Raw genomic sequence first — 72,089 nt, 5'->3', positions numbered from 1 at the left:
GATTTTTGACAAATAAACCAATTTTTTTTCATAAAACAAGATCGTGTCTCAAAGTTTTTTTAAGATCCAGGTTGTTGATAGTGTTGGGTTTCGGTATAAAAATCCTAGACCAGTCTGAGCCCGTTATATATTTTTTATTTGACCGAACTAAGAAGAAGAGGTGGTTAGTTGTAGACCGACAAACAACTGAGAGGATTCGTGTAGATAGTCAAAGGTTAAGTCGTTGGAGAGTGCGAGGAAAACTGTAAAGCTCAGTACAGTTGGAGCAACCTGAAATTACAATAGAACGATGGTCTATGTCTCTTAATAAACCTTCTTTCTTGTCCAGAGAGAACGAAACAGGCTGCATTACGTGGTTACATAAAGGAACCGAATCTTCGAAGTTGTATATCTAGGACTCTGAATTCATACTTCCAAAAGCCAAGTTATGAGGACCATAACAAATAACTTATAGGCTCTTTGAACAAATTTATATGCGTATTTTTCTAGTATGATACAATGACATTTGAATATGTAACTACGTTTGTAATAAATAATAATTGTGTTTAGTGATATTTATCAAAGAATATGAATATCACAACTCTAGGTATATATTAATTCATTTCAATTTAGAATGAGAATTCGACTCTAACTTCATTAACATGTAAAACAAATATTAATGTAAATTCCTTTGTCAATGTTTAATTTCATCAATTAATTTATTTATTGGATAAAAGTAAATACAAATTTAATGACGACAAAAACGGTTCTATAAAAATGTATTCAACACTCATGTAATTATCTTTTTTGGTTAATTTAGGTACGTATGGTTAGGATCAACTCTATGGGAGGGCTTCAGGCCCTCAAAGATTTCAAGTGCCTCTTTACTGTATTGTATTTGAAAAGTTTTGCATTTGCGAAACTGTTTTGTCTATTTAACTCTTGGTTTACCATTTAATTACAGAGAAATACAATCTTTTTCATTTCGTTTGATCATGGTAAGTATTAGTCCATTTCTTGTAATCTTAAACACACGAAAAATTTAATTAATCATTAAAGAGGATTTAGATCTATCAATTTGTGATAAAATAGATATGTTTACTTAGGATTATTCCAGCATGAATATGACACATTATTTATTATTTCAATGTTGAAACATATCAAACGTAATATGTACACAAAAACAATTGGATAAATGGAACGGGGCGTTTTTAATTTAGATGTGCCTTTTCATCTGTTTAGATCGATCTAAATTCATTAAAAACAGAAATACTTCCATGTTCTCTAAGAATTTGAAAAAAAAGAAGAAGAGGGATTTGAGATGCTTTGTCCTTAACAAGAGAGGCTCGATTTCTGACATATATGGGAAGGATATTTCGAGTTCAAAACAAGATACAGGATGAATGAAACCACTTTAATTATAAACAAAATACAATTGAACATAAACTTTATTAATTGTACTTTTATTGGTAAAAACTATAACAAATTCTTATAATGAGCCCGTAATGAATAATCATATAAGCTGATTTCTTGAGGGAAGATCGATCTAAGACTATGAAAAACACACATTTAAATTAAAAATGTATCGCTCCATTTATCCAATTGTTTGTCCGTTAATCCAAGAGTCTTGTCCAATATCCATCATGTCTAATGATATTATAATTAATTTTGGAGAATTAAGTGATGAACACTTCTTCCATTGGAACCCCTGTCGTGTTTGTTTATTTTTCTTTTATCGTAATATATATAATATTGGTGATAATTAAAGGACTCTAGGCAAAGAGTGGACACTCGAGGCAAGGAAAGTAGGATTTAGTAGTTCTCAAATCTGATTAGTTTAAAATTAGAAGCTGCTATATGTTCCTCCCGGCAGACAACCAGTTTGAACATTATATGTCGGAGCTAGGAACATAGTTTTCCTTGTCTTTTGATTGAATAGTTTATTTTTTCCTTAACTGCTCTTTCCTTAGAGTCTTTTAGTGGTAATTATTATACCAGTTTAAAAAAATCTTCCCATTTTCCCAACTTGGATACTTTTCCAGTTTTTTTCTCCTCCAATTTTTTCCTTCACTTTTTTTCGTTGCCATTTTTCCTGACACCGTATCTTCAATCTTCATAATGGTTAAAGAAGGAACATGGCAAGTTAGCAATGGCAATGACAATAAATAAATCACGAGGTCAAACATTTGAAAAACTGCTTTATATTTACGAAAAACAGTATTTTCACATTGTCAATTATATGTTACATTTTCAAGAGTGCCAAAAGAAAGTGCAAGTTTGATTATATTTACACCAATTGGACAGAAAACGACTAAAAATGTTGTATACAAGGAGGTTTTACAATAGAAATTTACCTATTATATAATTATAGTTTATAGTAAATCATTTTAGTTTAGAATTTTAACATAAATAACCAAAATATAACTAAAATCTTCTGAATTTGTCATTGACTATCTTTCAGATAGCGTGTTCGTTCTAGTATCCAGTTATTATTATTATTTTCTTATGTTGATCTATTAATTTGATCATCCGAATCCTAATTAATTAATTAGGTTCGTTTAATTCTGTAAGGTATTCATTACTCGATTGTTTAAATTCAATTACCTCTTTCATTTCATAACTATTCTACTTATAGAAAAATAAAAAGTAGTCTTTAGTTGGTTAAATGAAAAAAAGGAATGGAAAAGTGTGCGCGTTAAAATCGTGGACTTTTTGATAACCAACTAATAGGCTAAACTTTTTCAAGATTGAAAAGGAGTACAACGTTAAGGCTTTATCACAGACTTTTTTATTAATACATTTTTCTATTTTTCAAAATGATTTCCTTTGGCTCCTACCATGGTCTCCAACCTGGGCCTGAAGAACCACAGCACTTCCTGAAGAAGGCCTCAGACATTGCCACTGCTGGCAGATGGAGGCCTTGAGGTAATCCAAAATTTGGTGAGGGTTAGTAAATACTCTCTTCTCGACTAAATTCCTAATGGCATTGTGGAAGTGGGACATTCTGAGGAGGAGTATAGCCCAACCCAACCCATTATGCTATAACCAAGTCAATAATTTCTATCCTCTCTTGGTCCGGTTGGACTTGGTTGCTGTTGAAAGCAGTTGCCCATGTCGTTGTACATAAGAGGACTTCTTTAAATCCTTTACATACCTTCTAACTAGTCCAATCACTGACATTGAGATCCTTGGCATGCTGCCTCATCGACTTGGTCGGACCTCTAGTGATCACAGGCCCATGTACTCCATAATACCGATTTGCCACTGTCTACCGCTGCTAGGGGATATCTCAAGTGTATGACCTGAAGCCACCATTCTTTTAATCTTGTAAACAAGACTCTTGGAGCGCCCTACGACCTCTCACGATCCCCTCGACACTCACATGGACGTGGAGCAAATCAAACACCCTTTGCCTTTTCATCTCGTTGATCCTTTAAAGTTTTTTATTTATTGTTTATCAACCAGAAAAGTCCCTACTTTCAATATCGCAACCTAGTATTAAACATATGCACCCTAAAGCAATTCAGATTGATTTAAAGTCATGTCTACAATTTTGTATCGCACACTGTAGAGAATTTCTAGATTAAATATATTCTTAAAACATGGATATTTATATAACATTTTTAAGAGCATATTATCATTTTTTAAAGTTCCCTTATACTTTAACTATCAATTTCTGGCTTCCTATTTCCTTATTTTGTTGTTATGTAATATCTTCTCATGTTTTTCATTGGCAACATTCCTCAATAGATAATAATATAAACTCGTATGTAGATTAAAGTAGGACACAGGACGTACTACAAATCTAACTTCTTGCAAGTTACATATGATATTAATTATTCACAATCAAAGGCGTAAGAGAAGATAATGTTTTAGGGATACAACTTCAATTTTTCTCTAATAAGTCATTCAATAACTATTTCAGACTGGGATTTTTTTAATGATGTTTTGTTTTATATAGGACATTTGTAGTTGTTTTAAATATTACAATTAATCACCCCAATATAAAAAATGAATTTGCCGATTTGTCTAACAAAGTAATTACCCCGTTGTCCCCGATCTACTACGCCTATGCTCAGAGATTCAAGAAATATGAAACGTCAGTTTGTTCAAAAAGAAAAAGAAAATTAATGTTCCCACCCAGACTATTTAGTAAATTTTGGTAGGAGAACAGCTTAGCTGTCATGATGACACTTCATTGAATTAGCTGCGAGGACCTAACCGAGTGGTCAATTTAAATATGAAAAAAGAGAATTTTAAACTTCAACAATGTATAATCTATTAATGATTAATTAACAATAGAATTTCAAAAAAAAAAATACTATAAATAGATGATTTGCTGAGCTCACATAATCATTAATGTAGCTGTCCGTAGCGGCAACGATGGCTTCCAAACGGAGGTGGAAGGGCTGCCACTCGCAGCAGATGTAGTCCTTTGTCATGGTGTCCAAGTGACAGTGGCTTTGAAGGCTTTGGCGTTTAGATGACTGACACTGAAGGCCTTCTCCTCGACATGCACCCAAAATATAGAGTCAGGGGGGGTTGGCATCATGGCTTTAAGAGTTCAAAAAACCTCAAAAGACTCATTTATCAACATTAGAAGATAATATATGTATATCAGTGAATATTGTGTGTACAGTCTGTATCTCATTTATTTATTTAAGTATCTTCAAAGATAATTGCAAAAAAATCCTAATCACTTTTAATGTTGTAGTATATAAGAAGCCATATCGGCTAAATATGGATATTGTAATGTCAACAAATAAGATCTGGCATTGTTTTCATGTCTATCAAATTAGAACATTTTTCAAAAATCTTTAAATGAGGCAAAGTTATTTGACAAATTAATTTGAAAATGGGCCTATATTGTGCATATTAATTTTAAGAAAAAGCTGATTTGATGTATCCGCTTCCTGCATCAATTATAGCTTGGATCCGGGCTGGGAGGAGCAGGAGTTGACAAGGTAGTTCCTGGGTATGTTGGTCATTGTCTCCTTAATAGATGCAATACGTGAGCTGGCGTGATATGTTCGTTTTGTTTTAGATTCCACGTAGCCCCAGTCAAAGTTAATACAGCGGATTAAGATCCGGACTGTTGTGGGCCATACTCACTCAGCCACAAGGCTTTCTTATCACCTTCAGAGGGCAGGGGCGGGCGCAAAATTATTTGGTTTTGGTAAGAGAGCATGGTATTTCAAAATTTCAAAAATCCAGACCTATTCCCAAAAATTAATTTATTTGGAAAAAAAATTTAATAATTAAATTTTTAAAAAGTTTTGAAGATGTGAAGAAGCATGACATCATCCTTACTTGAGACATTTTTGTGCCTTCAGCCTCCAGAAGAGCCTTACGAATCTTTGATATAGTCTGGATTGGGACGCCAGTCACATTTGAGACCTTCTAATTTGAAATTTCAATGTTGTTATGGACAAAAACCATCGTCTCAGCGGAACGCCGTTCCTCCTCTATAAACTCTATTTGCTTTATATTAGAGCAGCTGTTGCTATGATGCCCAAAACTTTGTTGAGTAATAAAAGACGCCTTCAGATAAAATAAAATTTGATCCTTACACCCTGTACATAAACTGTAAGTCAACAATTCAAAAACTGATTTGTCTGAGGTCTGTTATGCTATTAACTTTTAATATTTACTTATTGAATTATAAAAGAGAGATAAATTTACTTAGAAGAGCAAATATTAAATGGAACTACTTATATGACTATGTAATTAAGTATTTATTGACATTCATATTTTCAATAAGGAAACAATTCAAGCTATAATGGCCACACCTTAGAGTACTAATCTCCCTCTATGGTTATTTTTCCTAAATATGATTTTTTTATGCTATGTGAATCATCTTTGTTGAACCTACATTAGAACACCAATTTGAGTTCTGTAGCTCAATATTTTCAAATTACTGGTCTACTAGAGCCCTGGTTTCCAAAACAATTTAGTTTGACCCTTAAAAGATTTGGGTAGACAATGGGCGACCCCTATACCTCTTATTGCAAATAGATGACTTAAATACCATATAATCCCTATAAAGGTCAAAGTTAGGCACATACACTCGCTGACCTTTATTTGCAAACTATATTTATTTTGGTGACCTTTAGTTGCAAACTATATTTATTTTGGACATATGTTAATACGGAAAATGAAGTCTCGCATAAATAAGTTGAGGCAAATTGAGTAAGTAAATCTAAAGCTGATTTAGCCAGCATTGGGTACTCATTCACCTCAGAAATCCAGAATTTGACAAGTGTTTTAGCATCTTAATCATTGTTTAGGGATTTTGGTCACATGAAAGTTCGATAAGTGCATCCTTCATGTCAGACAACCAATGATTAGCTATGGCGGTATAAGGAGCTTATCCTGTTATGTTTTTGTGGAGCACAATATTATGGGAAATGCTTTTTAAAATGACACAAAAGAAACTTATAAAAATATTTACATTCATTATTATTTAAGTTTTGATCACACAATTTAAATTATATATATAATTTTTTTTTTAAGTCATCTCGCGACCCCTCCTTTGGGAACCACTGGACTAAGGAAAGGTTGATAATGGTCAATGTAATTTCTTCTTAATGTTGAAAAGCCCTTAAGTGCGTGCGATCACTATAGTAGAGTGCCTGTATGTATATTATATGAAAAGTATTATTATGAATTTCATTTTTTCTGATAAACTTCAAATAACATACCAAAGCATATGAATGAAAAAAAATGTATAGATGAGAAGTCCATCTTTTATATTTTTGTCAAAAAATTGCCAAATCGAAATTTGGTGCGAAAGTTAAAAATTACACTAATTTTGAAAAAAAAAGGAAAGAAAGAAGTTAATAGCATTTATTGGCATTTTTAAGAGGAACACAAACCTATCAAGATTTTTTTAGTACTTGACAAACAAAAAAAGTTTTGGCGAATGATGTTGTCGAAAAAATAACTCTCGATAACTGGTCCATTTTTGAAATATACCACAAATTATGAAATATAATGTTCTGGAAATTAAAAATACTATATTTAAATGTTAAGGTCTACAATTTTATGTCCAAAATGTAGGGCTTTGTGGCACTTTTTCTTAAAAATTGACGTTAGAAGAAAAAAAGAGGGAAAAAAAAAAAAAAGTAATTGAACAATTATTAAGAAAATTACGAATATTTCAGTAAAGCATAATTTGTTATTTTCAAATTTATATGCAAACGAATCTCCAGACAAGTGTCTGAAAAACTTTATTTAATCTACTAATCACATATTTCAATAGAAATCCATTTTTTGCACCTGAAAAACCCCAAACTGCAATTTTCACCGATTTCTTTTTTTTGCCAATAACTTTTATGATTTTGAATAAATTTAGAAAAAGCCCTGATTCGTAGAGTTTTGGTTTTTTTAAAACACCAATAAATTTTTGAAATATAACTCAACCCCCTATGTAGTCTCCTTGAACTCAATTTTTTGTGTTATGGCTATAAACATCCCCCCCCCCTATAGGACCTGCCTAAAATCAGCACCCCTGTCTTTGCCTGACCAGGTTTGAAAGAGGGACACATCCAATGTTTCAGCCTCCTAAACCCAACGGTGTGGGACACATAATACACAAACTCTATTATATATACAGACTAGCAAAGGATAACCCGACGTTACTTGGGCCAAGGAGGAAGTGGAAAATCACATTCACCACCTTAGACCACTTCAGTGTAGGCGATCATGATAATAATATAATATGGCGCCTGTATTTAATATATATATATGTATTATTATAAATTTAAAAAATAAAAGATAGTGATATAAACTTCAAATAACATCCCAACTCCTGAAATTGAAAATATTATGTTAGTGTTTAAAATATTAGATCCAAAATCCATCACTTTGTGGCATTTTTTCTTAAAAATTGAAAATTGACGTTTGATGAAAAAAAGAGAGAAAAAAATTCAAAAATTATTCAAAAATTACAGATATTTCAGGTAAGGATATATTTGTAAATTTTGCACCTGAAAAACAAAAAAACAAAAATTTCAATGTTTACCTTTTTTGATTTTGAATATATTTACAAAATGTTCGGGTCCACGGCAGCACACTCTTCATCGATGTGCAGTCAGAAAAAGAGTCAAGGGGGATAGACATCCAGACTATATGGCGGCCATATTCTCTTGTGCCAGAAAGCAATGTTAATAACCAAGAAGGTCTGAGTTGTGTTTGCAATGTCATCGGGCCCCCATCTTACTGAAAGACAACGTTGCCATAGGGGAAATTTACCAGGAGGGGCATCCACGTTAATGAAGGTCTTTTTCCGGAGCCCTATTTTCTCTCTATAGTCTCAGTATGGTCTAGCCTCTTCTTAACATTGTAGATGGTCTTAAAAACCATTCCCGTCAGCATGACCACCTCTGTTGGATTGTGACCTGCACAGAGTAGAGTTGATGTCGTAAGCCTTGAATCTTTATTTTTTTAACACCTTCTTTTAAAAATGACATTTCATTTTTTACCCACCTACTAAATATCTTAAAAACTTTGTAACAAACACTGTCGTTCCTACAAATATTGCCAAATATTACTTAGATTGATAAATCAAATTTTCCCGCTTAAAGTTACATCCCATTTCTCCGACTGACATATTGTCCTTAGTATTTTACATTTATATAACGGGCGAAATGTGGTTTCTTCTTTTTCTTTGAAAAATTAGCAAAGTGTCGCATTACTTAAAAAAGATGACGCTTCCAAATGATTAATTAATTATCTTTAATTTAGCAAGGAATTACTTCCCTAACATAAAAGTATACTTCGTATTTGTTGTATGTTGAGGTTTGACACATCCATGAACGTATGGTCAAAGTATGTAATACTTATAATATGTAGAGTTTGACATGGTCTTCTCCAACTTTTAGGCACATTGTATATTGAGGTCAGCTGTCGTTTTTTCAACAACTTTAATTTCCTTGTCAGTATTTTGTACGTTGACTGATTGATTTAGAAAATAGTTATTATTAAGCTTTGAATAATTTCCAAGAATTAATTATATGATAACTCCATTGTCGGAAAGAATTGGCTAAATACCAAAAGCTGATTTTGGGTATTTTACGCTGTTTCTATTTGGAGGAAAGTTTGTGGTATACAATAGAGTTTGCAATATGCCAGTTTGAAATGGTTATAGATAACATATAAAACATATGTATTTGTATAAGGACCATTCGTATAAAACATTTTCTTAATAAGAGATTTCGTATAAAACCATTAGCTGTAAATTTATGAGGAAACGGGGTATGGACTTTATGAATTGTCATTTTATACCCCGAATGTTGGGGCTGTTTTCGGGTACCGCGGGGTCTCAAAACGGGATGCAACCCAAAACCGATACTTGAAGTAACTACTATGTGCCCCTCATAACTCCCGCAATCATATCCTGAACATATAACTTTTAGCCAATAAAAACCCGAAAACACCACCAAATATTCGGGGTACAATTGGGGGGTTGTGAAGGGCTCTTAGTAGTTTCTTAAGCATCGGCAGTACCAGAAAACACCCCCAACATTTGGGGGTACAAAATGACATTTCATAAAGTCTATGCCCCGTTTCCTCATAAATTTATATGAAATGGTTTTATACGAAAATGTTTAATTCGAATTTTATCACATACACAGTCTGAGATGTTATTTGCGTGGGAGTCTCAACTTTTACTTTATTTGTTGCAAAAACGATAATGTAATAGTATAAAAATGATTCGTAGTAGTAGATATATCGTTGAGGTTATATTTTTCTTTTCTTAGATTTGTCTATAAATGTAGAATTAAAGTCTTTATTTTTGATCAGTATAGTCAAATAAGTTTTATTATGTGCCTCTGGGTTGAACTTTATGAGGCTAATATGGCTTTTAAGTAATCTATTTCTATAAAATGCACTCCGACTATTATATTCATCTCTCAATGAAAATTGTGAGCGTCGCATATTGTCTACCAACATATTTTAAGGGTCAAATTCAAAAAAGTTTGGGAACCACTGTATGAGAGCAATTTGTCTAAACTGGTACATCAAGATCCATTCCTTTTTTCTATATTATTTTAAAAGAATGGATTTCTAGAGGTTTAATAAATCTGACTAGGGGACATGTACCAAAAATTTCGGAGTCTTCACCCTGAATCTTATGCAAAAGCGAATTGGTTTAGTCATCCTCACAAATAAATGAATTTGAAATCAAACTTTCCCAGATTTATAATAATTGGAAAGCCACTAAAACCCACTTCATCAAACTCATACTTTACAAAAATTATATCAATTGTAAACATTTTCCAATAACCTTATTTCGAAATTTGAAACGATTGATCAGATAACTTCTCTAAAAACGACTCTATCCTAATTGACATTCATTACAGTCCTGTGGCTATATAATTCTCTAAAACAAGTTATTCCAGACTATAGTAAAATATTGAATTATTGACTTTATTTATTTTCGCAAGAGGCTCATTGCCATCTGTGAGGCCAATTGGAGCCGTATAGAATAAATCAATTTGACAATTTGTTATGTATAAAAAAAATTTAATAGCGATTTTTGTTGAATGTATAGTCGTCAGCTTACGATTTGTACCTATAAAAATAAAATATAATCATGGGAGTTCTTTATTCTCATAAATTTCTCTGATGTTGATAGGAAAAAAAGGGTAGAAAAAGTTGACTGTATGCAGGTTTTTTACTACATGTTTCTTCTTTGCAAAGTATTTTATGTATAAAACAATTGGTATTGGAGAGAACGTTGACGATAAGTGTATTTGTATTATATTTGGATATACTGTAGGTATATATTAGAAAAATACTGGAGTAATTTATAGCTCTTGAATCATTCTTAGATCTATAACTTATATACAGGGTGTTTCAGATATATTGGGCTCTAATTCAATTGCTAATATTTCCGCTTCTATAGGCTTTGTGATAAAAAATCCTTTAGTTCCGAATGGCCACGTGAGTTGTTATTAAACAATTGAAAAAAAAACCAGTTAGATATGGAACAGAACCATTATATGCGAATTGTGTTGCCCAGGATTCACTCTGCCTTATATTATCAGGCGTCTCAAGTACTTGAAAAGTACAGTTTATTGGATTTGTGATGAATTTCAAGCCGAGGGAAAAGCCCACAGGAAACATAAAAAGGTGAGAGCTGACAAAAAACGATCCTCCAGGTTCGTGGCGGGGATCAAAAAGTTCATCGATGCAAATCCAACCACCCCCATTGTCAAGCTCGAAAAGACCTGGAACGTGAGCAAGACGACCATCAAGAGAACCATCCGTGTCGATCTGGAATATCTATCTAGGATCAGGGCTGTCAAACATCTCATCACTGAGGACAACAAAATCCCTAGGGTCATCAGAGGTAATAAAATCATCAACTCTATGATGTCAACTGGAGGATTCCTGATATTTTTTCAGACGAGAAAATTTTCACGGTTTACCGCTCATCCAAGGACAGGAACGACAGATGGATCTGTTAAACCCTTTTGAGGTCCACACCATTATCAATATGAAGAATCCAGTCAAGGAAGATGATCCTAGGTACCATATCCTGTGAGTGGGAGGTCATCCCCCCTCCACACACACTTCTTCAAGTAGAGGAAAAAAGAAAAGGCAGACGTGTACTTGAAGGTACTTGAGGAGATGGTCATTCCCTGGATGGGAAGAGTAACTAAACGAAAAAATTACACTTTCCAACAAGACAGAGCATCGATCCACAAGTCCAAAAAGATGCAGGATGTCTTAGCCACGAAATATTCTACCTTTTGGAGTCCGATTTTTTGACCTACAAACAGCCCGGACGTGAACCCTTGCGATTTCTATCTTTGGAGAGGGTCGAGGTTCTCCGAGAATACCAAAGCTTCCAACGACGTGTGGTCGAGGTTATCAAGAGAGACGAATTTCATCATAAATAATTGAATCTCATTACATTTAGACTTCAAATAATAATAAAAATATAGTCCTAGACCCTCTGATTCGTTCGTTATTAGCCTTTAAAGATTTTCCCAATTTATCTGGACCACCCTGTACATATATTTAAAGAAAATAGATACCTTCAACTCTTGGATACATTAACTTGCATTTGATGACTCATAGTTATGCATTTTATATAAGCCTAAACATGAATTATTCTCTTAGGATCCATGATCTAATATTTTAATTACGTCAATATTTATGCAATATTACTGTTTTCTAATAAACACGCTCAAACAATTAATTATTTATTTATTTCGTATGCCATCTGCGACCTAAACATTAGGAATTGAACAAAGATTTGTCTTGTACATATCATTCACAAACGGATGCATTTCTGTTTTTAAAGCACTGCATTAGAATTGAATTTAATAACGTATTCATTGATTCATTTTTCATCGATAATTACTGTCTAAATGATCTCATCATAGAAATCTGTCACTGACGTCATCATCAATATACAGGGCACGACCTCAATTTAACAACAAACATGTTTTTTGTTGATTTGTCTAATTTTTCTCATAAACTCCATTTTAGATTTCAATGGAGTTCAATGCTAAATGAAAGCTGAATAATAACCCCTCAATTCGCCCCCTGGAAGCAAGTCTTGATGACATTCTCCTTTGGCAGATTCTAGAATTCCTTCCGAATCCTGGCCATTTTGTGTTGCAGGAAGATATCTTGGTACCCTTGAACTATGCCACACACAACTAAATCCATTGGTTTGTGGTCTGGTGAGCTTGTTGGCCAAACACTGTCAGAAGTTGAGTTCTTTGCATCTTGTATGATTTGGATCGCAAACCATCTGCCATACACTTCCTGATCAGCCTTCCAGATGAGTTGATATACTTGGTAATGACTTTCATCGATTTGGATGGTTCATTATCAATGATTTTTTTGCAAATTTGCAATGAAATCCTGATCCTTCATGCAGATTAAACTAATTTTTTGATCAGCACATTTTGCTGTTGATTCAAAATCACCACCTCCAGACTATTTCAGTTCTTTCTTGACTCTCCAGACAATGGACTTGTCTGCGTTAAAAGTTTGCAATCTCAGCATTGATCACAACAAGGACACTCTGCCTTTTACTCGATTGTGGGATAATTACTACGTTGATCGATCCCATTTTTAATAAACTGACACCAAATATTTCTGATTAGTCTCCAAAATAACAAACAACGTTCTAAATACGCATGCACAGCTGTTACAGGGTCTAAAAGTTTGTTGTTATACAACGGTCAAACTTTGTATAACTTGGACCACCTACGATCAAATATTCATAAGTGTAATAAATAATTCAATTATGCCTTCATTAAGAATAATGTCAAGCTACTCTGGTGCATGAAATATACTTAGATATACTTTGAGTTTTACATAACTATTTAATTCAATGGGTAAGCTGTAGCAATTTACTATAACAATTATATAAAAATTACTGTACTGTGCTTTAAAATTTGAGACTTTTTTCAAGGACTGATAAGGAGGTTCAAAATCCTAAAGAAAAATGTAGTGTGATATTTTTATTTTAGTTGTCAACTTGATGAATATTTTTTATTTTCTTAATCTGTTTCCATACATGACAGCTTATAAAAAATAAAATAATAATAAACCAATATATAATTATTGTTCCATTCTTGAGAAAATAAAATTTAAGTATTAAGTGTAACCACAGGTGTATAAGCTTATGAATGATAGAGAATAACAATTTGGATTTGTCGGAGAGCTATAAGCAATAATGAAAATATATATATACTTTAACTCGACCGTTTTTTTTTTGGACTCGCGTATTGTTTAGGATGGGATTTATGTAGATAAAAATAACCGTTTTATTCTCCTCATGTTTTATAAAAGCCTCATCTCTGGTTATTTGCTGATCGGGGGTATTTGATGCTATTTTTTTCTTCATTATTGTCTTCTCTTTTCTTAGAGTATATTTAGGTGGAAGGAACTAACTAGGCAAAGTTCTAAAAAAACTCTATAGTAAGGAATTAATTGCAATATGATGCAATTAATGACTTACTTATTTTGCACATAATATTGTATCTTTTTAGAAACTGTCCCACGTTTTCAAGTGGAAATGGGGCTTAAGAGTCAATACATTCTATGACCACCATTAATTACATACCTAATTAATTGTGTTAATCATTTTGACAATGTCGAGATAAGTAAAACACTAATTTTCAGTCATTTGTCTTTTAAAAGAGTGCTTCGACAGATATGCATATTTTTTCTCAGCTTCATACAACAAATATATAGAATATATACTTAAGCATAACTTGGATCCCCTGGTAACAAAGTGAAATACTATTGTCGATAAAGGGGATTATACTCTGGTATAGTTAGTTACTAAAAGAGGGATTATACAAAGTTGGTTTTTATATGTCCTTAGTATGGGGCTTAAAATAAGTTCCATCAAGTCAAGTTTAGTACAATTCCTTTGGATTGTAAATTGTAAGCATTTACAGTATATATAAAAAAGAAAACGAAAATTAACATTGTCATCCAGAAAATTTGAAGAATGTTTAAGAATAGATCAGCTTTAGTGCCTTAATGTTTAATAGGTTTAGCTGCAAGCAGCTGAACACAAGTTCCACTCCGTATCAAACAAGGAAATATGTAGAAATGACTTCGTCTTCTATTCTACTCTGAGTAGAACAGAGACTTAGACGTATAAGTAGTGATGAAAATCGTGTGTATTTTGGGCCTGTTAAAAAAAAAAGTAACAAAAAATCAAGATGTTAACCCTCACAACTCGAAGAATGTTTTGGAGAAGAACAGCTTGACTCTCATGATGTTTCGTTAGATCAACTACAATTAGCTGTTACAAGAGGAGAAACGTATATAAACAATGACAATAGCTAGAATTACTCCGATATCGATCCTCAATTCTAATCTGAGTCCAATTAGGACTTACTATTGTAACTCTGCAATAAAACCTCAGGGTTACACTCCGTCTTTTATGAGCACACAGGAACGTTCAATCCCGTTTCATATACGAAGTGTTTTCAAAAAGTGAGGTGACTTTTCAAATTTCGCAGATAACGGACACTTTGTGCACTCGATTTATTAATTTTTTTATATTAGTAAACTCTCCACGAACATATATATTTCTGTTTCAGCCATGTTTAGATGTCTAAGCGATAAAAGAATTATTATTGACCATTGCTAATGTTATTTCCCACTCCCTCCTTGGTCAGAGTAACACGGACTAACCCTTGGCAAATGAATTCATATAACTGTCTTAATATGTTTTTCACGGTGTTATATATAATATTCACATTCATCTCCAAATCATTTAACGAACCAAATGTATTGGTGTCGCGACCCCAATTAGGGGTTTGAGGCCCACAGGTTGGGAATCACTACTTTTGAGTCTTATATTTGCAGATATTCTATAAAGATGTTTAAGACGGGTAAAAATGCTCAAATAATTGTTCATATATACACATGGGACGATAAAAACCCCAAGAAATTTTTTACGTCAGGAAAAGTAAATGAGGATTAACACCAAACATATGTAAGAATGTTTGTGTTAATCAAATTAAACATGGAATAATATATTGATGTGTGATTTTTATAGATTATTAATTATCTACATACATATTTAAGGATAATTAATTTTCCATGCCTTCGTAGTTAGTGACGATGCATTTTTCCACTCATTCTACCTCAATTTCTTTTCCTTCCATATTCATAAAACAACCAGTTTTAAGGTGGGTAGAAATCCATTTACTTATACTTGAAAACTCCTACACTTCAGCTTAAGAGGGTGGAGTAATGAGGGGAAAAAACAGTATTACAGGTATAAGATTTAAAAAAATATTGTCTTGATAAAAAGAGAAATCTTTTTCTACTCAAAATAATAAAATAATAGATGATGTAAAAGGAAATCCTCATATCCCATACTTTCAGTGCCGTATGTCAGGAAGATTTTTCGGTCCGCTTTACAAGGGTGAACGGTTGATTTTCAGTGGTGAACATGGGATATTTAAACAGGGCAAATGCTACAGCATAGATTAAATCTTGCAAGAATGGTCCAATGGACTGTCTGACCATTATTTTCTTCAGGCAAACATTGGGAAAAATAAAATGAAAAGGAAAAACTCTAGACGGAAAGTCAATGCCGACCTATTCATAAAGGAAGGAGTATAATGGAGTATAAAATGCAAGGTGCAAGAATGAGAGAAAATTTTTGAACTATACAATTAAGTCAAATAATTTAAACCTCCTGAAATATTTTTAAAATAATAACGGATGAAGATAATGAACGAGATTATAATATACCATGAAACGGTTACATCGACAGAAAATAAATTATGTTCACAAGTCTTGATGTTCTTAACTCGCATGTATACGTGGTGATGTGTTTGAAAAAAATGAAGAAAAAAATGCATGTGTTCTTTATCATGATTAGAAGAAGAAGTTTTCCTCTCTTTCCTTGACGCAAAGGTGTCAATCAAACTGTCCATGTCTTCATGGAGCACCTTGTCCACCATGCCCCTGTCCATGTTCAAGAGGGTGAGGAAGGAGAGCCTCTCCTGGTCCATGGCGGTCCTCATGTGGTTCTTGAGCCTTCTCAGACAGGAGAATGACCGCTCCGCCTCACAGCTGCTGATGGGCATTGAGGCCAGGAGAACGATCACCTTGTAATGCTCCGGCATCAGGCGGAACACTCCCAAGCTTATTAACTCCGTAGCAATTTGTGACGAAACCATGTCTTCTGTCTCAATATCTGCCTAGAGAAACATAAATTTTAAACATATAATGCAAAATGAAACATTATAATATTAACCTTGAATTGCTGGAAGATTGCATGGTCTGACTGGAGCTGCTCAAGTTCAAGTCTGTAGTGCTTGGCGACACGCTCAATGACACAGGTCTCCACTTCACTGTCATTGACGATTGCAATTAGATCCATTGTGATGTTTGTATCGTCGGTGGCAAATCTGCTCTCAAGCTCTAATACAATCTTATTGATTGCAACATCGAAATGTGTTTCACGGAAGTAGGATTCAGTTGTTCCTTTCCACTTTATTCTCCTTGGAATCTTCGCCTCCTTGAATTCCAAATCAATTGAGTCCTCCTGGTCAAATACTGATTTCATCTCAGACGACTTCAACTCAGCAAGTTTCCAGATTGATTCAAAGATTTTCTCATTCTTAAGATCTTCAAGAGTCCTAATCACTAGGTTGACGTGTTTCCGGGCCTTTGTTAGGTCAACCTTTCTGCCTTGAAGTTCATCTGACAAGCTAGATGTGTGTCTGAGGAGTGTCTTCAACAGTTCAATGCCGAAAACAAATTCGTGACTAAAGATGCTGTTGAGCAGAGAAGTTGCTGTTGAACTCGACAATGTATCTTTATCTTTTCTCATTATTATGAGGGTCTTCATGATTCTGACCATCCCTAGAGATACAGCGTGTACAGCATCGTAGCGGAGACTCCAGCGGGTAGCAGACTGGTTCTTCAGGGTCATCACCTTGGCATGCTCCTCATCTTTACTTGTTATTTTCACCGACTTGTAGATTGCTGACCTCTTTGGTGACCCTTCAATGAAGTTGTATAAAATTTGTACTGTTCCCATTGTATTTCTCAACAGGGTTATATCTGAGAGAAGATCATTGACTACAAGATTGAGGACATGGGCGTAGACATGGATGTAGACACACAGTGGGGCTGCTTCCTTCCACCTGGCGGCAAACCCTTCTTGATGCCGGATATGTTGGAGGCACCGTCCACGGCCAGGGAGACAGTGCGGGTGGGGTTAAGGCCGAGATCCTTGACAGCCTCGTGAAGCTTCTCAAACAAATATTTGCCGTCAGTCTGGGTAACTTTTACAAACTTGAATAAGCTCTCTTTCTTCATGTCTTCACTCGTCAGATATCCCAGTGACAGACTGAACTGCTCCGTGTTTGACATATCTGATGTCTCATCAACAATCACAGAGAACCAATAGTCATCATCGCCGGCACAAGTCTTGACATCTTCAATTATATTTTCCGTCACTTTGGATGCTATAATCTCTATCAGCTCATTTTGGATGTCAGGTGAAGTCCATTTGGCAAAACCTGCCCCAGCTGAACCAAATTTTTGACTTCGGCCTCCAGTTTATCTTTGAGAATATGATTGTCGTGTGAACGCAGGGACAAAAGCTCCAAGAAGTTTCCTCGATTGTTTTCATTAGATTCCGTCAACTTTTCTCTTGTTTCGGAATCGCCCATAAAAGCCAATCCTTGCTTTGGGAGGAACCCAACAGTTTGGAAAAGATACCTCAATTAAGCTACCCACTTCACGACTTCCTCAGCATGTTGAGACTGAACATGGCCGAGAACCGAGGTATTCTTTCTCTTTGATGTGAGGAAATTGATCAACTTTTCCATCGACTGTTTGTGTTTTTTGTTGTTAGAATGAACTTTCAACGAGGAACTGTTTTTCCATGTTTTGAACTCAAATTTCCCAAGGTTGGAAATGGAAAATTTGGAACAGGCGAAACACTTGGCTGACTTTTCAACCTCGTCATATTCTAGCCACGGGAACTTACGGAACCAATCATATTGAAAGTCTCTGGAGTATTTGTGTAACTTGGGCTGTAGAGGATGATCTCTCTCGACTTTAGGCACAGTTTCCCGCTCAGTCTCCACTCTGGTTCTGGTCTGGATGTCCTTCCACTTTGGCTCCCGCCCGGTAAGTGTCGGGTCACCCAGCTGGCTCGTGAAGACGACAGGGTACTCTGGGCCTCCGTCCACAAACTCCATCTCCTCAGTCTTGCTCTTCTCACCTCCCTGATCATTGTAGGTAGTCTCAGAGTCCTCTGCAGAGGGAATATTGTTGTTGTTGACTACAGAGAGCTGCTCGGGAGAGAAGATTGGTCCGATATCGAGATTAGGAAGTCTTATTCCATGAGAAATCCGTCCGCTGGGGTAATTTGATGAGTCGCCATTATTTTCTGTGTCTGCAGTAACTTTCTCTTCAGCAGAAACGGACTTTTCAGATCTTGGTTCCGGCAGTAAGGCCTCAACTGGAGCAGGGTCATCGGGACAGGAGGAGGCAGTGACTGAGGATGAGGATGTAGCAGAGGAAGTTTTCTTAACAGCAAAGTTCAATGTTTTCTGCTTCTTATGAGCAATTTTCACTTGATACTTGCAGCTGGGGTCATTCTTATGGAGTTTAACTTTGTGATCATTAAAGTTGTCCTTCTGTATTTCCTTCTGACAGATAGAACAAATCACCAACTCTCTGTTAAAATGCGTTTTCCGCTTCCCGTGATACATTTCTGATATTTAATAAATTACTGCAACAATCCACTCTAAAAAGTACATAACTATTATTTATGTCCCTTTTAAGCAGTAATAATTTAATTTATCTTCTATTCATTGAAACAAATTCTCACGCTCTTAAATATTTCAAGAGTACTCCATACGAAAAATGTTGTGTGCGTCTTTTTTTTTGTTTTTTTTTTGTGTGCTGTAAAGTACTTCACATTTGCAACCAGTAACGTTAAACGTAATATCTAACTCAAATATCCACTCAATGTGAAGTACTTTAAATCCATACGAAAAATGTTGTGTGCGTCTTTGTTTTTTATTTTTGGCAGTAAAGTACTCTTGAAAGAATTGCAGTTATTTATTAATTATCAGAAATGTATCACTGTAAGCGGAAAACGCGTTTTATATTCAAAGGTTCAATCATTTATATTTATAAAAAGACAGGCAATATTTGAAAGAGATATTACGGTAAATTACAAGATTTGAATTCAAATTTCTGCGATGAATTGAGATACCCGAGAGTGTTAACTGTAGTTTAAAACTTCTGTTTTATCTATCTGACTTAATTTGGCCCCAATATTGTCTTAGAGATATAATTGATTAATTTACTAATTGTATAAATGTGCCGGTGAATTTTGGCTACTTTAAGTACAATTTGTGGTGCCTCCAAAGCATTAATCAGAATCATTTTTTCATTTAAATGAACTATAATTTGTTGGAAAATGTATTCCATGTTCAATTTTGAGAAAAATTATCTAGCTTCCTTTTGGGTGGACATGCTACAAATATGTAATTTTATTATAATGACTCAGTACTATTATGAGTTGGTCATAAGTTACATATATATAATAGATTTTAATAATTAATTATGACTTAATTCATCTATATTTACATACCTATATGATTGGTGGACGGTTGAGTAAGGTTTTTTTTTTTTGGTCCGCTGAAGCGGACAAAGCGCAATACTGACGTACGGCCCTGCATACTTTATTGATAATATTGAGCCACTTGATATCTCACTTACTTTTAGAGCAAATTGATTGATAAAACGCACGCAATGAAAGAGAGTTCACCTCCCTACTCGAAGCTTGGAGAATAGGACGGACACAGTAGCAGTTAGAGCAGTAGTTCTCAACCTGTGGGGCACACCCCAACTAGGCTAGTATGACAATTTGCATGGGTTAGCCTTCAAAAAAGTTGAACTCAGTTAAGGCGTCAAGTTTAAGGTGGGCTATCACAGCCCGCTTGCCTGTACACACAATTTATTTATAAATCATATTGAATATTATAATCTTGAAGACCAACAACTCTCCTTCACAAAATAAAGAGGTTCTGTGGTTTAAAATGTTTCTTGTTTCGAGAAGAGAAAATAACATTATAGCAATTTTTGTCCTTCTAAAATATAATTTATAATGGTCTTTTTACCCCAACAAACAAGACACATTTTAAATCACATAACCTATTCATATTAATAAGGAGCATTTTTGAGGGTTGAAGATTATTATACGAATTTTTTAAAGAAATAAATTGTCTTTATACGTGTATAATACATACATGATTCATTTAATAACCCCCCTAAAAATAAGGGTACTCGTACAAGTCTGTAAAGTATGTCCTATAAAGTGAATGCAATTTTTTGTAGTTGCAACCAGAATATAATTTTTTATTTTCTAAAGCTTTTGTTATTATTATGGAAGTTCTTGAGAAAGGAACATTTAAGTTTAAAGTAATAAGCAGTACCGAGTGATCCATTAAAATCTGTAAAAATCCAGCTGTTTTGGCCAGACTTAATTTCATATATAATGTTTCTCTTTGGCAAGTATGAAAGATTTTAGTTAATTCCTTCAGAATGGTGATAATTCTATCCTGAAGACGCAAGCCATTCCTTCTGGACAGAGCTAAATTTGAAGGATTTTGTTTTTCAACAAGACAACAACCCAAAACATACAGCCAAGCTCTGCAAAAACTTATTGGAAAAGAAACAAGCCTCTCACATCTTATCTATTATACAATAGACAGCTCCTATCCTGATTTGAACCCCATAGAGCTATTGTGGTAACATCTAGACAGAAAGTTCGAGAAAAGTGCCTTCAAGTAAGAATGGGTTGTGGAGCATTTTGAAGAATGATATCATGCCCGCCTATTATGAATAACTAACAGCAAAAATGTCAAAAGTCTGTAAAGCAGAGGAAAGATTTTTTTGGTGAAGCTAGAATTTAAAAAAAACAAAAAAACTTTGATTTCTTACAAATAAATGTTTATACCCATATTGAACCATAATTTTTCTTCATTTTAATAGCCTAATTACTGTATTACCTAAGGATAAACTCATAGATAGTTAGAAAAATATGTGAAATTATATTTTTTCCAAACTTTTTCTTGCCAGTGTATATTTAAAACATCAGTATGTAACGTTTTTTTTTATTTTACCGATGATAATGAAGGTCCCTCATTTTTTGAATTCACGCAACCCTAGCCTTAGACGGAATTTAGGAGCAAGAACTCGGACCTTATGCACTTTCTCATCTGGAATGGTAATGGGCATGGACTTAAGAGTCTCATGACAAACCCAGATGTTGTTTTCTTATTTCCAATAACTCTTATTTGAATAAGAATTTATCTTTTATATGGTAATAAGTTATATTACACTTATGCTCCGCTTCCTAAAGGACAGGATTACTATTTCTTGTTGATCCCTCGTGGCCAAAATTTATATATATTGCCCATCTTATTATTTGTAGGAAGTAATTTTTATTATCATATAAAAAGCTAACGTTTTTTATAAAATATTACATAGTAATATTTTATACAGTATCGAATAAAATACTACGTAGGATTTTAATATAATTAGGATTAATGATAGTCTTGGAGTGCTTAAGATATAAATATCAGTTCGTAAGATTGACTTATTTGGCTAACTACTCGAGGATTTTGGGTTTTTAGTTGGTTTCTTTTTGGAGGAAAGGTTGCGTGATACTATATAGGTAATGACCTGTTCAGTGCCACTTCTGACGATTACAATAAGCGAAATGACAGAACAAGATTGCTCCCCAGCAATTCTAATAACTACCGAATGGACGTGAGCAAAAGGTTCCTAATTCTTAAATATTTATAGCAAAATAGTATTTGGATGTATTATTTAAAATATTAAAGAATCGGTATCAGGAATTTTTACGCGAATTGCATCAGAATAGGCATTGCAATTTTAATAAAACAAATAAAAACATTTAATTTAAAAAAAATATAATTCAACAATCCTTAGACATTCTCATATAATTAAATTTTTGTAATAAAAAAAAATCAATTTAAAAAAAGAAAAAAATCAAAAATCCATAGCTATTCACAAAATATTTCAAATATTAAATTTTTTTCCAAAAATTTAATTTTCTCTGTGAATACCTAAGGATTTTTGAAATTTTTCTTCTCAAAATTTAATATTTGAAATTAATTTTCAAAAATTAAATATTTGATATTTACTAAAAATTTTTTTCAAAAATTTAATTTTGAAAGTTTTTGTGAACAGCTTTGGATTTTTGAATTTTTTTACCTGCAGATTTTTAATTATTTTTCGAAAAAATTCAATTTTTGGAATTTTTTCTGGACAATTGTGTTCTTTTGAAATTTTAATTTTTTGTGAATAGCCATGGATTTTTGAAATTTTTTCTAAAAAATTTAATATTTGAAATTTAATATTACCTTTTTTTCTCAAAAAAAATCCAAAAACCAGCCTTTTGATTCCTTCGTTCCACTCAACTTCTGAAATACAAAATGGCTATAAATCATAGATAGTGATGATGCGAAAAAGTAGTTGAAGTTGTCAAAAAAAAAAATTGATGGCCAAAACATTTGAAAGGTAATAGTTTGTTATGTAAAAACATAGAGGGGCCTTAAAAGACCTTTATTATTATAATTCTTATTGTAGTAATTATAATTTATTACCATAATTATATAAATTTAGAGATGCCAATAGGTAATTAAGTATTTTGAACATATTATTTTATAAAGTATATCAATTGTATTTAGCCTTTCAAAATATTACTAACGGATTTGGGAGATGATTCTGACTCTAATTCAATTTAAGAATCAATCATTATTGATTCTTAAATTGAAAAAGATTCGTGAGTATGCTTCTAACCTTGGTCCCTAGACTCCTCTCACAAATAATATATAATTTCTCCCCTTTTTATAAAATATGATATTAATACAGTATACTTAGTCCATGTCTAATATTTTTTAAAGACTATAACGCAAATCAATTATCCCTAATCATTCACATAAGTTTTAAAGATCCTCTAGATAAATGATACAAATATTTAGATTCCTGATAGACCTAAATAATATATTTAAGCGAAAAGGCATATTTATTTTCCTTTTTGGGGCATTCCTCACTCTTCTTCTTAATTTCATGACAAGCTTCTTGAATCGTTTCTTGTTCGGGTGTATGATTTATCTGAGAATTGTTCTGATATTTGGAGGATTTTGTTATAGCTACCACTCTGGAGGTACAATTGCAATAAAGGGGAATAACTGACTCTATTACTATAAATATTTGAGGTCTAAAATCTGGGACGTGGATATATAAAAATAAATTTAATCTATAGGCTAGCACGAACACGCTATCTTAAAAATAGCCAATGAAAAATATCTTATTTATGTTAAATTTTTAACCTAAAACGATTTACTATAAATTATAGTTATATAATAGGTAAATTTCTATTGTAAAACCTCCTTGCATACAACATTTTTTGTGGTTTTCTGTCCAATTGATGTAAATATATTCAAACATGCACCCCCTTTTGACACTATTGAAAATGCAATATATAATTGACCATGTTAAAATAATGATTTCGCTAAATATAAAGCAATTTTTTCAAATGTTTGACCCAGTGATTAATTTGCTATCATTGCCCTTGCTAACTTGTCATGTTCCTTCTTCAACCATGAAGAAGGAAGATACATACTAAGACTAACTCGCTCATCTTCTTCCTAACTCCCTTTTTTAATTCGTATTTAAAATAGAATATGTTCTTCTTTTTTCTGTTACTAAGTGAGACATACATCACACAAAACAGACACACATAAATTATTTTAATAAGATAGGATACCAATTTAATTTAACATTTAATTAATACTATTTTATTATCAAATAATTACTCGATGTTTACCTTTTTTGGAGAGGGTCATTTAGCATGAAATGGGGTTGGTCTTCCAAACTTTATAACAAGAGGACTACTTCACTTGTCCTCTTGTTATAAAGATTCTATGCGTTGTGGACCACTCTGGAGTCAATTAAAAATAGACGAATAATAACGGAACTACTATGTCGGGGAGAATCCTGAGCTGAAAAACTAGTACACAATCAAACAGACCGAGTTCTGACATTAATTAATACAAAATACTGTTTAAAACCCCTTTTACTTCATCTAAGCAGAAATGGCTATGCTACAAAATCACGACTTGATCAATTTACACGAGGATGAGAGTATAAAATGAACCTCCTGTAGTGAGAAAATAGAAAGGTCCATGCACATTCTCTACGAGTGTGCTCACTTATGTCCTTTGGTACGAATGTGTGGAATAAAAATAAAAGAAAATCTACAAGTCTCCACGTCAAAAACTGATTGGGCAGATGTGGCCACTACGAATCTTCCAAGGGCTTTTAAGGTGGAGGCCATCAAATTCAAAGTGCAGGAGATAATTTATGTTTGAAGATGCAACATAAAACCCATTCCTACAAATTTGGAGGGTGTAATCGCTGCTAAAGAACTTGACGTTTTGGCAAATTTCTCCGATAATGGTCCTTAATTTGAACTTTTAAATATTCGTATTAAAAAAATGAAAAGAAGCTGTGATTTTGAGTGTCGTTTACTCTCGTAAGATAATGATAGGGATTGTATTATATACCTATTGGGCTTTGAGAAAAGTCTTCTCGAACTCGGAGAAAAAACTGGACTTGACTAAAACTGACAATTTTCTGAAAATTACAAAGAAATTGTCCATAATATTTGTTGTGAAAATTCAATATTACTTAAATTCTAGTCAAAGTGTAAATATTAGAGTAATGATTACTCATATTTTTAGCATCACTCAAAAGGATGGTAAGCATCTACAAATACTTCTTTCATATGTACTAGACTAGGTCTGCCCGGCATTACCCAGGATATTAAGAAATTAAAATGAATCAAACACTCTTCTGCCTAACATAAAAAAAAAAATATAAAGAACTTAAAATTTTTAGAATGATTCTCACGTTGGTTTTATGAGTATGAGTATATTTTTTTACGCAATGAGGAGTGCTTTATTTTGGGAAAGACACGTAACTTTCAGTCTCGCAACAGCTTCCCTGAACATCCTAATAACCCAAAATACTTAGGTTGAGGGGGTGTACCCCCTTCCCCACAAATTAAGGAATTTGTGCTGTTTTACTAAAAAAAAGTTTTGGTAAGGGCGAAAAAATTATACGCGAAAATATGGGTAAAAATATATTTTTTAAACGGATCTTTTCTAGAAAAAAATCATTCGGTCAAATAATTTGAAATTTATATACAAAAATTTTTATTTTTTTGTGAATTGATGTGGATTTTTGAAATTCGTTTTTCACAAAAAAATTAAACAAATTAATTGTCTGGCTTAATTAATTGGCTTTTTGATTTTTTTTTCAAAAAAATTTTTTTTTTTGAAATTTTGGTCGAACAATTTAATATTTGAATTTTTTTTTCCAAAAAATTTAATTTTCTCTGAAAAGCTATAGATTTTTGAAAAAAAAATCAAAAAAAATAATTTTCTTTGAATAGCTATGGATTTTTGAATTTTTTTCTTCACAAAAAATTTCATTTTTTTTTGAGTAGCTGTGTATTTTTGAAATTTTGTTCAAACAATTAAATATTTGAAATTTTTTTTTCAAATATTTAATTTTCTCTGAAAAGCTATGTACTTTTGAAATTAAAAAAATATAAATATATTTTTTGGATTTTTTCCAAAAAATTAAATTTTCTATTTAAATCTATGGATTTTTGAGAAAAAAATTTAAAAAAATGTTTTTTCTTTGAATAGCTATGGATTTTTAATTTTTTTCTTTACAAAAAATCTCATTTTTTTTTGAGCAGCTGTGTATTTTTGAAATTTTGTTCAAACAATTAAATATTTGAATTTTTTTTTCAAATATTTAATTTTCTGAAAAACTATGGACTTTTGAAATTAAAAAATATAAATATATTTCCTGGATTTTTTCCCAAAAAATTAAATTTTCTATTTAAAGATTTTAGAAAAAAAAAAAAAAAAATTTTTGTTTGAATAGCTATGGATTTTTGAATTTTTTTCTTTACAAAAAATTTCATTTTTTTTTTGTAGCAGCTGTGTATTTTTGAAATTTTGTTCAAACAATTAAATATTTGAAATTTTTTTCAAATATTTAATTTTCTCTGAAAAAAATATGGACTTTTGAAATTAAAAAAAATATAAATATATTTTTGGATTTTTTCCAAAAAAATTAAATTTTCTATTTAAATCTATGGATTTTTGAAAAAAAAATATTTAAAAAAAAAAAATGTTTTTTAAAGATTTTGAATAGCTATGGATTTTAATATTTTTTTCTTTTTTTCAAAAAATTTCATTTTTTTGAGCAGCTTTTTATTTTTGAAATTTTGTTCAAACAATTAAATATTTGAAATTTTTTTTTCAAATATTTAATTTTCTGAGAAAAACTATAGACTTTTGAAATTAAAAAAATATAAATATATTGCTTGGATTTTTTTCCAAAAAATTAAATTTTCTATTTAAAGATATGGATTTTTGAAAAAAAAATGTAAAAAAATAATTTTCTTTGAATAGCTATGGATTTTGAATTTTTTTTTTTTCCAAAAAAATTAACTTTTTTTGAGTACTTTTGTATTTCTGAAATTTTGTTCAAACAATTAAATATTTGAAATGAAGTGCTATGGACGTTTGAAATTTAAAAAAATATATATATTTCTTGGATTTTTTTCCAAATAATATAATCATCCTGCGCACCCCCCTCATATTATACTATGAAAAATAAAAAATATATTTACTCCACGTGGTAAGAGAATATTTGATTATAAAAAGAAAGCTTGTAGACATATTTCTTAAATTAAACACACCCAGTCAGCCTAGCTACTAGACTTATTGTTAGTTCTCGAATTCAAATGACAACATGAGGATAATAATAATTAAACCTTCCTTCGTCCTTAAAAATAGGTACATACTCACGTGGAACATAAGATACTTTGTTCGTATTGAGTTACAGACTACATCGGGTGTGTGGATTATAAGAATTTTCTTAAAAGTTAAAGAATACTAGATACCTTGACTACATATAGTGATAAGCATAATATGTAATTGGGTTACACTTTATATTATTAATTCCTCAGCAAGAATTGAATGTCTAGGGTTTCCTTTAATCTGATGGACGAAGATAATATATTCACATCATTTGCTAGCATTTCGCACTTGTAAATACAATTTATCTAGCTCCATGTATCTAAGATCGAATCAAATTCCTAGGAACTATATCATATATATACATTAAATATTATAAGATTAATTAATTAAATATTCAAGTTTCAAATACAGGGTGGTCCATTGACATCTGAACACTTAATGAATTAATGAAGGTTGAGGGATTGAAATTAATTCATATTTTGTTAAATATATTAAAGCATAAGTAATTAGTGACAAAACAAGGTCTCCAGGACCACCGTCTACGCCGTCAGCAATTCCAAAACGTTGGAGAAGAGAAGGGTTCTTTAAAGAAAACAGCTCAGACCAATCCCTCAAGTCTACGAGGGCCCATGCTAGAGATCACGGGGTTTTACACAAGACTGTCCAGACAACTATCAAAAAGTGGGTGGAAAGAGACTCTTGAGGATGGAGAGGTCATCTTTAACAACAGGAATGAAAGACACCAACCTCTTTTGTTTTAAGACTCTTTAGAACTCTTTTAGGCACTATTGGCCCCCTTGACTACACCTTTCAGGTGCATGTTGAAGGGAAGGCCTGCAGTGTCTGTTATCAAAACACCGAGGTCCTCAATGTCACTGTCAGCCAGCACTGGGACGCCCGGACAGAGGACTACATCCGTAGTGCGTGCCAGGCCTTCCACTGCCGCCTCGAAGCCATAATTGCCGCATTAATGAATAAGAGAGCTCAGACACACATCTATTTATAGTATTTTTTTGTTGAAATTCTATTGTAAATGAATAATTTATATCTTGTTGAATTTTAAAATTCAAAGTGTTCAGTTTTTAATGGACCACTCCGTATTATAATTAATTGGAGAAGGGATGTATTTTTTTATTTAAAAAAATCAAGTAAAAAGTGTACATGTGTTAGAATGAATATGTATAAAACTATCTTTAGCTTTCGACCTCTTGACATAAAAACAAAATTATATTTCAAATTTATTTTAAAAATAACGTAGCTAGATAGTAAAACATAACGATGATAAAATATCGATACGGTGGCTTGAACCAAATACTACATTTATAGCCACAAAATGGCGCTAACATCCGGGAACAGGACACTTTACCCCCTGAACAACTACTCTCCGTCATTTTAACCCCTTGGATGTCATTTTTGGAATTATCTAGCCCCCGAAGGCTTCAACGCCCACCCAATCCTTTTTTAACATTATTACTGAGAAGTAGAGCTAGTAAACGAAATAGAGCCAAAGTCATAAATGAATATTAAGTTTGTTATGAGACGTTGTTGGACATTGCTAAAGGACTCTAGGGAAAGAGGGGTTAAGGGAAAATAAAACATTCAATCAAGAGGCAAGGAAGACTATGTTCCTAACACGGACCTATAAGATCGTGTTATTGTTGTGATGTAGTCGCTCTTATTCTTCTCATTTCACTAGGGGGTAGACAGCCTGTTCAAACTGTCTGCGTGACTGGAGGAACATGTAGCAGCTTCTAATTTTGAGCCAATCAGAACCTTCCTTGGCATTGAGTGTACACTCTTTGTCTAGAGTCCTTTAGACATTGCTAAAAAAAATACAGACTCTCTTGATATTTACCTATTTAATACCAGAATGAGGCATACATTGGGACGGGGTTTTTTTTGTTTAGTAAAGACACACTTTACAGTTTAGAAATGAATATTAATATTAATCTTAAATGGCTATACGTGGACGATTTCAACTATTGATAATCGAACATCCACAAAACAAAAACTGATTGACATGATTGTGGATCCGGAAGTGTGTGTAAATGACGAATGAGATTCGAGTTTCTCCTCTGGGAGAAGGACAAGATATGGGCTGCGGCTTCCTTCTATTTTCTATTTGAGTGAAGAACTTGATCCTTGACCGTGGGATGCACTTGGAGTATAACGACGAACAGCGTTTCCTGTACAGAAGGAGACCTGGAGCTCCCCTCTAACCCCACCCAGATGCTGTTATCTTGTCCTATTTCCAGCAGGACCACTCATGACTTGTCTTGGACTCGTACTTTACTTTTGAGAGACTTCATTCAAGCTTATCTCTCTATAATTGTGATTCTACTAGTCTTCGAACAAATTATTTGTGAACATATGTACTTATATTATAGATATACTTGTAACATTGAATTTTTATTTAATATATGTCGAAAGAATTCTACAAAAGAATGAACCTCAACATATACAATTGTTAATATTGAACTGAACTATGTTTGCTCTTAAATTCCACTTATATACCCATGTTTGAGGATAAGTCATCTGATTTACTGAACGAAAAGAATAATGCCCTTGTTTCATCATCGTTCATAATTTCGATACAAAGTTTTACATTGCAGACACAAAATAAATAAATTATATTAGAAGATGGAACTCATCAACCTCTATTATTCAGATTTTATCATTTATTTTTTTTAAATGGTTGAGCTTTATCAACTTGCGCACATCATTGGATAAATAAAAAAATGGTAGGTGTTTATAACATTCTTGGCATTTTATAACTTTTATAATGGACCTTTCTATATATCATGATATGTAAAAGACAACTCTTTAACATGTTTAAGAGTGACAAATATATTTATTCTGTATAACTCTGGATAGATACAATAAATGGTATTAAGAAATAATCATATTAGTACCAATTTATTTAATAATTTTCGATCTAACTGATACTACAAGTATGACACCTGGTGCCTAATTTTTTGGAATGCCTCTTTTCCCGTTATTAATCATGATTGGTCCTTCAAAACTTATCTATAAAACCCATACTCAGTAAGTTTGTAAACATAATATTAGTAGAATATTGTTGCTTGATTCTAAGTGAATAGTTTTGAAATTTAAAAAAAAATCCCGGTAACTAAGAATTTTACGATAATAAAAGGAATATTTAATTAATTTTTTCCTAAAATTTAATAATTAAATTTTCTGAACAGGTGTAGATTTAAGGAATTCTTTTCAAAAAATGACATTTTTTTATGAATAACTATGGATTTTTGATTTTTTTTTTCCAAAAAAAAAATATTATTTGAAAAAGAATTTCTAAAATGTTTTCCAAAAAAATTATTTTTCTGTGAATAACAAAATTTTCACAAAAAATTTAATATTTGAAAACTTTTTTTGAAAAAATTTAATTTTCTGTGAATAACTATAGATATTTTGTATTTTAGAATTTAAAAATTAAAAAATCCAAAAACCAATCTCCTCAAATTATAATTATGTGGACGGCCCTGTAAGTATACATCCATCATGTCAAGTGATCGAAATCTGTTGCATGTGGGTTAATTTAACTGAAATAAGTAATTTTAGTTAAATTAACTCACCCAACCTTGGTTAAGTTAAAATTAATTTCGATATTAAAAAATAACTATTAAAGTATGTCCATTGAGAAATTTATCAAGGCTTTATAATAAAAATGATTCTGTCAGTCTATCTGGATGAAATTTTCTCCACTTCCAATTGAACGTTCAAGAAAAAAATACAAATTCAAGTTACTTCTAAAACGGACGTCAAAGACAGCTAAAATTTTAGATATTTGAGTTTCTATCTAATTTTAAACTATATGTAAAATTATAAAAATATCAGAGATAGTATAAAAACTACATTTTCTACGACACTGACAAAATATCTTTCTTATCGATTTGATGCGTAATGACCCAATTGAAAAGTTTAATAAAACAGATAGTGTGGAAACAGTGTTTAACTAAATCATCGGAGAACTAACGGTTACTTCCATTCAGTTTTTTAGTATTTCAACTTGGAATAACAAAATAAATTTACCTTTAACTAATTAACTTAATCAAGTTGAGTTAAAATTAAGATTATACATGTTTAAAAAATTAACAAGTTAAATTAAAAGTTAATTTTGATAAATAAAAAATTAACTAATTAAGTTAACTTACAATAAAGATATTTAAATAATTAACTAGTTAAGTAAAGAAAGTCAATTAACTTAACTTTTTAATTTATCTAAGTTAAGTTAAGTTGCATTAACTTGCCCAACTCTGGTCATGGCGGACTTACAATAAAATTGTTTAGCAATTTACCTGTACAAACTAGGTACCGCGGTGTATTTTGGATATTATAAGGGTTTTTGTATGCTCAGGGAAGCGGCAGTGGAAGAATTAAACCTGCCTCCGGGACCAGTAGCCCACAGCCCGTCGGCGGGGGTGTATTATAGCATATTAGAAGAGGTTCTTGCTGTTTATAAATGCTACGGCAGTGCAGTTTAAACTGCCTTGAGGCCCAGAACTTCACATGTACAACCTGAGAGCCGGTATGTATTTTGTGATATTATGTGGGTTTATTGATGCTTACGGAAGCAGCTGGGGTTTACTATAAAAAAATTAATAAAAAGGGTCCCTATTGTCCTAGAAACACAGCAGCGGTATAGTTTAAACTGTATTTTGGTCTAGCACTTCAGCTGTGCAACCTGAAAGCTGTATTTTGGGATATTCAGAGGTTTCCGTGATGCTCAGTTATTGGTTATTAGCATACATGTAAATCCGGCGAGGTTTTTGGGCTGGCCCGTTAATTTGTAATTGGTAGTATAAAGAACGAATTTTATTGTCCCTAACAGTTGTCATCATTATTTAATTCCTGAGTAGTAAACATCCTTTTCTAAATACATTCAATTATATTCAAAACGTGATGGAACGTTCGTGTGTGCTCATAAAAGACGGAGCGTAACCCTGAAGATTTGTTGTGGAGTTATAGTTGTAAGTCCTTGTTGGAGTTAGAGTAGAATTGGGGATTAAAATCGGAGATGCCCTATTTTATATTCTTTTTCCTTCATCTCTTGTCATAACTGATTATAGCTGATCTAATAATAAAAAAGTCATGAGCATTATTCTTCTTCTCCTTCAAAATATTCTTCAAATTGTCAGGGTTACCATGTTGATTTTCGTTTTTTTAACATGCCCATTCCATACTGGATTTTCATCTTTGCCTATAGGCTATATGAACTGTTTAACGTTCGATACGACTTTTCTACAAATGCCAGGTGCAAGTATTGTGGTGAAACTCAATAGGATTTTAAAGGGTAATTATAAGTGAAAACATTAGGAACTCTGAAAAATCCACTGATATAAAAAAAAGTTTATATCACAAGAAAATGAAAGGCGCAGAGTAATTTAAACGACTTAAATTAAAAAATTAGATTTCCTCTTAGTGTATAAAATTGAAGATCCTTTCATTTTTTGATTAGATGGAGCAAGGGCGTACAAAGGTGGTGGACTGGAAGGTCTGCGCCCCCCTTATTTAATTTTTAACATTTATTTTACAAAAGTTAATTTTTGTGAGTTACTATGGATTTTTGAAATTTTTTATCAATAGCTGTTTTTTTCTTTAAAGAACGTAATTTTCTGTGAGTAGCTATGACGTTTTGAATTTATTTTTTCCAAAAATGATTTTTTTTTTGTGAATAACTATGACTTTTGGAAAAAATTCAAAAATTTTAATTTGTAAATATTTTTCAAAAAATTTTAAAAAAAAATTATATATTCCTGCAAATGCTCTTGTAGAAGAGATTGAGTGGCTATTCTTGTATATCAAACAGTCTCTACTGTTAAATAGAATCGACTAAACAACTGATTTGAGGTATTTTTTATTTTTGGACTGCTGGTACTAAAATACTATACAATAAAGAAAACAATGTCTTAAATACACACTTGATCCATACGTATATCAATATGCCAATGTGTTAAAAATAGCAAGTCAGACTTATTATTTTATATACATGTAAAAAGCACATTCTCGTTAAAATAATAGATAAGCTAAAAATATATTTTGTTCAGCATTTTTCAATGTACTTAACATACACTGTTCACGCTACCTAAAAATAGAAAGGCAGAGCATTCATAATATACTAGCTATGTACAGAAAAATCACACAGAGTCGATTCTCTTCAGGTTTTATTTATTCACAAAATATCCTTACTTTTTTCTTTTTGAATTTTGTAGTTTTTGAATGTTTATTCTACATAAACATCATCATTCTTACTACTAAGTAATAATTAGCTTATTAATATCAGCAGAAAGTTGTATTATTCTCCCCCAAGACGGGGCGACTCTCTGTTGCTTTGTTTACAAAAGTAATCTCCCTAAATTATATTAATACCGAGTGGTTCATTAAAATCTGAACACTTTGAATTTTAACTTTCAACAAGATATACTTGATTAATTAAGGATAGAATTTCAACAAAATTAATAATATAAATAGATGTATGACTGAGCACTCTTAATTTTTAATGTAGCTGCCCTTAGTGGTAATGATGGCTTCCAGGTGGCGGTGGAAATTCTGGCACCCAATACAGATGTATTCCTCTTTCATGGCGTCCCAGTGCTGGCTGATAATGGCTTTGAGGGCATCTGAGTTTGGATTAGGGATACTGCAGGTCTTCCTTCGACATGCACCCAAAAGGTTTAGTTAAGGGGGTTGGCAAGATGACGTCACTTTTTTCTTTTGTCGTATGAAATTTTATCTTCACTCTGAGAATTCGATAAAAAGAGGGATTTTATGGAGGTTACGAAGTTAGTTACAGAGTAAATCCTGATAATATTCAGAGTCCACAAGATTTTTTTTTCAAAAAAAAATGAAAAAAAATTTTTTTTGGGAAAATAAACGAAAAGATATTGAAAATATTAATTTTTTCGAAAAAAATTTACAGGTTTTCTCAAAAAAATGAATTTAATTAAAAAAAATCCTCAAATGTTCACACAAAAATTAAAAATTAAATTTTTAAATGTAGAATTTTTGGGAAAAATATTCCAAAATCCACAGCTTTTTACAAAAAGTATTTTTGTAAATTTTATCAATTTTTTTTTTTTAAATTTCAAATATCAATTTTTTTTTTTTAATTTCAAAAATCATTTGTATTCTCAAAAAATTTCAAAAATCATTTGTATTCTCAAAAAACTTCAAAAATCCACGGATATTACCAAAAAATTGAATTTTTGGAAAAAAATTTCATCTTTTATTAAAAGTATTTTTGAGAAAAAAATTCAAATGTTATCATTTTTTTTTTTCAAAAATCATTTGTAAAAAATTTCACAAAAAACATGGAAAATTATAAAAATCCATAGCTATTTTGAAAAAATATCGAAAATTAAATTAAATTTCAAATATGAAATTGTCTAGGAAAAAGCAAATATTCCTTGATTGGGTAGAGGTTTATACCTCCAGCTCACCCCTTGCAGACGCTCCTGATCTTACAGCCCCTAGCGAGGAAAAAAGTATTATTTTATGCAACTAAATTTGGACACAAAATGATCATGTGGTCGTCATTTCACCAAATGCTGTATCTTTGGTACTGGCTACAACATACCTTTGGAGAACAATCACAAAGTAGGAAGAAATAAATGGCTATATAAATGCAATTTAAATATTTTTTCTGTTAATCCTTTAATTGTTTTCCTGGGCTAATGCTCAGATACGACTAGAAATCATGAGCAACACTCATTTTCTACTAAATCTTCAAATCTGTTAGCTGCATAAATGTAGTCAATCTGGGGACGAACTCATACTAATATATATAAATCCCATGGAAACATTTCCGTTAAGGCAACTGCCCCCATGGTTTATCAGTTCAAATTAAGTGTAAAAATCAAGGCTATTATATTGATTTTTTTTTAAATATTTGATGTACTTCTATCTGTAATAAATATGACAGCTAATAAATTTATATGTGAAGTATACATATACACAAAAAATCTTCGTTTCTTCCCTTTGACCTTCCCCAAAAGGAAAAATAACCTGCAATATGCTCAGTAATGTATAAAATATGTTCTACTGGTGAGTAAAAATATTAAAAAAAACCAAAAGTTTAAGTGGTCATCCTGACAATTTGAAAAATGTTTGGGAGGAGAGCAGCTTAGCTGTCATGACGCAGTTGCAAGCAGCTTTGAGAGGAAGGAAAAAAGCACAAATCCTACTCCGTATATAGTAAGGACATATAGGCTGGAATTACTCCAATTTCGATCCTCGATTCACCTCTGAGTCCAACTTTTTAACCCACATTGTTACTCTCCGTCTTTCATGAATACACTCACTAGTTATTACTTTATACTTTAGAGGTTCTCTCTTCAATCATTAAATAGTCATTACTACAGCTATGGAAAATACAGAACCCTGTTCAAGGGCCTATTTATAGATGTCCTATATTTAAGTAAGGTGTAATTTGTTAAAAGGTTGTACAAATTACAATTTGTACTACTACCGGGTGGTCCATTGAAATATGAGCACTTACTAATTCAATAGTTAATGAAGGTTAAGTGATTGAAATTAATTCATATTTCGATATATTAAAGCATTAACAATTATTAACAAAAAAAAAAAAAACCTGAGCCCTCTACCTTTCGCACAAGTCGAGAAAAGGATACTTTAAACGTGATAGACAAATTTCTATTCGCGCACTCCAAGAAATTGGGCGTCTCCAGGACCACCATCTACACCGTCAGCAAATCGTAAACGTTAGAGAGGAAGAAGGGGTTTGTCAAAAAGGCCAAAATGGATCAGGAGGAGTTAAATAGTAAGAGTCCAGGCCAATTCCCTAAATTCCATGAGGGCCCATGCAAGAGATTTCGGGATTTTACACCAAACTGTCCAGAGAGCTATCAAAAAAGTGGGTGGAAAGAGCCTTGTGAGGGTGGATATGCTTTTTTTGACAACAAGAGTGAAAGAAATCCATCTCTTCCGTTCCAACACACACTGTTTCGAATGAGTATTTTGAGTTCTTTTGAACTCTTTTTTGGCACTTTGGACCCCAAATCCCTGATGCCAACACCTTCAACTACACCTTTTGGGTGCATGTTGTGAGGAAGGCCTGCATCCAAACAACGAGGCTCTCAAATCCCGTGTCAGCCAGCACTGGGGCAACATGGAAGAGGACTAAATCCGCAAGGGGTACCAGGCCTTCTGCTGCTATTGTTAAAGTTAATAGATTATATCTTGTTGAAGTTTAAAATTCAAAGTGTTCAGATTTTAGTGGATCACCCAGTATTCATAGTGACTTAATATTTAATTATAGGCTAATTCATTATGATGGATTAAAATTACGCATTTATTATGTATTAGGGAAGTCATTTAATTGTGGGATTTGACCTTTATATTGTGTCACTGTGTCACTCATCGAATAGTTATCACCTATTGATTTTTATTTAAAAATTCAAAAATTACATTATTAATATGCTGATCATCTCAATGGAATATTTATATAGTATCTTCCTCAGAATTATTGTACAAGTTGTCAAAGGCATATTCGTAATACAAAGGCGTCCAAAGAGGGTGAGCTGGAAGGGGTGTAGCCCCCTTCCCCTCCCAAAAAAAAATAAAGTAATTATTTTTTTACTGGAATTTTTTTATATGAATAAAAAAATTTTACTCGATAATTGGGGTAAAAAAAATTTTTGAAACATTTTTTTTCTCAAAAATATCTTATTCGGCCAAATTATGCAGCAATGCAAAAAAAATCTTTTGTAAATGGCTGCAGATTTTGGAATTTTTTTTTCGAAAAAGTGTAATATTTGAATTTCTTGTCGAATTTTTTTGATAAATAGCTGTCGATTTTAGAATTTTTTTTCGAGAAAAATTAATATTGAAATTTTATTTCAAAAAATGTAATATTTGAAATTTCATTTTAGAAGTTTTATTTCAAAAAATTTAATTTTCTATGAATAGCTATGGATTTTAGGAATTTTTGTCAACAAAATTTATTATTTGAAATTTAATTTTTTTGTAATTTTTTGAGAATAGCCGTGGATTTTTGAAATATTTTGATAAAAAAAAAGAAAAAAATCCAAAACCAAGCTCCACGAAAAAATATGCCTTCGGACGCCCTGTTATGTCTATAGAATAAGTTATATATCATTAATAAATTCTGCTATTGCTGCAAAATATTTCCCTTTAAAATGAAGCACGTGTACTCCATAAATTAATCATGGTCAATAAAAAAATTTTTAAGATGGTTAAAATTAGTGTTGTGTCAGTCCTTATTTATTCAGACTGGTTTTAGGAACAATCATTTCAGTCCTTGGGACCGATCCTTCGGAATGACAGTACTAGAACGTATTAAAAAAAAAAAAATAAAGTTGAATTACGTCATGAAGGACCGAATTTTTTAATTTTAGGACTAAACTAGACTGGACCGAGACTTAACATGTGACTGCGGTCTTCCATCCTAAATAACAGGTGTGTCCCCAGGGAGTGTGTTGGAGGGGCTGTAGTCCCCAAATTAAGTATTTTTTCCTTTTTACTAGATTTTTTTTGGCATTTTGGGTAAATATTTGAATTTTTTTTCTAAAAAATTTAATTGTTTGTGAATAGCTGTGGATTTTCAATTTTTTTTCCAAAAAATTTAATATTTGAAATTTCATTTTACAATTTATTTTCAAATAATTTTATTTTTCAAATTTTGATTCCAAAAAAATTAGTGTTCTGTCAATATCAATGGATTTTTCAAACTTTTTGTGAAAAGTTATGGACTTTTTCCCCCCAAAAAACAAATCAAAAACCCAAGCCCCTCCAAAATATTATTCTCCAGACGCCCCAGAATATGGATCGACACAACACTACTTAAGATGATTCGATACAAGTGTCTATTGTGTAATTAGATACATGATTTATTCGTTTCTTATATATGTATAAACAATAATTAATTACATTATTCTTTAATCAATGTTAAAATGTGATTAATAATCTACCCATTGGTAGATTAGAACGTTATATTAAGGAGGCTAGGTGTACTAGTTTAGTAGCAAGTCTGAAATAGTATGTAGATTGTGGAAAGACAACATCCAGATCCACGCACGCACGGAAGAGCACGCTCTTCTCTCCTGCTGCAATCTACACACACCATAGTGAAATTCAAGGAAGAAAGCAAATTCTGAAAATAAAGGGAGATTCCTCATCGTAATAGTAACTAGTAGTTGTAAAGACATAGTAGCACAGTGAAGCCGGCAAGGGGGAGCTGAAAGATAAATCAATCAGTGGGCTTAAGGAAGAAACATAGTATAAATAAGAGTGTTTAACAAATTTCCCCACTTTTTTCATACTATAACGTATCTAAATCTCCCTTAAATTGAATAAAAAACCATGGAAAAGTCAACAGCCCCGGTTGACAAATGGAAATTGGTCTATATCATATTTTATTGGTTAGGGATCTGCACCCTTCTACCATGGAACTTTTTCATATCTGTACCAGCCTACTGGTTCTTCAAATATCGCGCCATTGTAGAAAATACAACAATGCCCATAGATTCTAACACAGAGTTACAGGATAATTGGAATCCACGTCTCTCTGTGGCCTCCATGGTGCCAAACGTCACTTTCCTCACTCTCAATGCAGTATTTGGTCATCGGTTTAAAACAAAGCCTCGACTGTTTTTCTCTCTCATTATGGTGATTCTATTCTTCTTTATACGTGTATCATGGCTAAGGTGAACACAGATGAATGGCAAAGTATGTTCTTCAACGTTACGCTCATCTCTGTTGTATTTATCAACACATTTGCTGCCATATTTCAAGTGAGTGCATCTGCCTACCTCCACCTCACATTTATTTTAAAAAATCCATTTTTTTCCGATATAGGGAGGACTTTTGGGTGTTGCAGGGAAATTTCCAGCTAACTATATTGGAGGTGTATTCTCTGGCCAGGCTCTGGGTGGGATTTTTGCATCGGCAACAAATATTGTCATGTTAGCTTTTGGAGCGAGTGATCAAAACTCTGGCTTCTACAGTTTCATTATTGCCTGTGTCTTCTTGCTCACTTCCTTAGTTGCCTTTGTAGCTGTCACAAGAACCAAGTTTTACAAGTACTATGATGGGGAAGGAGAGAATAAAAACGTTTTGGAAATCAATCCAGATGGAGACCAGCTCATGGAAAAGGCTCCTCCACCACCTGAAAGCTCAGGACCAAAAGTGAATCCTCTTCTTGTTCTTAAAGAAATTTGGGTTTATGCACTCAGTGTTTTCCTTGTATTCGTAGTAACATTGGGGTGCTTTCCAGGGATCACCGCTGCTATTAAGTCAACTGGATCAGGAACGTGGAGTACCAAGTTTTTGTTCCTGTAACCTGTTTTCTAACTTTTAATGTGGGTGACTTCATTGGGAGATCCCTTGCAGAGGTCTTACATTTTCCCAAGCCTCATTTACGTGGATCCTCGTGGTATATTCTGATGGCTGCAGTTCTCAGAGTTATTTTCATCCCTCTGTTTCTCTTTTGTAACGTTTCTCCTTCAAATAGACATATGACCTCCGTCATTTTTGAATCTGATACCATTTACATTTTGCTAATGATCTTATTCTCTGTCTCCAATGGCTACATTAGCTCAATATGTATGATGAGTGCTCCAGGGATTATAAAAAAACCAGAAGAACAATCAACAGCTGCTAGTTTAATGGTTGCGTTTCTAGGTCTTGGATTGGGCGTTGGAGCCGCTCTTTCTAATGTTTTCGTACTATTCTTTTAATTCAAACTAATTATAATGGTGAACATACACCCTAACACCAAAGATCAATCTTCAATATATTTTATATATCATGTAGTTATTTAAATATTTTCACTTCTTCGAAGCTCATTTAAAAAAGGTATATTTTTAATGTTATGTATGTCAGTTAATTAAGTGTTTTTTTATATTGGTCGTATATTATAAGAATGATATTTTTGTTACCCATATCTCAATTATTAATATCCTTTATTTTCAATGAATGTATATTGAATATGTAAGAATAAAATATTATTAAATACAAATTTCCATTTTAAAATTTACCTCCATTTGAGAGGTTGAGATATAATTTATTTCATATATACCTCCGAAGTTAATTTTAGTTAAGCTATTAATTGCAATTTATATGAATAAATACGTTGTCATTGTATAAAAAGGGAGGGTTGTCAAGGTGAACATTCTGCAAAATAGTAAAAATATTATATTGCCAAGGTAATTGCTACATGCTTAGTTAAATAATATATAGAATGAATATGCTGTTGTCATGATTTTATCATATTATAAATAACTAATAAATATACATCCGTATTCCTATAGACGCTTATTCTTAAATAATTTCGTATAATTGAGAATCAGTTCAAAAGTGTATTCATAGAGATAAAGGATTGTTAACAAAGTAAGCTTATAATTAATAATACTAGCAGTATATTATTAGGTAATATTAGTTTTACATGCACCATTAATAGTATGTATTGCCTTAATTATTAATATTATTCTTCACCGTTATCTTAATCCTAATAAAGAATCATGAACAAACTGATACATATATTATAGGAAAAGATTAGACGTTCCTAGCTATTATTCTTCAAATTTTTGATCTACATACATTGAAATTACAAAGTAATCATTGTGCCTGAGGATGAATTAAAAAAGACATACAACAATGATTACAATACTATATAATTTTTAACAACTTGTGCGATCGTGTAAATAACACGAGGAAAATTGCTTGTTTTTTTCATAGGATAAATTTTGATCCCATCATCATCCCCATAGATATCAGAATTCGAGTATCTCTTGTGAAGAATTAAATACCTTGGATCTCTTGTTTTATCTTAATTATTAGAGAACATGGAAGTCTTTGATGAAAGAAGATGAAAAACACATCTAAATTTAAAATTTTTTATTACATCTGCTCAAATGTTTCTGTGTTTTTTATGTCATTACATAAATATCACATGTCATATCTGTAATATGTTTAAATTTTATGATTATAGCTTATGTATCAATTATCATATTCATGTTCTCAAACATATTCATGATATATTTTACTTTATTATATTTACATATACCATATCTAGTCTCTTATTTTATCTGATTAGAGAATTGTCATGTCTGTAAGGGAGGGGGTATGACTTGACATTGACCAATTCTACAGATCCATTTTATCACAAATTAATAGATGTAACTTTGATCATGTTGCAAACCCTTTTCAGTAACTATATTTTGAGAACTTTTTATATTATTCTATTTCTTCAAATATTCCTCGGGATTGTTCCCCACTCCAACGCATTTAGGGCATGGACTATAGTTCTTTATGAAACATACAGTCTTTTATTAAATCAATTCAGGATAGAAACTCCAAAAACGTGATTCCTTTAAAACGGATAATAATATGAAGCTATTCGATAGTCGGAACTATAACTAGATCAGTTGTGTGATAAATTAATTTAGACAAGTATCAGCTTAAGTCATAGATCGAATTCGGTATGCCTCATCTCAAAAGATATATGCCCTTTCCAGTGTGCAAAAAGTGATATGATTTATGTGGCAATGACTATGACTGGAATTAAGCCGGGAAAAACATTTTTATTTTGAAAAGGATAATTGCTTACTGATGACTAAGCCCAACTGTTGTACCTCAAGTCCTTCAAAATTTTTGGGAAGTCGAGTGAAAAGTAATACAATTTACGACTCAAATCCATATAAAGGCAACGCCTCTTGTGAATCATGATATATTTCACACTTTGTATTACAATCAGATAATTACAGAGTATACAATTTCTTCACTTCGTTACAAAAGTTGAATTAGAGCAACTATGTTTTGACGATATTAACTATCACATGCATTTGATTATAATGGAAAGATTATGAAGTGTAATTCTAATAATTTGAACCTCTTTGTACTTAAAATAAACATTGCGAGAATTAGACTAATTAAATTTGCCTAGTCCGAACCATGAATTTCTAATTTCTATCGACATTTTGTTTTTCTACCCCCCAAATATAATCCTGCGGAAGGTGTCTTAAGGCAGTCAGTATTAACTCGATTTAAAAAAAGTAATGAAGTTTAGTGGCGTCATCAAGGACCCAACTTTATACGTTTATAGGACTGACCCATCGGCCATCACTAAGTCATAGTCTATTCTTTTTTATACTTTAATAAAAGAAAAGAGTGCCGTCTTTATACCAGGTCCATGGCTAAGCATGTACAGTTTCATACTAATGATTATTCAATTAATAGGCAGCTCAGCTTATCACTACATAATGAAATTCAAGGTGATTATTTAATTTAATAAACAAATCAAGATGAGATCATACATGGAAATCAAACCGAGATAGTATCAAGTAATACCAAAATCTTAAGTTTTTACTATAAGGTTTACATCAATACCTATACTACACATGGGGTATTGTTTACTATTGAAAGTTCATTCACAATCTTAAGATAAAATAAACAACAATTAAATACTTCAGAATTACTGTCATGAAAGGAAATCCTATTTCCGGAACTTTGATAACCATGCAAGAAGCTAGTATGGTAATAAAAATCGATTAGACACATTCTACCGAATGGTCCATTAAAATCTGAACACTTAGAGTTTTAAACTTCAACAAGATATAATTTATTAATTAACAATATAATTGCAACAAAATAAATACTATAGACAAATATGTTCTGAGCTCTCTTAACCATTAATGTAGCAGCCCTTAGCGGCAATGATGGCTTTCAGGCAGGGGCGGAAGTCCTGGCATCCGCTGTGGATGCTGGACTTCAGGGCCTTGGTGTTTGGATGACGGATACTGCAGGCCTTCTCGAGTGGGACCACAAGTGTCAAAAAGAGTTCATAAGAACTCAAAATACTAATTCGAAAAAGAGTCTTGCAGCAGAGGAATGGGTTTCTTCCATCATATGTGGCAACTCTCGACCCACTTTTTGATAGCTCTCTGGACAGTCTGGTCTTATTCCCGATATCTCATGAGTGGAACCTCATGGACTAGAAGAGATTGGCCTGGTCTACTTTCTTAAACTCCTCCAGGTCCAATTTGGTCTTTTTTAACAACGTTCCTCTCCAACGTTACGGACTTGCAGACAGTGGTCAGGAGATGCTCAACTGCTTGGAGTGCGTGAATAGAAATTCGTGTATGTATTCAACTGTCCTGTTCTCGAAGTGTATGTAAGCTAGAGAGCTCAGGTTTGTTTTGTTTTGTAACTATTCGTTTATGCTTTAATGTATCGAAATATGAATTAATTTCAACCACTCAAACTTCGTTAATTATTGAATTGTAAGTGTTCAGATTTAAATGGACCTCCCGGTATTTAAGAGTTAAGTAACAGTGACGCAGGATTATTGTCATACCCAACATACTCATAACAAATCATTATCAAACTATATGAATAAAATGAGAGTGAGTCAATATTGAAGTATAATCCTCTTCCCAGAGTTCTTTTATTGGGATCAGACATGGAACATTACACAAAACAAGAGACGAGCGAGATGATTACAATCTTCTACCACGACGACCACCCTTCTTTCTGTTGGAGTCGGAAGGAATGGGAGTCACATCCTCAATCCGCCCAATTCTCATTCCGGAACGAGCAAGAGCTCTTAGAGCAGATTGTGCTCCAGGTCCGGGTGTCTTTGTACGGTTTCCACCCGTAGCTCTGAGCTTGATGTGAAGTGCGGTGATGCCAAGAGTCTTTATCTTTTCGGCAACATCCTGAGCAGCCAACATAGCGGCGTAGGGAGAGGCCTCATCACGATCAGCCTTCACCTTCATTCCACCAGTGACACGGCAAAGGGTCTCCCGACCGCAAAGATCCGTGACATGAACGAAGGTATCATTAAATGAGGCGAAGATGTGTGCCACGCCGAAAACGTCTTGACCTTCACGAACTTGAGGGCCTAATTGAATTTGGACCTCTTCGGTTTTTTCCTTCTTTCCCTTGCGAGGAGGCATTTTTGTAAGAAGTGGTAAGGTGATGAGAAGGAGTCAAAGAGCTGCTGAAAAGGAAGGAGGATTCGTTAGTTGGATTCGACACTCGTATTGTTTACAATTACAAATAATTGGAGTAAAAGTAAATAAGAATGAGCGTGTAACTTACAAGGCTATCTCAACGGAAAAGGAATTTTTTCCTTTCTTTCCCCTTATTCAGGCATACCATCTAATCTATTTACGGCCAGTCATAAATTATACTATTTTTTATTATATTCAGCTAACTAGGTTCAAAGATTTAAAAACTACCTATATTCCGAATCCATAGAAATGGATATACCGAATTAAAGGTATTTTGAAGGTATATTATTTAATAATAAATATCTACCTATAATCTTAGTTCCTCAAATAATAAATCAATATAAACAATTTCATTAAAACTACACACATCTAAGAATCAATTAATCTTAATTTATAGTATGAAATAATATTTTGTGATCTTGGCTCTGAATCCAAACATTTGAATTATGCGACTACAAATCGACTAATCTCACAAATATTCTACCGACTTTCTGAACAAATCACATTAGTATTGAAAGATCAATCGAATAATAATATATCCTACAACCCTACACAAATATCTACATGTGTGTGTGTCCCGTTTAGAAAAACAATGATAAAAACACAGTTATATCAATAACAGAAACAAATACAGACTTAAAACATAAAATACAAGTTGTTTAGAATTTTAAGTTACGTACATTTAACTATGTTTGATTCTGATCAAACCAGATTCCTGGGCTCTGTCGAGCAAATTTAAAATGTCTCTAATTAGTTGATTTTTTCCATACACCAAGATCGATTCCCCGTGTCTAAAAGTTTTTTTAATTACGGGTTGTCGATCCGAAAATGCGCCACAAAAATTAAAAATCCAAAAAACCGAATTATTGTAAAAGCAGAAAAAAGGAGAATGTATATTAAATACGAATAAAAAAATTGAATTAGGGAGAGGATGAGCGTAACTCGCTCAACTTAGTCCCTGGTGTGGAAAAATTAATGAGACCTTCTATAAATACAGTTTTAAATAGGCGTTGTTGATTAAATCTTACAGTTTCGATTATTTTTGAATAGCTTAGATTCTAAACCTTTGATTGATGTACATGTTGTAAATAAAAATTATGTATATGTCGCGATGGAGGAAAAAAGAGCCATCATAGGCAATTTAATCCCGGACGGGAGGACCACCTCGGACATAATAAAGCCTTAGAAGTCATAAATTGTTTGGTTGATAGGGACAACCTTGTGGAGAAATTAAAGAGTGACACCTGAAGACATCAAAGAGACCTTTATGGTCAACCCAACTATGAAGATGTCAAAGTAAGCCAAGAAAAAGAAGGTTCATTGGTCTACTGTGGGCAAGGTCATCCAAAAGGCTGGAGGAAGGCCGATAAAAAGAATTGAGAGGCCACTCCTGTCCCAACGTCAAAAAGAACTCTGTTTTCAGCAATGAAAGCAACTCTTCAATGATCTGAAGCACAATAGCAACTAGGTAACTTTTTTCTCTGATGAAAAGACCTTTACCGTTGACCCCGTCTACAACACGCAAAATGATTGGGTGGCATGCTTTGGCCAGGCTGAAAACAACATCAGAAAAGTCACCAAGACCAAACATCCGGCCTCAGTGATGATGTTGGGGATTGTGGCATCCACTCGAGAAAAAATGTGTCCAATTTGATTTCCTGTTGGATACCGGTCACCCACGGCCGACTACTTGGTAGTGTTAAAGGAAAATGTGGTCTCATAGATCACCAAGACCATGAAGAAGTCCAACAAGGCGATTTGTTCAGAGGGATTAATTGGAACGAACTCTTGGACCATTTATGGAAGATTACATTTTTTCTTTATGAAATAAAATGGTTATGATCGTTTTTACTTCTTAAATTCAAATAATATTGACATGTAAGATCGAAAATAGCCTGAAATATCAGTAATACCTACTATTTTAAATGGTACTAAACCGCATTATAGAGCTTAGATATTCTCTATTCCTTCAAAAAGTGCAACCCAGTAAAAAATGGAAAGCTGGACCAGATTAAAACATTTTTCCAAGCGGGCATCGAGGCCCAACTTCATCAATACCTGGAAAATGTCTTGGTCAAAACTTACTTTTTGTGTCCACTAGAGGCAGCATTTTTTTTATTATTTCTACCTTTAAGAGTATAACAAGTGTAGCTACTATCTAGAAATGAGAATATATTTGTGTATTAATAAATATATATATATAGAATTTAATTATTTTATTGATAAATTATGTGCAGTGTTCAGATTAATGTATCAGAGTCTTCCAAGAATGGTCTGCTCTTTCAGCTCTGCTACTTGCCCTCCAAGGACACTTTTGAAACATGCCAATAGTCATTTTAGAATTGAGAGACAAGGAGAGTTCCTGCATCTCAGCTAGTCAACTAACTCCAGCAAGGACTGCATTGTATGGCCTTGCTGCCCACTGTAGCTTGAGACCCTACTGGAACAATCCCTCTCATGTTTTCGAGGAGCAACAATGAACAAAATCATTGGTTATGAGTGACGAGATATTAATTATATTTATGATATTTGTTTTAAAAATGAATAAAAACGAAAAATGATTGATTTTAACCCACGGTAGCATCAATTGTCTACTTGTTAAATGATAATTAAAAATTGTTTTCAAGTCATTTCAAAAGTTGCAGACTATAATAAAGTAAGCCTGAAATGACCCCAATTATACCAAAGCTAACAATCCAACCTAATATTTCAAAATTGCGTGATATTTTTTTGATTGATGCTCTATCATTAGTTTTAGGAAAAGGAACATCTGGAATAGGACGATCCAAAAATTTACAGAGAGGTTCCCATCCTTGTCGGACATTAAATATCAAAAGTTGCTTCTCCGGAACATTATTTTTCACCTCTTCGTTCCATCTTTCAAAGTATGCTTTTGATGCCTCAGGGCCAGATTTATTTGCTTCTTTTAAACTCATGGAAAACCCAGGAACGATTTGATTGAGAATACTTTGGCCTACCTATGCGATAAATAAAGATCTATATAATATTTATAGTAATCTTAAGAAATTCAAGGCGTGCATTCATTTGAGCAACATTCATTTCAGCGAGTGTCATCATAGCAACATTCATTTGAACCAGTATTTATTTGGACGTGCTTCTTTTCATGTAGGGATTCAAGAGTAGCTATAGAATATAGGGACTGCCTATAGTTTATTTTGTCCTTTAAGAATGTGAAATATTCCTTCATTCAATGAAGCTAACAGAGTGATAATGTAGCATCCAAAAAGATCCGTCCAAATACACTTGAAGCCTTTTCCTATAAGGAACAAAATACAAATAGTTTTGAATAAAGTCAAAAATGGTACATGAATCAAAGGTTTACTATTATAACATTTGATAAAGAAAATGATCCTTTGTTAAAGATCCTACTCACAAAAGTACCCATTGATCAAAAGGCTTGAATGCCATCCAACTCAATAAGTTTTGTTAATTCCTCCCGCCAAGGAAGTATGCAGAGTTGAGAAGCAATCCGATAAGAGCCATATTCACTCCTGCTAGATTTCTTCAATTTGCCTTTAAAAACTGTACTGGAGAGTTATGACTTTTAATAATGAAGGCATTCATCTTATATTGTTTACTATATGGAAATGTCGCTGAAATGAAGGACACCGAAAAAAAAATATTGCCCAAATATATAATAACTCAAATCAATCTTGCTAAGATGACCCTCGCTGAAATTAACGTTACTCAAATGAATGGAAACGGAGATTCATATCTAAGAGTGAACAAATACATTATAGCGTTGAGCTAATCCGGTGAAGTAATAGATCCAGGGTATTCTATGGTCTTCATTATTGTTAAAAATTGTCGAGTAGCAAGAATCATGCCAGCTTTGAGCGTCCCTTACTGTAAGAACAACTTTTGATTCGGGGTAAGCTTCAAAAAGTTCTTTATAAAAATATGATGATGGCAAGTCAACGGCACATCGAAATCCACCTTTATCAAAAAATGTATACCAATCCTCCTTTGTAGTCTTCCCTGTAAATAATAAATTTAATTAAAATAATGAATGATTTCATATTTGTATCAGTATCAGATAAAGACAAACCTACAAATATTAAAAGTTCTGGATAAAAATGATTTCGAAAAAATAATCCTTGATAAATTGGTTCATTTTTGCAAATATTGTAAAAATTGGTTAAAAAAATTTACGATAGTTTTTAGTTTTTTTCCGTGCAAAATGATTTTTTTTTTTTGTGGATTTCTTCTTAAAAATTGACGTTTGATGAGATAAAGGAAAAAATTACTCAGAAAATGACAAATATTTCAGATAAACATCAGTTTTTTTGAGTCAAATTTATATGTAAAGAAATATTCAGACACATTTCTACAAACTTTATTTTATCTGCGAATCCAATATTCCATCGAAAATTCAAATTTTGCACCTGGAAAATAAAAGAAAGAAGAAAATGCAATTTTCAGCGATTTCTTATTTTGCCCATAACTTTCTTGATTTGCAATAAATTTAGAAAACGTTGTTATTTCTATAGTTTTTTAAGACGCTGATCCTTTTTTGATTTATGTCTTAACCCTTTATATCTATTTATTGATCTCCCAAAAACAGTTTTTGTGTTTTGGGATAGGTTGTGCCCAGTTCAAGTTTAGCGTTTCTATTGGTCCCGGTCTACGTTCTTTCTTTTGAACGGTTTGGTCTCAGTTCAGCTTTATGGATCTCGGTTCTTTTGTATAGAGGATCATTTTGGTAATAGGCACTTAAAACAAGGGGTTCGCTAGAAAATTCGGGCCCAGGAAATGATATTCGATATAAATAGGGCCGCAGCTACATTTTATGCAACTTGCTAGTACCCCAAGTTCCAGCAGGGGCTCCGGAAACTCGTATAATAGGTACCTCAGTTTAAAATGTATTAGTTTAGGGGGGGAGCTTGTCATAATAAAGTTTGGGAAACTCTGGCTTAATGAATATTCTAGTCATTATATTATAGTACCCCAACGAGCTTAGTAACGGACCTAGATCCATAATCTACCCCACCCTTTCCTCTTGTATTTACACTGTCTAGTGCTTACAACACTTTTTCCAGATCCATAAGAAGCTCTTACTTATTTGAAACTTAGATACAGCTGTATCACTCTGGCAACATAAAAGAATCATTGAAAACCACTGCCTTTACAAAAAAAAAACCAAGAAAATTGACTTATTACTTAAAGCTAATTTATTTGTTATAATAAGTATTTTCTTTTCTTTATATATTCTATATAGGAACAAAAGCATAAGAAGGGAGACCGATAAGTAATATATTGCGGTCTCGGTTCGACTTTGTCGGTTCCGGTTATAGCGGTTAAAGAACTGGAACCTTTTGAACCGCTAGAACTGCATGCCCGCTCAGTGTTCAACCTTGTTTTTGGGTATAGAATAAGCCCCTTATATGATAATCCCCCCTCAAAAAAAAAAAAAAAAAAAAAAAAAATCGGCACCCCTTCTTATTCTCATCAGGTTCAAAAGAATCACTCATGTAAAATTTCAGCCTTCTACGTACAACGGTGTGGTCGCCCATAAAGGACAAATAAATTCTATTTATATATAAAAACAGATAATATGTATCATTTTGATATTAATAATTAAAAATCTTACCAGATATAGCCTTATGCCAATGTTCTTTGTCCTTGGAATTTCCATTCATGAGAAAAACAAGCATATGATAGCAAGGCCCCTCCGGATACAAAATATCCAGGGCTTCTTTCAATGACATTGTCCCCGTCCTCGGCAAACCCGCGCCAATCACAGCCAATTTCATGTTCCCTCAAAAATATATGCTTATAATTTATGAAACTGAGTTGTTTTACTTCTAAGATAATTATTGAAACTATTATACAATAAAAGAAAAGAAAAAGATTGAGAGTGCTCGGCTTGATTAATGGAACAAGTATCAACATTCAACACAAATGTGTAACGTATTTATTAGTGTTGAGACTCGCTACAGCAACAAAAAAAAATTCGGTTCGGTCTTAAGGGATTTTTTCTAGACCGATTCGGATCAATTTTTCGGTCCAGACCACGGTCTCAGACCGTGGACCATTTTTTTAGTCCGACATTGTTGACCAACTTTTTCGGTCACAATTTTTTGAACGATTTTTTCCTGTTTCATATACCATTTTTTCTTTCTTGATCAACTATCATTAATTTTTTCCAAAAAAATCTCAAAAGTACACGATAAGTTTTCGAACAAATACCGTAAGCATATAACAGACGACGGGATCAAAATCTATCTCTGTTTAAACTTTGTATAACTTCATTGTACTTAAAAAAACATATGCTCTCATATTATGAATAATTTATCTGTGAAATCTTGACCGATTTATTTTTGGTACCAAAGTAGACCGAATTTTTATATGACTCGGTCCAGACCGAGCTTTTTAGTTTCAGAATTAGTTCGGTCCAATAAAAATATAACGGTCTCATACCGGATTTCCTGACCGAAACCCAACACTAGTATTTATTTAAGAATGTCCATAAGTGCACGCCATATTTTTGTTTTTTACAAGACCTTTTGTTGTCAGTGGTAACTAGAAGTAGTCAGTATCACTACTAGTGATAAAAAATTAGGTATATTTTTTAACTTTCCTTTTTTCTTTTTGAATTGGGAATCTAAAGAATGAATTTTTTATTCCTGGGCTGTTGTTATTAATGTGAGATTATAACCTAGAGTGGTGTTCTCTACCCCTCAGGCCTCACAAAAATTAATTAGTCATCTTTGTTTTATATATTATCTAAGTCTAGGAAGATATTAAAAGGGTGAGTTAGTACTTCATCTATGAACAGTTGGTAGGAAAAGAAGAAAATATTAAGTATAAACTCAAATTACAAAAGATAATTAATTCTGCAAGGTAGTTTTTAATTATTTTTGGGTTGATGATTTTTAATTAACTCATCGAATTTCATGGTCAATGACTACTACATGTTCTCCGGTCTCTTTTGTTATTTGCATTCATACTTAATATTTTCTTCTTCTCCTCCTTTGGATACATTAGTAAGTCTCCCTTTATTATAGCTCCAGTCTAAGTTGAGTGGTCTTTTACTTTGAAATGACTGTATTCTCTTCACTTGAGAACACAAATCTAATGAGTAAGAAATAAGCGCCTTTGGAAAGTTTCCGTGGGGGTTTCTGCCGTAACAATCACCAAAATAAGGCAAAGGAGTAGACTGGACATAAGAAACCCACTTAAGGTGTCTTTGTCTGACATTTCCACCAAATGGCCCATCTTATTGGCAATAAACAAGCTCAGGGCTCTCATTGATTTAGCGTTACGGACAGTTTTTGATGTTATATTGTTGGAAATGTATTAATTCCTAATATTTTTAATAGCATTGTAACTTTGAAGCAATACACAGTGAATTTACGTTTTAATATAATTATTTCAATTTTGTAAGACCTTGTTGGACTCTGAGTAACTCCTTCCAATGTCCTTTTTCATTTCCTTCTCCCCTTCCTTCCTGTGTATGTCACAGCTGAGTGTAGCTGATCTCATGAAACGTCATGACAGCTAAACAAAATATTTTTTTAAATTGTCAGGGTTCTCATGTTAATTTTCAGGGTTTTTGTTTCGTGACATTCCAAAAATCAGAAGTTAGTTGTTACTTTCAATTATTGGTATTGGTTATTTGATGCTTTGTTTCCTTTCTATACGCCTCGATACATGGTAAATGTACAACTTTGGTAGCCCAGTGTCATTTTCACTGATGTCATAAATTGCATCATAATTGAAGGAAATGTCATTTTGGGGCTCAAAGTTGATGTTTTTACTACATAAAATGGAAAATTTTCCTATAAATCTTCATCAAATGGCTTTAGGAATAAATAAAGACTTTACATCTGCACTGAATGCCACTTGATGCCAATGATAAACACTTATATTTGAATATAGTCAATGTAATATGTACTAAAAATGGCTATATTTGTTCAATTTTTTAATTTATTTTGATCTGGTAGGGATGGGAAAAATAAGATAATTAGAGAAAATATATTATTATTGCTATTACACATTTCAGGGACTGATATATAATCAAATTACGTAATTAAGTTGTAACATTTTGATAGACAGTAAGGTTTAAGTTATTTTATTTGTTTATCTCATTTCCATTTTCTAATAGTTCTCTATTTTCCATGACATTAATGAAGAAAGGGGTTTCGTTGTTATTAAACTTGAATGCTTAGACCCACTACAATGATGACGTCACGTGAAAACGTTGTATACAGATTTTTCTACTGCTTATATATTTTAAATTGCCTCAAACGCACGATGCTTTAGGTCTTCAATCATCTCCCTGAATTAATGTGCTTATAAAATTTATGAAATGATGATCGTCAAGCGAATAAGGCCAAATTCTTAGTGATGGGACAAATCCGATTCTGATGCGATTCTAGAAAAAAATCCCGATGCCGATTCTGATGTGATTCGTATAAAAATTCCCGATTCTTTAATAGTTTAAATAATATTTAAAAAATGGCATTTTGCTATCAGGGGCTTCCAAATAAATTATATATATATATATTGTTTTTTTTTGGGGTGGGGGGATTTTTTTTCAAAAATTAAACTTCCAATATTAAATTTTTGGATAAAAAAATTTGAATATTTAAATTACATTTAAATATTAATTTCCAAAAATTAAACTTTCTAGTAAAAAGCAAAAATTCCTTAATTTTTTGTTTTTTTTTTGGGGGGGCTATTTTTTTCATAACTTAGAAATGTAATAAATAGTTAATTACCAGATATAAATAGTTAAATACCAGATATAAATAATTAAATATCAGATATAAATAAAAAAATTCCAAATTAAACATTATTTCCTCGATGCCGATTCCAGAAAAAACCCGATTCTCCGATTCTGATTAATCGTCCCATCACTACAATTTATTATTAAATAAATTGTAGTTCAAGGTTACTATCTATTTTTGAAAAGTAAATGATACTCCATACTTCTTATCCATTAAGAACGACCTTCTTTTTTAAAAGTAATAGTGAAGAGTACGGCACTTAAATTAAATTATTAACAGCTTAACAGTTATCTTGTGAACAAAGAGAGAGAGCCTTTGATAAAAACATTTGTTTGTTTAGTGAACTTTATCAAGGTGATAACGGAGAGTGATAATTGGGAACAGTAATATAAATACCCACTTGTTTAAAAAAAACGATAATTAACGTGATCACCCAGACAATTTGAAGAATGTTTCAGAGGAGAGAAGCTTGTTGTTGTGATGTTCTATTAAATTAGCTGCAAGCAGCAAAACTGGAAATAAATAAACAAAAAAACCGTATCTAGCAATGACATAGTTATAAATTACTCCAATGTTGATCCTCAATTCTACTCTGAATTCAACAAGGACTTACAATTATAACTCCACAACAAATGACCCTTTATCTTTTCGGCACTCCTGATTATTTTATAATTATTTTTCTCCTTCAAGAATAAAAGAATAATGATTTAACCCTGGTTCCGGGTCTGTATTTAAAACGATTTTTCAGCCCTTCTGAGGAAATCAATTATCTCCCATAAAAATCTCAACTAATAACTATTATAACTTATAGTTCAGATATATTATTTATTAATATTATAATTGTCATTCGGAGTCTATGTTTCTCCAAAAAAAAAAAAAAAAACAATGCCGGATGTTGATGCATAGAAATCGGTGAAATATTATATATTATGCGAGTATGTCAGCAATAGACAATAGCGTATTTTAGGCTTGAATTCGTAGAAATGAAACAAGGAGGAGCCGCACTGAAATTATTTTAAATCTTCCTGATTAATCTCATATCCAGTTGTTGCTATATTATATTAGGTAATTCCTTCTAAATTTAGTTTTCATATTTTGCGTGGGATATTAATACAAATGTATAGCTTTAAAATACTTACAATTACGAATTGATCTCCTTTTTTTATATATTTTTGTATTCTTTAAATTTTAACCATTTTACTCTATGTTTATATATTCTTTGTATATATAACTTATGAATCGAATGAATCGGAGCCATATCCTTTGGAAGGTCTATTTTACATCCCACTCTCTAGGATAGTGCCGACGCCGTCCTATAGCCGATAAACCGCGTGATCTAAAGGAAATTGAACTCCTCTATTTTCAACATAGTGTCTTCAAAGTTCCCCATAAAACTCCTCAATTCCTTTAAACCCACCCTCCTTGAAATTCCCGCTTTATTGGGCAATGATTTATTATATATTTTTAATAAATTTAAAAACGTTGACTCACTGTCTTTCTGCTCCTCTTTTTGTGTCCAACTCTGATCCTCAGAGTCTCATTAATAAAGGAGGTGAAAACAACATTAACAGCTCTGTGCTACTAGTCTTGAACTCTGTCCCTGTAAGATCAACTATTGATATTATGGCCTCAACAAGTGGCACCTCATATTGACAAGTGAGGGTTCAGTTTCAGACTCATCCCCCCCCCTCTCAATAGACAAAAATCCTTTCATTGACACTCAAGAGCCACCCAGAATTGGCATTACGCATGTAGTGATCCCTCCATATTCAACTAATTCATCCTCTATAATGATGCCTACAGTCTCTATTGGTCCAACTCCCAGTCTTCAAAGAACATGACACCCTGATAATACTCATTTGACAAAAAAAAAATCATAGTAACCTACGCATGGGCACCCCATTCCAAATCTGTGAGTATTACGAATATTAAACTCTCCCAAACCTAATTCTGTTCCTGAAGACCCCACCTATTCGTAACTCACCAAGCACTACCTGCAACAATTTACGTAGGCCCACGAATGCCCGCCCTAAAGCACGTAGGATACAATGGCATCGCCTAGACTTATATTGGCCCTACCTGATACAATATCTCCACTGAACCGGCTGATCTTGAAGCCCTCAGGCAAGCACATGGGCAAACAGATCAAGACGCAATTTGACCTCTTAAATCAATTATTCCTCCCCAATTCTACACAACGAAGCTCTAACAGAGTTGGAATGCCAAGAGACAATCATTGGTGTTGTTACACCTCCCTCTGGGCCACAGCAACTGCATGAACTGAAACCCCAATTAGAGGCATGTATCCAGTATAAACTGGAAGAACCACTAGAACACATATGGAACACCTACCTTACCACCAGCCACCCAAGTAAGCAAGCTGGGATCCCGAATAACCCCAATTATCTCCCACTAGAATTAGGGCGGCTCTCAGCCTTAAAATGGAATATTATTACCCCCTCCCTTCAATTACCATTGAAGTCATTATTCATAATTCGTATGACTTATTCAATAATAAAACTGCTCCCCCCCTCCCCCAAAAAAAACCCCTACAAAGGAAGAGTTTCTCCCTCCTGGAGAATAAATATAAGGTCATCTCCTCACCCATACTTATTGATGCCCTCGCTTCTCTGATAGCGCAGAACCCTGTACCAAATTCAATGAAATCCTATATTCATTATATTAACAACAAATGAGCCGTGGGCTCGGGCACGTCATTTACCCTCCTCAAAGGTATCCTTGGCCGCCTTGATGTCTAATGACTTCAATAAAGACTCCAAGTGCCTCCTAGACTGAGATGAAGTTTGTTTCTCCTCCCCCCAAAATACCAGCCGACTATAGATAGAATGGAAAATTTTCTTCCAAAGTGGCTTCAAGGTTGATGAGGGGTTAACAAATGAACCCACCACTTTGTACACCTCCTTGTTATGTATTTAATATTTCCTTACATGTTCTTAACTGCTTGTATATTCGTCTATGTATTATAAGTACTGTGTTTTACGTATTATAAATAGTCTCGTATTGTGTAAATAAATTAGAGTATAGTTAGAATACACATGATCTTATAAACAGTGTTACATTATTCCTCCACGTGAATTCTTCTCCTCATGTCTCTTGGTCATCCTGGATCTCTCCTATTATAAATAAGTTTGACTCTCTCCCTCGTCAAGACGCAACACTCCTCAATGACCCCTATCAGTCTAAAGGGTTTTCATTGGCTGCAAAAGGTACGTGTTTAAAACCCGATTTGGTGGAATGGGACCCATACCCATAATTTGAACCTACAATGGTTGTCAACTTATTTAACTCCATAGTCACATCAGGTACCCTACCTGACTTATTAGTCAAACCCCTCTATTCTGGAAATACCATTCCCAAATTCTTGGTCTGATTATAGGCCTATTACCATCCTCCCTCATGTAACTAGGGTTCCTCATATAATTCTAGATAAGAGGTTGAGGGTGATCCCCTATAGTCACATCCAAAAGGCATTTAGGAAGGTCGACGGGGTCTCTGAGAATACCCTCATTCTAGATGATTGTATTAAATACTCTAGAAGGACATTTTCGAGATTATGTACCGCTTTTTTTGGACATTAAGAAGGCATTCGACTGGGTGAGCCAACAGTCCATAGAGCGTGCTGCTAAAGGGATGGGGTTGAGTGCCTATGTTATGCACCTCTTTGAGCAGGCTTGAACGTCCTTCAATGACCATTCAGACGTGAAAATTCGGGCTCGGAATCCCTACCTGACTTATTAGAATCATTCAAGGGGATCAACTATCTGGGTTAATTTTCAACCTAGTGGTGGAAATGGTCCGTGTGGGAACAACCTAACACGACCCCTTTAAAAGCAATGAATCTTTGAAGATGACATTGTTCTACTCTTATCGAGAAGGGGAGGCCATCAATCCTCATTTAACTCGTATGTAAAGGAGGGGGCACTAGCGGGGTCGTGGCTCGAACCCTGCCAAGTATTCGAGGCTTGCCATAATTGACCATAGCCACCAAGAGAGGTTTTTTTACCGATTTGGGTACTTAGGTAATCATAGGTGACGTCATAATGAGCCAATTAATGACTGATTACGTATACATACCTCGGTCTAAGGTATTACATAACTGGATTTGTTAAGGGGCAGCCATCTGAGGTCAAGGAAAATGCTGTAGACACTAGGAGGTTGGTATCAGCTGGTAAAGGGTGCATAATTTTGCATTCCTTCTTTCTCATAGGAAGAGAATATAGAATTATCAGTTTAGGGCTGTTAATTCGGCAGATAATGGCTAGATCAGTCAAAAATAAGAGTTAGGCATCCGAATTTTACTCATTTCCCTGATGGCAACCACTGCTTTACATGCCCCGAATCCGTATGTAACCTGGGTTATATTCTTGAGGGTAAATACAGACAGCCTAAATGTTTCCACATTTAATTAATACAATTCACTTTTACAACAGTTGTTTCTCTTAGAGTTTTTTATTATTATTAGAACTACTCTATTCTTCGTTCTTTTGGTTACGTCAAAAGAAAGTAAGAACCCCAAAACTAATTAAAATATAAATTGTCCTAGATCTCCTTCTTACGATCGGTACTTTTCTCGTTAATTAAATCACTAAACCTCTCACGAGTATGTTCAATATCTAAGTGTAATATTTGCACCAAATCTTTGATTTGGACATGCCTTCTTGCTTTTCTTGATTGCTCTCTTCTTATCTAATGAATTTTCCTTATACTGTGATCCTCATATAGTTTTCATTATTGTATATAATTACAGTTTATAGGAGATTGCCTTGTTCAGAATTTTAACATCCGTAAGCTAAATATAATTTAAATCTTTCTAATTTTTCATTGGCTATCTTTATAATAAGATTTTTATTTTTAAATTGAGTTCTACAAAAAACAGTTCCTTGAAACAAAATAAATGTAATTATTAAAGTGTAGATTAGAGTCCTTAAACTGAAGAGAAGCTACAAAATGTTGTATATAGGTATCAATTATTAATTAATGCAGGAAAAGTCTGATACTCCCATTTAAGACATAAGTCGGGTCAAATGGGCGTGCTTGGCTTTTTCTTAAATTTACATTTTTAAAGAATATTTTCAATTAAAAATTAATGCTGTTGAGATGAAATTGATGTAATACTAACATGGAAGCATAAAACGTTCGCAAAGTTTAGCCCATTTCTTGGGACAAGACTCAAAACGCACAAATACACCCGTACATATTTTAAAAATTAGTGATGGGACGACTAAAAAAAATTAAAAAATCCCGATGCCGATTCTGATGCGATTCTAGTAAAAATACAAATACAGATTCCGATTCTTTAATATTTTAAGTCATAATTAAAAAATACAATTTTACTATCAGAGGTGTCCACGGGATTATATTTAAGGGGACTTTGGAATTTTGTTGAAAAAAAAAAAAATAATCAAAAAATAGAGATTTTTTGAAAAAAAAAAAAACACAAATTTGAAATATTAAACTGCTTCAAAAACATTTCCAATTAAAAGAGAAATTTCCAATTATAAACACGAAATTTTGATTTTTTACGAAAAATATGATAATTTTAAGCCATTTTTTGACTCTCATTTCTTGAAAAAAACTATTTACTTAATACAGTTCATTTTTGAAATGAAGTCAGAGGACATATATCTACAAGTGTTTTATATATAAAATTGGAAAAAAAAAGTCCAAAAATTAAATATCTAATATAAAAAAATCAAATTTTCGTAAAAAATACAAAGTTAAAAACCATGCTAATTTGATAAATTTGATTTCAATTAAAACACTACGCATTAAATTTTGGCAAAAATAATTAATAGGCTGTTACATAGAGGTTAAATATATGCCGTAGGAAGTGAAAAACGTCAATCACAATTTGTTATCGCCAAAAATCATAATATCACGTATATTTAATCAATGACGTGAAGGGATTGTTGCACTTTTTATTGGGTTTCAGACAGTAAATCCTGGACCAGTTTGATTCCCTTTATGATAGAGAGATTCTATAGATGAATATTTGATGGCTTGATGTTTGTTCCAAATTGGTAAACGTGTTCACAATAACGTCACATAAAGTTATAAGTGTTACATAAATATAAATATCGGTTCTAATCGGTCTGGAGAAAATCAGTGTTAAGACCGAACTGAATAAAATATTTGATCTTGGAACGAGTCTCATCACTTGTTACAATCTATATCCTGTAAGTATTTCATTTCTTTTAAAGCTTGAATCCCACCTAAAGCTTTAAATCAAGTAGTGAATCACTGTGATCAGTAGCTGAAAAAATGTCTCGTTGCACATAAACTTTTTTGTCTGCTAGAAGTACTGTTTAGCTTAGGGCTGCAGAGTCGGTATATAAAATGTCCGACGTCAGTATTTTGAATGTCACAGAGTCCGACTCCAACACATCATTTTACAATTATATACTTCATAGCTTATATAAGTACTATTGAGTCATTTGAGTGTAAATACTATAAATTTAGGCTTGATTATAATTATGAGTAGTTGGTTGTTCTATGTAGTAAATAATTGGGCCAGGTATACAGAAAACATTTTGGATATATATAATATTTTACATGATGAAAAAAAAAAGTAATGGATCAAAAGTTAAGGTGGGTAAACACATCAATATATAAGTTTATACGTGTACGGAAAACTGCCCGTGGAAGATTTCCCTGAAGAAAAAAAAGTTACCATGGAGGAAAATTGCCCAAGTTATGTTTAAATTTCATGATGAATAATAACACATTATAAATTGGCTTGATATTATTTATGACAAATAGTTAAGCATATTTGTTTGTTTCATCCCCCAATGGAGTACCTTCAATTGTGAGTAATATTATTGCAATATAGGAGGATGAGGGGGATAAATAGCTTTGGGCCTCTTAAAATATGGTGGAGTACTGGATGGGTTGGCGGTTGTTTTTAAGGATCCAGGGGTACCCTCAAGTACCACGCGCAAGTTTAGAGCTTGGATCCATTTATTTTGTAATAGAAGGGCTCATAGGACGTATTGAGCAATCTCACAAAATCCCCGTCCTAATCCGAGGAAGGAGGATATCTCTCGATCCATTTCTTAGAAGATTGGATTGAATTAAATAATTGGCAAGGAATTGCATTGTAATAATATTACTCACACTTGAAGTTAACCCCTTGATGGACGGAAGAAACAAATAAGTTCAAATATTTATTTTGTGCAATGCCAGGGGCACCAAGCCGGTTAAAAATCACCGCCGCCACTTGACAAATCATTTTGGCCCTCCGTATATTTAAAAATAAACTATACATATAGTTGAAAATTTACTTGATGTGTTTTGTTGGAAAAATGTATGTATTTGACTTTAAATCAATTTTGATATCAAATCGCAAAATCTCAACTCCTCTTTTTCTCATTAATATTTGACCTAATAAAAATAACCTGGAATACTCGTCAAACTCATGAGAAGCTAATATAATATAAAAAAGGGGACTAAACTCCTCTATAAGGTCCTTGCATTTATTTAATTTGGAGTCACCCTCACTAAGTCCATACTTATAAACAGCTAATTTAGTTTGAATACCCTGATCTGTAATTGGGATACTTGTAACCTCACTACTAATTTCTTTAAGACTCGCTATGGACATTGCAATCTGATGACATCCAATCTTCTGATGAAGAGTCTTGATATTTTTTTACCTTTGGTGGTCCATCCTTGAATTTTTCTCTTCTTCTCCAACCATTATGATTGTTATTTAATTTATAATTAAATAATAGCACAAATTCTCTTAATTTTAATTAATAAGGTTCTTCCTTTTTGACTGCACCATGTGATGTATTATATATTATATGAATAATCATTGTTATTATTTATATATGTATTGATACAATTGATATAGAGATGTGTCGCTCTATTTACAATTATCAAACCTATAACAATTTCCTTACAAAGGAAAAAATGAATATCAGTTATCTTTTGTAAATTATGGGTATTTCATAATATCTAAGAAATTAAACTTTCTGGAAAATTTATTTCAGCTATAGGATTTGTAAATATAAAAAAATTGTATTTTTTGGTCCAATGTGTTTATTGGAAACGTATACATGCGTAATGAAGAGGAAAAAAGATTGGAATGAGTCCATTTTTATGAAATTTTATGAATTCATTAGTTATATTATACAATTTTGGAAATATAATTTTTTTTGGAACTTCTTGTTACTTCTTTGATATTGACTTCGAAAACATTTACTTACAGAGAAACAAAATTTATATATGAAAAAAAAAAAAAAATGCCGGATTTTATATTAAAAATTCCCTTTATACAGTTTAATTTCATGAATTAATTATCGGATTTTCTTTCTAATTTTTATTTCAAACTATGCTAGTAAATATACTGTAGCTGAATATAGACAATAGGTCTGTAAGAAATATAGTTATTTATGATACGGAAATAAGGACATGAATTTGCAGGTCATCTTGCGAAGAAATTGAAAAATTGAGACTCACTGCACAAGCCTACACTAGACATGAACTTTTTCTAGCCCACCTAAGTAAGGGGAAAGTCATATAGCAGACCATCTCATCCATAGATGCTTCGGCCTATCTTACTAGAAAATCAAGCCATGAATGAGGCAAAAGTAAACTTTCGTGCAGACTTTTCATGTAAACTAGGTTTTAGAGTCTGCTGTAGTAGCACAAATGCCCCATTGTGTGATCGTGTGCCTTGCCTTATATTCGTACAATTTTATTTTATGTATGTATGTATCGTAAGCAGTAATTAATATTCAACTATTATAATCCTATTTCAATTTGATACAAACGTTTAAAATGGAAAAATCTAAATTGCATATTTATTCTTTTCTCGATCTGAAATTAATTAGGAATGTCCTAGTTATTTTTATAGAATTTGAATTGGAGTTAAGTCTTGTGAATTCTATCAATTTTTTTTTTTTTTTTGGATCCTCGAAAAAAACAAAAATGGAAACTATGAAACATGGGAAAAGGCATGTAAAAATTTAGAACAAACTTTTTTGTAATTATCCGTCTACTTATTTATTTAGTTAATGTTTTATTATGCTTAAGAAAACACTTTGTATATTGAAGACTATAACATCAATCTATATATTTTTTTTCTTCTTGTTTCCTTTATTAAAACTCATGTAAGTAATCAATTCCAAAACATAGAAGTTTCTTCAGAATTCTGTCTCATATTGTCAACACTGCAACAACTGAACTACTCATCATTATCAGAACGTACGTTACATTGAATCATTTTCAAGTTCTACATTTTATTTTCATTTGAAAATGTATTTAAATGTCCAAAATTATAATTCAAGGAGAGTGGACGGTCGAGACGATCGTATGAAAATTCGTCAATCCTGGTTAAAAACCAGGACAAAGGTTTGAGAAAATCGTCTGCAACTCTATTTTTAGTTGGAAAACAAATAGGTTCTGTTGATTATTCATCATTAAAAAGGGAAGCAAAAAATATGGCAACATCATTCAAGGCAACTTTGTGGACTCCTATTTCAATTTGACGTTGAAAACTATAGCTACTCATAAATTTGTAAAGGTAATTGTAATAGAAACAACATGCAATTGAGTGGTAGAATACGTACTTTTCAGATACTGAATGGGTTAATCGACCCAAGATGATCGATCATAGCTTTAAATGATGACGTTTTTGTAAATGTTCCTCTCCTTTTGAAAAAAGTAGATGATTTGAACCAACGATACGAAGGACCATATTACGTAGGGTATTTGTTGCATAATATTGATGTACAAACAGATCCAGAAGATAATTTTTTTTTCGCACAAAGCTGGTGTACCAAGTTACATGTATATGGCTAAGATATATCCTCCTTATATTAGTGGAATGATTAGCTTGATGTCATATGAAACTGTTCAATGTTTTAATGAGGTTAGTCTTCAATATAACTTAAAAGATTCAGAAACTTAAAATAAAAACTTCATGATTTTTATAAAATTTGATTATATAGGTACATTTTGCAAAAAAGTTCATTACCAACACTCCTAATATATTGCAATATCATATATTTAAATATTGTTCTTCCAACAATTTGAAATAAAATAATTATTTATTGAATTTGAAATATTTAAATCCCTAATCTTCTTGAATGGATCCCTTCATTATTACAGCCCTACAATATAATTTCAAATAAGGAGTAGACTCTACTCTCTTATGAGGCTTTGGTTGGTTTTGTTGTTCTTCTTTAATAATTTTTTTAATATTTCTTCAATTTCCACGATTCTCATTTGGTATAACTAGGAAAAGATAGAAGTCCACTTTTTCCTGTCATATTGAATGAAGGGTGATGTTAGTTCTTAAATTAAAAGGACAACTACATTTCAAATTTGTCTGAGTCAGACTGACTCAATTGTTTTAATGTGTTGTTTTTATATATTTTTTAGTTTTTATGGTTGTATCTAAACATCACTTTTTTATTATATAATTCACATAAAATCTTTTATTTGGAATATAACGGGTGTACAAAAAGTAACAAGACCTTCTAAAATTACGGTTTTGAATAGTTGTTGTTGATTAAATCTTAAAGTTTCGATTATTTTTGAATAGCTTAGATTTTAAGCCTTTGATTATATTCATGTTGTAAACAAAAATTAGGATTTTGCCACGACAGAGCTAAGAAGAGCCACCATAAGCAATTTAATCTGGGCCGGGAGGCCCACCTTGGACATCAAGAAAGTCCTTAAACGTCAGCAAGGCCACAGTTTGTCGGATCAGAAGTCATTTGGATGATGGAGACAACCTTTAAGACAAACCCAAGAGTGCAAGACTCACCAAAGTGAAGCCTGAAGACATCATGGAGGCCTTTAAGGTCAACCCAACGATGAAGATGTCAGAGTACGCCAAGAAGCAGAAGGTGCCTCGGTCTACTGTGGGCAAGGCCATATTAAAAGGCTGCAGGAAGGTCCCTAAGGATCTTCAGTCCTTTTTACACATTTCAATAGGAAATGATGGTTGTACTCTCTTTCGGTTTTCTCTACAACCTTTGCTCTCCTCCAATGTAGTTTGTTTCAAAGTAAGAAACAAATTCTTGAGGTATATCATTGTCGTCGGTGGGTTCTATACACCTATCAATTGCATCAATGACTGGGAGAAATCCCAAGCCTGTACAGTACTTGACTTTATTATTAAAATTTGAATTGGTTTCAAGTCTACATCTACAATGAGTCGATACAAATTTTTGGCAATATGAAAAAGACAACAAGTGATGTTAGAGGTCGGGGAAAGTTTAACTGAATGCATTTAATAGTGCCTTTTCCAAATGATCTATTAATGTGAGTGGACTCAATATTGTGTGTAGACTCTTTAAGATGTTAAAAAACTCAATAGAAATATCTTTAGATTTCCCCAGCAATAAAACAAACAAACGTTGTATACTAGTCTCATTAGTGCACATATGCAGGTTGAGCAATTTATGGACTACATTTGAATGTCCAATAACATCCCAGTTTTTTTACTCTTGCAAGATCTTCTTAGCCTCTTTGTGTTCCAAATACTATAACTCTATTGACATACTTTCTAACGCAGTTCATACGTAATGTAATTGACAGTATAGTTAAGTGATGCAAATCAACACTTGGCTTGAGATCCAATGGAGGTATACATTCACAGTCTTAGATACACAACACCGAGGATTCAATTCCCTGGAGTGACTACGTAATGCAGCCTGTTTCGTACTCTTTGTGTAAGAAAGAAGGTTCACGAAGAAACAAAGAACCATCGTTTTATATTTCTAATCCGACTACAGATCGCTTCAACTGTACTGAGCTTTACAGTTTTCCTTGCTAACGTATCTCATCTCCTCGTGCTCTCCCACGAACCGACCTTTGAGAGCCTCACCAAATCCTCTTAGTGGTTTGCTTCTACACAGCCAACCTCCTCTTCTTCCAAAACATCCTGGATCATAACCAAGTAAAAATCTGAAATCTCTGCTCTTCCCTGATCTGATGTTAATTGTTATGCTTGTTTGTCCATCCATGAGTCTTTTCAAATACAAACAGTCCATTATGTCGAATTATAATAGATAACAGATCCATTAAGGTTATTACTTCTTACATTCGATCAAATCCATAGAGATATAAAATCTCTACAAATGAATCACTGTGGTGTGTGTTTATTATTTAATTTAGTTAGACTACTACAACAGTAAAAGATTCGAACTCCATTCTGCTGTGTTGTGTTCATATAATTAATGATCAATAATGAATATTAACTTTTGAAGTATCCTCATAATTAAATGAATCAACAAAATTATTAATTATTGCAACATGTGACAGATAATTAAACATATTATCTTTTAATTGTGGAGTAACATAAATGGGAATCATAATTACGGAGTATTGGAGCATGAATCATCATCAAATATGTTTATTATAGGTATAATTGGCAAACTGCCATTCGACAATGTGTCGTAGAACCGGCAATTACAACGGTCATTAAATTTTTTTACTATAAAAAAATAATAAGTAATGTTATCATGTCAATTAGCATTTTCATTATGATTTCCTATTTAGGGATTTTTTTTTATGTCCTTATTTTACAACATATAATTTAAAAAAACACATCAGAATAAATTGGGAAATTACAGTTTGAGTAGAGTCTGATTCTGTACAAATTTTCCAACTCCTGACTCTGACTCCGCAGCCCGGGTTCCATAATTCTGGGGAGAAGTGGAGCACTATGTCCTCTCAACTTTATGTTGACGTCAGGAATCGGGATTTCTTCTTAATTCTTTAACTTCTTTTTATTCGGTTCCTTCATATTAATATGTAAATAAACAAAAAAGATAATATTAATAATTAAGTATACAGGGAGCGGGGATCAGATTGTCGCCTATTTTAAACCTTGATAACTTGAAGACGACATTATCAAATAAAAAACCGGTTACCAAGTAGGAAAGCTATTCTAGTGAGCTGACGATACGTAGTTCAGTTAGCACCATGCCGTGATCATATGAGGAGATAAAGAGCTATAAGTGGAACGATGAGCTTTCGAGGTCCGCCGTAGTCATAGCATTGGTTAATAATGGAGGTGAAATCTCCAATTCAACGATTGCTTCAACCTTAGGAGTGAATTTACGGACTGTTCAGCGTATCCGTAAGAAGCTAGAGGACACCTGGGATGTTGATGCCACCATAAAGAGAGCACCCAAGGAGGAGGGCGCCGACAGGAAGGTCAGGGACACCAACTTTGTCGACAAGGTGAAGAAAATGGTTGAGGATGACCCTACCAGGTCCATGAAGGCCATGGCGAGGGATTTGGGCTGCCATAAGAAAACAATAAGGGACTGTGTATCTGAGGATTTAAGGTGCCCCAATAAAAGAATAGAAACGAACCACCACCTGATTTCTCATTTTTGTTACAAACAAAATCCACTTCCAAATCTTGCTCGAAGAAATACAAGACCTCCAACCAACATCCAGTTTCACAATTAAGTTAAGCAAAATCTTTTAAGGGAATTCCAGTTTCCTAACGTTACTCCGTGTCTATCCCACTTAATCCCAAGAGCTTCTAAACTTTCTTTTATTATGCAACATCGAATTTCGCTATAAGATATCACAGTCCATTTACCAATTGGTAGTATTGCCGTTTTATACTTGTTGACTGCAATGCCATAATTTATCTTAAACTTCTCTAAGCAATCCAAGAGAATTTCGACCTTTCCAGTAAGTTGCTTCTCCGATTTAGCCTCTACCACAAGAATCACATCATCTGCATAGAGATCAATTATTTTCCTGCTGGATCCTAGTTGAATACCAAAACTGCCATATTTCCTTTTTATAATATTACTGAGTTCTTCAATTTCAACAACAAAAAGCAAAGCATCCCTGTGGGCTACAACTCTCAATTGAACTCAATTAGATTTGTTGAAGCTCTCAAAAGTAGAGCCTTTATCACCTCTTTCTAATAAAAACTTGCCTGATAGAGTCAAAAGCTTTTGAAAAATCAATAGCTATAACCTCTCCATACATTTGACGTCCGTTTACATAAACTTTTCCCTCCCACTAAGAAAACCTTTTTGACGTTTTTTCCATACACGTTAAATAAGGCATAATGTACCATTGCCACGACATAAACTTTTCCAATTATTCCATCGGGTCCACAAGCCTTATTGGACCTAAATTTCTCGTCTATAAAATTTCCAATAATGTCTTCTGAGAAGATTGTTCCATGTGTCTCCTTGCACGAGGAAGTTTTTTCTATCCCCTCCTACAATATTTTGAAAGCACTCATGAAAGTAGTTCAAGATATCCTCTTTTTTTACGAGTCTTTTTCCATCCACCATTATTAACTTAAGCCCTGTTGTGAGAGGACCAAATTTTCTTCCCAGCTTTTTTAATCTGAAGACTGAAGTTAATTATCGTTGAATTTTCCTATTCTTTTCTTCCTCAACTTTGTCATGAATTTGTAAAAGTATTGAAAGTATCTGCCGTATATGCCCTGACAAAAGGAGAACCGTGTGTCAGAACAACATCCAAGTTATCATTGAATTTTCTGCTTGCTTTTCTTTTTCGTTTGAGGAAATTTCTTGTAGTCACTTGAACAATATTACTAAGTAGCAACGATATCCTAGAAGTAAATAATGCGGGATCATAATTTACTATCAGGCAACGTTGAAGACTTTGTTGAAAATCTTCATCTTCCAAGATCCTTTCAGGGATTTTGAATTATTTCATTTTATAGTCATGTTGACCTTGAGGGCTCTGGGAGGTTTTTGCCTTCGTTGTTTTATTAATAAAACTAAATCCAGTCAATTCTTAATCTATTCTTAAAGTCTTGTTTTCTGTTCTCCATGAAATCTTTTTATTCGGTGAAATTCTCATTAATAGATCAACCATATTCGTCTCCAACATTAACTTTTTTCAAAAGTTCAAGTTTGAACTACTAATCTAATTTAAATCCACATTTATGTTACCAATAATAGCGAGGGTGAAGGATTTTCCTTATGGGAATTTATAATACCTTGTGAAAAAGTGGATTCTTCCTTACTCGGACCATACGCGTTGATTAACAAGAAAAATAATTCTCAAATTGAAATATTTACCAATTTTGAAATAAAAATAAGGACTCCACGTTTTACACCAGGGACAGTGTAGAAATAGATAAAAACAAGTAGTGAGGCAAGAGGTACATGTTTTTCCAAATGAAGAGGAAACTAGGCTCTTAATGTCATGTTGACAGATAATATAAACTTGCTACATGACTTGGGGGTGAATCTCTGGTCGAAGTTGGCTCAGGCATTCTTGAGAGCAGACTTCAGCAGGTCCTTGGACTTGTATGGGACTCCCGACAGCATCCCCTTTAAACGCCCAAACACTGCAAAGCCAAGCGACGAATAATCAAGCGAGTGAGGCGGCTTTTCTTAAGCTTACTGAGAAGAATCTTCGCCCTTGCCAGGCGTTTTCCTTGTCTACAGGCTTGAAGGCTTGACGAGGGGTTCTCTTGTAGACCTTAAGGCCATGATCTTTCTTGACTAGCCGGTCCATGGCCCTTCTGCTGACATTGGACTCCCTGGAGAGGCCGCAGACAGTGACCTTGGCTCTCTTGTCCTTGACAGACTTTTTCACGGCAGCAATCATTTCGTCCGATCCTCGAGGCCTTGACTTAGATCTTGTGGTCATTCAACCATATCTTAAGAGTCCCTTTAGTCATTTATCCCCCTCCTTACCAATCCTCTTGATCCATTTCTTAGGAGATTGGATTGAATTTAAAAAACTGCCAGGAAATTGTATTGAAATAATATTACTCACACTTGAAGGTACTACCATGGGGAATAGAAAAAAACAAATATTTTTAGATATTTGCCAAAAATATTATTAAGCAAATATCTAATGTGCTATTATTCATTATTAAGTTTGAATAAAATACGAGCAATTTTCCTAAATGACAATTTTCTCGAAGCAATCTTCCACTAGCAATTTTCCACAGGGACGTTTTCCTAGTACCTATTACTATATGTATTTATAATGTAGTATTCATAAAATAAACTGTAAAATTGTTTAAATACTTCCCTAAGACATTACTTATTAGTCCAAGAAGGTAATTTAGCCGGTCTTTCAAGATCTTTCTGGGACCTTGGAACATTGGGAAATATTGTTGGGACAGCATCTGCTTTAAGTTTTCTTCTTTGGATAGGTTCACGTCTTTGGTTTCAAAAAATAATTTGTATCTGTTCTTTCAATTATAAAATCTTTCTCCAAAAATTGCCTACTACTCATTATGGAATTATGGTTTGCCTCTAATTTTGCCTTCTAATTGCTATAATCCATGGATCAGAAGCTCAGGGTCTTTAGAAAATTTATGAAAAAATTACTTTCTCTCCTTGAATCCCAAGTTTCTTTTTCTTTGACTTGGGGAAAACCAATCCTGGAGCCGGGACAGCAGCAAATCTTTCTGTCTAAATTAAGAAAATATAAGTTATAAATATAATATTTTGCGTTATATTAATTAAGTTTCTCACTTCGAGTTCGAGACGATCAGTTACAGCTTCCACGCGGACACACTTCAAAACAACATACATCAGACAGTAAAATCTTGTTTATACTTTTTCTTTTGCACACTGGTATAAAAATAAAAAAGGCCATATTCATTTCAGTGTTCCCTGAATAGTCTGTACAACTAGGATAATATTATGTTTTATAATATAGTTATCTGAAGTTATGTATTAATCATGCTTCTCATTATTTGCAACTTATGTGGAATGAGAATTACTTTTTAAAAGTTAAAAAGTTAGCTAACATATTCAATGAAAAGTTGACTTATGATTTTAGACAAATAACTTTCTTCATCAAAATTCAATTTAATTTTGATCAAGACTCTCGATAACTATTGTTATTTTATCATCCATAAATATCTAGTCCAGTCTCCCCTAACCCTCTCCATATTAAAAGAAGTGTTTCACAATTATGATGTATGAGTACTTAAAAAAATTGATCAGGTTATTAATTCGTTTGTTTGTATCGTCAGTTAGGATGTGAGTCCTGATGGGTGCGGTGCTGAGTGTATTGATGATTTGTCAATTACAAACTTAGAATCGAGTTGAGTAATTACTAATTAGTATCCAATCAAAATTAAATAAATAAATGTTCCACCTATTGATGATATTTTTTGGATTGCGCAGATAGTTTGGTTTTTATTTAAAGATTGCCTTTGTTTATCTTGATTTTTTTTCAAATTCATTTAATTGTTGTTTTTCTTCAGGTATCTTGAGCCAAACAAATGTTCGGGATGGAGAGAATACTTACCATAAAGGAACTTCTTAGAAACAAGGTGAGTTCGTGAATTTTGAACTTAGTTGAAAGAAAGAAATATACTTCATATTAACGTGTTATTTGATCAACCTCTTTCCAAAGTGTTACATGTTTAATGTATTAATGGATGTTCCTTTGAATCATTTAATTTACTGCTAAATATAGCTATTACAGGGGTTCAATATTAATTAAATTAATTTTTATAAAATCCATGCCCCATTTTATTTTTTGTGTATTTGATCTCAATTACACAAATATATAAGTTGTTTTTTTCACTCTGGGACAAGGATTTCAAGTGCCGAATTCCATGAATTCCTCTACGGTACACCTGAAAAATTACTCACCATCAACGTCTTAAATAGTTACACTTTTAGTAGAAAGATGTAGCAAAGTTTGGTATTGTTAACTCAAAATATCTTCAAGTAGTTTAATGAAAAGTGTTTCAACCACTTCCAGTCTCCCATAAAATAGTAAAAAGTAATTTTGCTGAGTTTATCTTTAAGAATGGATAATTAATAAGCCTTTATTGTATATAAAAGATTTATTTTTACATAATAATACTGAAATGGTTATTATTGAATATATTATTATCTTCTGTAATTAAACTACGAAAGCCTTTTGTTAACTTGACTTTTTTATCACCTGTATCATTAAATGCTCATAGTATTGACAAATTTGTTCCGGCTTTAATATATACAATCCCACAACAAAAAAAAACCTTATAGTTTGTTGCTTGCCCCCATCACGTTGGATGAGGTCAAAAAAAAGCTCTTCCGTCCTGGAATGCGAGGGCAAATACCCCCTTGGATGCAACGGAGCCGCCACATAAAATGGATAAGGAGTACTCAATACGGCTTTTTAACTCTGCCCTATAAACAGGCTCTTTTTCAGATAAATTGCTGTGTGCTAGGACCACTTTTATTCCTAAGATATCCTCCCCTGCATCCTGGTCAGAAAGCATTCAGCATGGTGTATGTAAGTTGGACCCGGTGAAGTCCTTGAATACTTACATTGACAGGATTGGACGGGACCCGGTCTCCCTCATTTTGAAATACCATATTTTGAAGACGTATGGACTTACAAGGCTAACATTTCATAACATGAGGAGCTCATCACTTAAAAGTCACTGAAAGCATACGACCTTAGTATTCGTTGGGCGGTCCGTTCGTGGTTTTGTCTGGCACACGACACCCCTACATCATTTTACTATGCCAAAGTATCGTCTGGTGGGCTCGGCCTTCCTGAACTTGATGTCTGCACAACAATTGCCTTTAATAGACGCTTGGGACACCTTCGAAACAGCTCTGATCCGGGCATCTGTTCGATTTTATACTTCGAATCCTTAACTTTAAGGTTATGCCAATCGTGGTGTGCGTCGTGACATTGATAGAAAGGGAGCCTTTGAACGACTTATATACCAAGGACCTCTATGAGAGGATAGGCACTCGTGGCCTCAAATCAACTAGGGATGGTAGTAACTCATTTATGTTCTTATCACAGCTGGACATGACCATTGCCGACCACCAGTTCTGTGCCGCTGTGCAGATTATGACCGGCAGTGTCAAAACTAAGTCAAAGCAAGCGAGATTTGTGCCCTTTGCTGATGGGAACATGTGCCCAGCCTGTCCCCAGATTTGTTGCAACCTGAGCCATGTGCTGCAAGC

The 72,089-nt window shown here is 33.0% G+C and overlaps 3 protein-coding genes and 2 long non-coding RNA genes across 5 annotated transcripts; 2 read left to right on the top strand and 3 right to left on the bottom strand.

Annotated features, from left to right (window-relative positions):
• The first annotated feature begins 38,382 nt into the window (after positions 1–38,382).
• LOC121123069 (equilibrative nucleoside transporter 1-like) lies at positions 38,383–40,421 on the top strand. The gene is given in 4 exon segments (XM_040718154.2): positions 38,383–39,072; positions 39,075–39,181; positions 39,246–39,708; positions 39,711–40,421. Coding segments are annotated over 4 exon segments (1,308 nt in total). The 5' UTR covers positions 38,383–38,750; the 3' UTR covers positions 40,127–40,421.
• Positions 40,422–43,803: 3,382 nt separating this feature from the next.
• On the bottom strand, positions 43,804–44,521 carry LOC121122994 (small ribosomal subunit protein uS11A-like). Its single transcript, XM_040718074.2, has 2 exons — positions 44,490–44,521; positions 43,804–44,388 (listed from the first exon to the last, which is right to left on the bottom strand). Exon 2 carries the CDS (start codon positions 44,342–44,344, stop codon positions 43,886–43,888), a length of 459 nt encoding a protein of 152 aa, XP_040574008.1. The 5' UTR covers positions 44,345–44,388; positions 44,490–44,521; the 3' UTR covers positions 43,804–43,885.
• Positions 44,522–46,553: 2,032 nt separating this feature from the next.
• LOC121123197 (uncharacterized) lies at positions 46,554–50,289 on the bottom strand. The gene is made up of 3 exons (XM_040718329.2): positions 50,013–50,289; positions 48,156–48,400; positions 46,554–47,379 (listed from the first exon to the last, which is right to left on the bottom strand). The coding sequence occupies exons 1-3, from the start codon at positions 50,173–50,175 to the stop codon at positions 47,029–47,031; spliced, it is 759 nt and encodes a 252-aa protein (XP_040574263.1). The 5' UTR covers positions 50,176–50,289; the 3' UTR covers positions 46,554–47,028.
• Positions 50,290–67,244: 16,955 nt separating this feature from the next.
• On the bottom strand, positions 67,245–70,402 carry LOC121123666 (uncharacterized). Its single transcript, XR_005866059.2, has 3 exons — positions 70,267–70,402; positions 69,636–70,201; positions 67,245–69,572 (listed from the first exon to the last, which is right to left on the bottom strand). It is a non-coding gene; the product is annotated as an uncharacterized lncRNA (long non-coding RNA).
• Positions 70,153–71,044, top strand: LOC139907535 (uncharacterized). Its single transcript, XR_011784217.1, has 2 exons — positions 70,153–70,212; positions 70,376–71,044. It is a non-coding gene; the product is annotated as an uncharacterized lncRNA (long non-coding RNA).
• The last annotated feature ends 1,045 nt before the right edge of the window (positions 71,045–72,089 follow it).

This window comes from Lepeophtheirus salmonis, unplaced genomic scaffold (genome assembly GCF_016086655.4).
Source record: "Lepeophtheirus salmonis unplaced genomic scaffold, UVic_Lsal_1.4 unplaced_contig_6088_pilon, whole genome shotgun sequence".
In the NCBI taxonomy this organism is placed as follows: domain Eukaryota; kingdom Metazoa; phylum Arthropoda; class Copepoda; order Siphonostomatoida; family Caligidae; genus Lepeophtheirus; species Lepeophtheirus salmonis.
This window is presented reverse-complemented; position numbering and strand designations above follow the sequence as displayed.

Excerpts from the sequence above, each read along its gene's own strand:
- LOC121122994 (XM_040718074.2), bottom strand. The coding sequence starts at position 44,344 with ATGCCTCCTCGCAAGGGAAAGAAGGAAAAAACCGAAGAGGTCCAAATT.
- LOC121123197 (XM_040718329.2), bottom strand. The coding sequence starts at position 50,175 with ATGAAATTGGCTGTGATTGGCGCGGGTTTGCCGAGGACGGGGACAATG. Across the intron at positions 48,401-50,012 it reads TTGGCATAAGGCTATATCTG|GGAAGACTACAAAGGAGGAT; the intron begins GTAAGATTTTTA and ends TATTATTTACAG. Across the intron at positions 47,380-48,155 it reads GATTAGCTCAACGCTATAAT|GTAGGCCAAAGTATTCTCAA; the intron begins GTATTTGTTCAC and ends TTTATCGCATAG.